Source organism: Raphanus sativus, chromosome 9 (genome assembly GCF_000801105.2).
Source record: "Raphanus sativus cultivar WK10039 chromosome 9, ASM80110v3, whole genome shotgun sequence".
Taxonomy (NCBI): Eukaryota; Viridiplantae; Streptophyta; class Magnoliopsida; order Brassicales; family Brassicaceae; genus Raphanus; species Raphanus sativus.
The window spans coordinates 24917837-24978784 of NC_079519.1; the positions used below are offsets into that span (position 1 = coordinate 24917837).

At 31.8% G+C, this 60948-nt stretch overlaps 7 protein-coding genes and 3 pseudogenes across 9 annotated transcripts; 4 read left to right on the forward strand and 6 right to left on the reverse strand.

Moving 5' to 3' along the window:
• Positions 1-8488: 8488 nt before the first annotated feature.
• LOC108832405 (protein IRX15-LIKE) lies at positions 8489-9712 on the reverse strand. The gene has a single exon (XM_018605892.2). It carries the CDS (start codon positions 9631-9633, stop codon positions 8713-8715), a length of 921 nt encoding a protein of 306 aa, XP_018461394.1. The 5' UTR covers positions 9634-9712; the 3' UTR covers positions 8489-8712.
• Positions 9713-12170: 2458 nt separating this feature from the next.
• Positions 12171-15262, forward strand: LOC108832402 (E3 ubiquitin-protein ligase MBR1). 3 transcript variants are annotated; one of them, XM_018605889.2, is made up of 7 exons: positions 12171-12401; positions 12730-12777; positions 12858-14312; positions 14410-14460; positions 14539-14637; positions 14725-14868; positions 14986-15262. In XM_018605889.2, the coding sequence occupies exons 3-7, from the start codon at positions 12915-12917 to the stop codon at positions 15115-15117; spliced, it is 1824 nt and encodes a 607-aa protein (XP_018461391.1). In that variant the 5' UTR covers positions 12171-12401; positions 12730-12777; positions 12858-12914; the 3' UTR covers positions 15118-15262. The 3 variants fall into 3 exon arrangements, with proteins under 3 accessions (XP_018461391.1, XP_056851206.1, XP_056851205.1); XM_056995226.1 differs by having other exon boundaries at positions 12730-12769; positions 12857-14312; XM_056995225.1 differs by having other exon boundaries at positions 12730-14312.
• Positions 15263-17745: 2483 nt separating this feature from the next.
• Positions 17746-18470, forward strand: LOC108826701 (uncharacterized). Its single transcript, XM_018600081.2, has 2 exons — positions 17746-18154; positions 18330-18470. Exons 1-2 carry the CDS (start codon positions 17794-17796, stop codon positions 18416-18418), a joined length of 450 nt encoding a protein of 149 aa, XP_018455583.2. The 5' UTR covers positions 17746-17793; the 3' UTR covers positions 18419-18470.
• A 2802-nt stretch (positions 18471-21272) lies between these two features.
• Positions 21273-23514, forward strand: LOC108832401 (ferredoxin--nitrite reductase, chloroplastic). The gene is made up of 4 exons (XM_018605888.2): positions 21273-21724; positions 21797-22151; positions 22315-22603; positions 22708-23514. Exons 1-4 carry the CDS (start codon positions 21355-21357, stop codon positions 23446-23448), a joined length of 1755 nt encoding a protein of 584 aa, XP_018461390.1. The 5' UTR covers positions 21273-21354; the 3' UTR covers positions 23449-23514.
• Positions 23515-34231: 10717 nt separating this feature from the next.
• LOC108832400 (calmodulin-like protein 30) lies at positions 34232-34900 on the forward strand. Its single transcript, XM_018605887.2, has one exon. It carries the CDS (start codon positions 34271-34273, stop codon positions 34838-34840), a length of 570 nt encoding a protein of 189 aa, XP_018461389.1. The 5' UTR covers positions 34232-34270; the 3' UTR covers positions 34841-34900.
• A 6471-nt stretch (positions 34901-41371) lies between these two features.
• Positions 41372-42563, reverse strand: LOC108825714 (uncharacterized). The gene has a single exon (XM_018599060.2). The coding sequence runs from the start codon at positions 42444-42446 to the stop codon at positions 41544-41546; it is 903 nt and encodes a 300-aa protein (XP_018454562.1). The 5' UTR covers positions 42447-42563; the 3' UTR covers positions 41372-41543.
• Positions 42564-47478: 4915 nt separating this feature from the next.
• LOC108825097 (peptidyl-prolyl cis-trans isomerase CYP40-like) lies at positions 47479-48875 on the reverse strand (annotated as a pseudogene).
• Positions 48876-51865: 2990 nt separating this feature from the next.
• On the reverse strand, positions 51866-53523 carry LOC108825098 (polyubiquitin-like; annotated as a pseudogene).
• Positions 53524-55494: 1971 nt separating this feature from the next.
• LOC130500174 (plastid division protein PDV2-like) lies at positions 55495-56353 on the reverse strand (annotated as a pseudogene).
• A 2403-nt stretch (positions 56354-58756) lies between these two features.
• LOC108825099 (polyubiquitin-like) lies at positions 58757-60117 on the reverse strand. Its single transcript, XM_018598440.2, has 2 exons — positions 59990-60117; positions 58757-59829 (listed from the first exon to the last, which is right to left on the reverse strand). Exon 2 carries the CDS (start codon positions 59827-59829, stop codon positions 58837-58839), a length of 993 nt encoding a protein of 330 aa, XP_018453942.2. The 5' UTR covers positions 59990-60117; the 3' UTR covers positions 58757-58836.
• Positions 60118-60948: the final 831 nt, after the last annotated feature.

Genomic DNA, 60948 nt, shown 5'->3' on the forward strand with positions numbered 1-60948 from the left:
CCTCCGGTGCAACCAGAGTCTCAAGAATTCCCGCATTACATACTTTGGCTCACTTTGAATAAAATCACTTTTGGCATGTCGGGTGGTACCATCACATGCTCATGTATGTCAGGCTGTGCCATCTCATTTGCATTAAACCAGACATGACATTTACTTTTGGCATATCAGACTGTCTATCCCTCTAAATAATTTATCATTTTAAACCTTTCAGATTATCCATAGGTAAGGATCCCTGTCGAGTTCTGGTGCAACAATGGTATTCTTCCTCCAGAAGAGGTAATCCATATTGGCATAAATATTCGGTAGCAGAAAGATGTTAGGATTAGATGGTGTTGTTGATAGGGACCATACTTGCAGATCTGGAATTTAAATAATTAACTTACTCAGTTATGTTGTGATTTGTTTTTTACATGCCTTATATAGATTTATTTTTACCAGTATAGTTTATATTATAGTATATAAATTTCCAATAAATTTTCTTTTTTTCATTTACATAATTTAAAAAAATATTTTTTCCAAAAAATCCAACTATTGTATAAAATCACTTACAAATCTTTAATCCAACAAACGGACTAAGAAAACTTGCAAATAATGCTCTATATAGTGAACAATTTCATTAATATAACAATTGATTGTAGTGATTATTAATATAAACTTTGTTTTAGTTTAGTTTCCAAAATGGAATCAACCAAATAAAATTCAAACTATTCATACATGAGTTCTTAAAACCCAAATTAAGAAAACCAACATAATCAAACTTAACCAGACCGAATAGTTGATTTTAGGAGATTTTTGTGAGTTTCAACAGAAAATTAAATTAGATTGTTTAAAGAAAAACATTAAGGAGACTAGCAATGGGCATCTCGATATTAAATTAGGCGTTTGCGGAAGTTAAAAGTAGAGAAAGAGAGCATGAAAAAAAAAAGAGAAAGAGAGCATAAGGTTGTAGTAGCTTACCATGAGAGATTAGAAGCAGAAAAAGAGAATTGACAGCTGACATGTGAGGAGAGACTCTACTTGCTCTAGAGTCTTTGCCGTTGGAATAATGGATCAAGTATAAATCAACATAGTGGTAGTTGTCGAGAGTTAACTTTGAATTGGGATTGAGTCGCAAGACTTGAGGAGAGCAGCTGGGTTAGGCCAGTGTTCTTGAGGAGGATTCGATCGGGTTAAGCCGACAGTTCTCAAGGTTCGGATTCAAAGTTGTAATCATCTTCTTGTTCATCAATACATAGTGAGTGTGTGGATTGAGTTTGTGAGTGATTTGTTGAGGAATTGATCATATTGAAAGATGTGTAGTGACTATTAACTTACAGCCTTGATCTTGTTCATTGATTTTTGTATAGTATTGAAATAGAACGTGTACTAGTAAGTGAAAAACGTTTTTGACAAACTATTATTTATTTGATATTTTTCAGTCCAACAGTTTAAGAAAGCTATTAGAACAATTAAGCAGATTCCTTGCTATGAGAGCAGCTTTCAACTTTGTGTTTTGTAATGAAATAAATGATTGTTAAACAAAGAATCAGTGTTTCACAATTAAAAAAACAAATTAACAATTAACAATTAGAAAAACTAAATATATAAGCAATCATTGCATTACTTTGACAGCCTATTCCCACCGATCTTAAGCAAAGATTGCGTCGACGCTATAAGTGATCAAAGATAAACTAGTTATTTTAAATTGAAAAGGTAAAATAACCAAAATACATAGAACATATATTATACTCAATTTAGATGCATGACGTCTAACAAAATGTCGTTGAGAGATGCATACTCCTCAGATAGATAGAAAGAACTATCATATTCCCCATTGAATTTTGTGTTCATACAAAATTAGAATAATGATTGTTCTGTCTCTAGATATTCTAATTCGTCTCACCAGCCTTCTTTTTCTTAAACAGTTTATTCTTCCTAGAATATAAAATAATAAATCACATAAGAAGTCTCAGCTATGTGCATGGAGTGTGCATAGATTCAATGTATCTAGAAGGTTAAGGACTAGTTCCATAATAAAGTATCTTTGGAAAACTAATAAACTCTCATATTTATAAGTGAACTTTTCTAACTACCCAAACAAGTGCATAAAAATGGAATTCGTGATCTATGATAAGCAGTCAATACATAACAAAATGACGACGACAGTAGCTTTGAACTCATCATACCTTCTTGCATAAGAAACTAAATCAATATGTAGAAACCACAACGATAGTTTTGAGCTTGACAATAGCTTCTGATTTTACAAGAATGAAGATCTATTTAGAAGTAGTAGCGCTGTAACAATATATGAGTTTTATGAATTTTTTTTAAATGAACTCTTAATGGTTTTTTGATTGATGAACCAAAATGTGAAGGAGACCACTCACTCAAGCCTTAAACTATTTATAAATCTCATGTTGAAACATATTGAATTTCCAATGGAAGTTTAACATTTGTGTTAATTTGATCAATGTCATTTTCTTGAATTCGTTTTATGAGTTAGAAATTTCAACATAAACTTTTAAGAGTTCATTTCAAAATCACTTTACTTGATTTAGAGAGCTTTGGAGAGAAAAGAGTTAGAACTTCAAAGATTAATTTGGATCTTCGGTGTTTCTTACCTTAATATTTAATGCAATTCATTCAAACTTTGATTATATGTTCTTTGATCATGTTTGATTAATAAACCATTAAATTCAAGGTTTTCTGAGTTGATGAATTGAATGAATTATTATGGTTTTCTATCAAATTTTTCATCTTCATTATTTTTAATGTTACATATGGATTGACAACCTGAAATATAGATGATAGTATAATTGGTAGACGTAAAAGCATTATTGATTGTATGAATTAATCTTGACGCACTAAATAACTATTCAAACAAGAGATTTGGTTTAGAGATTTTAGTGAGTTATCAAACCTGAACTTAATGCTTATCTTTATTGTTTGAATTTACAAAGATATTTCAGATTTTAGGATCTAAACATAGATAATTTCTGTAACGAAAATTGATTGACTTGATTTATGTGATTTGAGTTATAGAAATGTTGTTCATAAACTATTGGCATCTGTTTGACTGCAATTTTGAATTGCATGATTGATTTCCCTAGATTTAATGCTTTCTTCCATATCTTACAAATCATTCCTTATTATTGATCTAGCTTAATCTGAAAACTAAAGTCTATTGTGTGATCTAAGTATATGTGGATTCTATTCCTAAATATTCCACTGCACCTCTGAAATTTCAGAATAGCTCAAAAGGTAAATTTGAGCATATCAATTGCGTCGAGATTTTTCTGGTAGCACTAGATAAATCAATTATTGTGTCTGTCCAGTCAGCATGATGTTGTCACCAAGTAACTTACTCACAATGACTGTGAGCGTGTAAGGGCATGCAAAGAACAAACTGTCCCTACTTTCATCGGTTTCTCCACACACCATGCATCCCTATGAAATGGCCCACCGTTGCATTCTGATTCTTGTGGATAGCCTGTCTCGGAAAGCCAACCAGACCATGAATGATTGGATAACTTATGAAAACCAGACAAGCTTGGACCATTGTATCTGCTTCTCTTTCTGGGGGTGCAAACTTTCCTAGGTATTGATGGCTGAGAACTTTTCTTTTTAGTCATATGTTCCATGTCTCCATAGATCTGTATCAGGTCCAAGCAGAGGATCCGGCTTCATAATAGCTTCAATAAAAACATAGACCTGCATATAAACTCTCATTTCTTTACTACGAATGTTCCAACCCAAATCGTTAGACACATCAGCAAGAGTAGCCTCCGTGCAACTCCCAGACATAAAGTTCCCATCTCCTCTGTCACATCTATCGGTTGACCCAACTCTGATCAGTGATATGCTCAAATTAACTTTTAAGTTACTCTCTCAAATAAGAGCATCACTGCAATATTTTAAGAATCGAGTCCACAGAGATTGAGGATCACACAATGGACTAATGGTTTCAAGTTAAGTTAAGTTAAGTTAATCAAACAAAGAAGTAAAATAGATCAGTTGTTTGACATATAAGTAGGCGCTAGATCTAGGAAAATCAAGCATAATATCTAAAACTGCAATCAATTGGTGCCAAGGGTTTTTAGGTTCGATACTAGAACTCGAATTTCAATAGCAAGTTACCTAAATCTCGCTGCAGAAAACTATTAGATGCCTAGTTTTAATAAAAACCAACTCTCACTGGTGAATTAAATGATTTAGACAAGCATTAGATCAGATTTGAATATGTTCAACTAAATATTTAGACCAACTACCGTTGCGAAGAAGGTTCTAGTCCAGCATGATTAGGTTTGGATATTGATTACTCTCTCGTGTTCTCACAATAATTCTATGATCATAGGTTTTAGTTAGCTACTTTATAAACTAGTATGATAAACAATCACAGTGTAAAATATGATGAATAATCCTAGCAATCCTATGATCAGCAGTTTGACATTAAGCCCTATAAATCCCTAAATCTAACAAGTAGTTTACTGAAACATAATCATGGAAAACATAATCAATAAACAAATAAACTGCATAGAATTTAAAGTAAGTAATACTGGAGTTCCAATCAATCTCTGAAAGAGTCTCTTATCTTCTCTCAAATCTCTTTAAGTGTAAAACAAAGCGTAGCTTAAACAGTGGTTGGAAAAATACTAAATATAGGTTAAAATATCTTCATGGGATTCTTTGCGAATACTAGAAACCTCTGGTCCAAAGAATAATTATTGAGACTTATGTCGCTTGCTCAAACAGCATGAGTGTCGAACGACACCAATGGTGGTGTCGATTGACCACTGATTCCAAATCTTGACTCCGACTTATACTTCTCACCTTTATTTCTTCAAATGCTCAAAATGTACTCGAACCTGTAAAGATCCTAAAATATACTCGAAACATAATATAAAGACTCTAAACTTGGACGTATACCATGGTTAAAATCTCTAAAACCAAGGTATAGAACCAAATAAAACCATTCATGCATCCATCATTCACCTCAACATATCAAAGGCTATGGGTCGCAGCCTTAATTTTCTTTCATCAAAGCCAAGACCCATGAGTACCTTCTTTAACATCCCAGTAAGACCCATTATAAAGCAGATGATGACGAGTCTAAACTACTCAAGATGATCATGATAGTGAGAACAATCTCCAGATGAGATTAAGAGCATAAATTCGGGAGGTGTCTTGAAGGCGCCACACTCCTAATCCTCCCTTAGAGCATCAATATCAACGTCCTTAGTGACGTCCTTAGGAGGAAATGAGACCACAAAGTACACAATCAAGAAGGACAAGGGAAAAAAGTTTCTTAAACAAGGACGTTCTTGCTGCGTCTTTACACTGTACGCGGGCCCCACGACACGTGGTGGCCTGCCACTGATTCCAGTTTTTTTTTTTTTTTGAAAACAGAAAACAAAAAAAAAAGATTTTAAGGACCAGTTTTTGGTCCTACCGATACCGATGGTCTTATTAAGTAGATAACAATTTTTTTCAGCCCATGAAACCTTTTCTTTATGAGATATATTTGGAGAGCCAAGCCATAAGAGAGCGTTGCACATACTTTTTAATTTCTATGGTATCCAAGCACGCTTGAGGAAGTATCAAAGCCGAGCTCCAAATATCGGTAATACTTGAAATGAATGATTTGATTAATTGAAGCCGGCCATCAAAAGAAAGAGACCGGTGAGCCCAAGAGAGAAAAGTACTTCAAATTCTGTCAGTGAGGGGTTCATATTCGACCTTTGTCCAGACTTTTGTGGTTTAATGCATCACCAAATTTCTAAAAGGTGGGGTCCCAACACTCATACCTTTGTTCTCATCTTCTTGATTTGTGGTCATACGATTCGTTCCGGTAGAATAAACCGCTGATTTTGATCCATTGATGTGCAATCCAGAAATTCGAGCAAACTGATCCAGGACTCTGAGTACACCATACAACAAGTTTTTTGTTCCATCCGTAAATACCAGAATTTCATCAATAAATCTAAGATGGGATAGACCAGAAATGCGAGCAAATTGATCCATGGCCGTGAGTACACCATACAAGGATTATTTTGTTCCATCCGTAAATACCAAAATGTCATCGGTAAAACTAATATTTATCTCTCTACATTTGGGATGATATCCATTTAACGTCCTTATAAAGCAGCTTGATTTAACAACTTGGAGAAAACATTGTTCAAAAACACATACAAATACAGAGAGAGGGAGCAACCTTAGAAAACTCCCAGTGCACTTATGTAGAAACAATTTAATTCACCATTTATATCAACTTAAAATGATGCTGTAGAGATGAAATCTGGATCCACTTGGCAACTAGATCATGTAGAGCCATTTCTCAAAAAAAAAACAATGTGATGAAACTCCGTTAACTGTATCAGATGCTTTGGATATGTCAAATTTAATAGTACACTGATCCGAAATGTTGGGAGTATGATATCCATTGACGAGCTCAGTTGCAAGTAGCACATTCTCAAGCAGTCACAATCGCAGCAGGAAGGATTTCTCAAGACGATTTGCAATGATCTTGGAGATGACCTTATATAAGAGGCAACAACATGCGATAAGCCTATAATCTCTCATGGTTTTTGATGTAATCTTCTTAGAGACTAGAGACATGACTGTAGAGTTAATACCTGTGGGGAAAAACCCAAACAGAAAATGTGACTGGACTGCTGTAATGAAATCTTTTCTCACTACTTCAGTGACGAAAAAAATCTTTGATGAAACCATCAGGTCCATACACCTTTTCATTAGGTAAATATAACAAAAGGTTGATGTATTACCGGACCAATGATCGGAGAAACAAGTTATGATGTCTCTTGAATCGAGCACATGTAGGTTAAGATATATTATAGAGCTAGAACTTATATTTATTCACTTCTGTCGGTTCTGTCTAGAGGAAAATTCAAAGTGGTTCATGGCCTCTTGCTTTATTTCAGTTGAGTTTGATAAGATCTCTTATGCCTCATTGTTCATTATATTGATATTGTTTCCAGGCGCATGTTCCTGCACCACATGGTGATAGAATGTGGTGTTCTAATCCCAAAACCGAACCCATTGAATCCTAGACTTTTGAAGAAGAAATTTCTCCTCAATACCAACAATATGATGCCCTCTAGACCAAGAATCCTCTTCAGTCTGAAATGCGTTAGGACTAGAATTAGCAAGAGCTTCAGCGTGGTGGAGACAGAGATCATAAAAAACTTGTTTGGAACGATTACGGAAATCCCCATACATAGTGGTTCATGTGTTAATGCATGAAGTTCATACTTCAGGTCTTTAAGTTTCTGATGGAAGAGTGTAGAATAGACTAAGTGGTATAAGAGTTCCATCTCATCTCATTTCGCTTAACAGTAGACAGGAACTCCTCATCTCATGTCAACATTGTCCAGTAGTCAAAGAACTCTTGAATGGTTTTTGATTTCCAACCTGCCCTTGTTGAAAAACAAAACAACAGCATGTTCAAATACTCCTCATAGTTCAAAGCTGGCATAGGACTATGGGAATACTTGAAGCCAATCTTCAGTAATTAATGTGCAATCGAGCTTCTTGCACACTGGATCAGCTCCCCGCTTATTCCACCAAGTAAAATGGTATCAGTATACGCACCACAGATTCTTCAACCAGAAGCTGAAAATGTGCCATAGATGTTTGATCTCCAAAGTAATCATGAGCCTTTGAGTGATGTGCTGAGGAAAAAGTTGTGTTATAGTCCCCTAATAATATCTTGAGCAGATATAAATATTTGTAGCAGCTTGTGTAGATATTATATCGTTGCATATAATATATTTTCAGCCAAAAACATCACGTACGTATGAACTGATTCCTTTGTCTCAGACACCTGAACAACAAAAGTAATGAATTGGGAGCTTTTATGTAATAATTAATAATCTGACGACAACTCTATCTCCTCAGCAAAACCAAATACGTCCCAGTTTATAATGATCATAATTCGTTTTCTTTTTGTTTACCCCAACATAACAAAGGATAGCAATCTGCTTGATGATTACCAACTTCTAAGGTCATCTCAACAAAAGAACACATTTTGTATAAACTAAAGTTGTAAAGGACGAAAACCTTAATTAGTTGTCAAGGACGAAAATATTAATTAGCTGCATTATTTTTGTATAAACTAAAGTTAAAAGAAGTTTACCAAAAGAAAAAAAAAACTAAAGTTGAAAGAAATCAAAAGTACGAGCTTATATGATATAGCGCTGGAAAGTAGCAGCCACATTGCGAGATAAGTCCCGCTTTCTAAGGTCATTCTGTCACCACCGACACATTTTAGAGCATTTTATAAGAAAAACATCTTTTGATCTGAAGAGTAAATAATACGGCAAAAATGAAGTTTTTCCAAGTCACTATTATATAATAATAATAAATGAAAATATACAGTAGTTTACACGTTAAACTATTAAACATAATAAGTTTTCCTAGGGCAAATAAAAGAAAAGCAAATTCTCTAACTTTTAATGGTAAGTAAAACAATGTTGCTATTTTATCACAGAGATTTTATGCATTAGAGTGACATTTGATTATGGAATTTGGCTACATCATTGTACTCCAAGGTTTCAAAGTGTAACCGTCCCCAAAATAAAAACAAACGAAAAGACTAATAAACGACAATTAAAACCCCTCAAAACTAATTTAATTACAAAAGAGCCACAAACGTCCAAAAGCAACTCGCTTTCACTCTTCGTCGCCACCACTACTTACCGGCGTAAATATCTCCGGCTATTTCGTCAAATTCCGACAAAACCCATTCCCCTGTTTCTCCCCTTTCTCAGCCGCGACAACAAAATGCCCTATCTTTCCGACGACCTCAATCAGATTCTCTTCACACAGAAACTCATTACTGTAAACCCTCTCAAGCTTTCTCCCGAACTCACGTACAAAAACATCAGTCGTCTTGGTCTTCTCCCCGGAATCTTTACTCCTCGCCAGAACCGCCGAAGTAAAAATCGGAGCCATTTTCCCCGGCGAATCTCCGCCGTACCCGCGAGGCCCGTCAATCAAAATCACATCCCAATCAATCTCGTACACGAAATTAGGTAAATCGTTGATCGCCAACTTACAATCCGAGAACAGAAGATTCTGAACGGGTCCACACTCGGGTTGGGTTTTGTAGTAACGCAGAAGCTTACCCGCTTGAGAGAGTTTGGTCGGGAAAACGACGTCGTAAGCTTCGACTCCGGGGTTACTCTGCTCGAATTTGGAAACAGCGTAAGGATTCTCGTCGACGAAGACGGTGCGGCCTTTGAGATTTAGAGATCTCCAGAGGAGAGATTCGTGGGAGAGTCCGAAGACGAGGAGGTTACAGGTGGGAGCTTTGGAGTTGATGGCGGTGGAGATGGCAGAGAGTTCGGAGAAGGACATTGAGGTGTTTGGTGGTGTTGAGGAAGTGTAGTGGAGGAGTGCGGCGAGGATCTGTGGTGAGAGGGAGGATGATGATGATGATGAGGAGAGAAAGTTGGAGGCTTGTGTAGTGGAGTGGAGTGAGGATGAGAGGAGAGAGAAAGAGAAGACGAGAGTGAAAAAAGAGAGGAAGAAGATGGATAAGACTAAGAGACGGTGGTGATTCACGGTGGCGACGGCGGAAGATGTGTTGTGGTGGTGGTGGAAGAGGATCAGATTAGTGTTTTTGTTGCTCTTCATTTGTTATTTTTTCTTATCAAACAAAAACAAAAAAGAGAAAGGAAGAAGCCGAAATGTGTGTTGGTCTCTTTGAGAAACGATTTGTAAGAAACCACAGAGAAAATTAAATTTGTTTGTTTTCTAATCAATTTGGTTTTCTCCGGTCGTGTTTCCTTAACCGGTAGGTTCGAAAGACCTGAAAGGGATGTCGTTGAAACGGACAAAACCAGCCCAGAGTTCTTGATATTTTAATATGTTCAATCGGGCTAGGGTTTTTAGTAGGGGTGGGCAATTTATCCGATACCCGAAGTGGCATCCGAACCCGACCCAAAATTTAAACCGAAGTAGCAAAATATCCGAACGGATATTAAGTTAGGAGAGATTGAATATCCGAATCCGAACGGGTAATACCCGAACCCGAATAGATATCCGAAGATAACCGAACTTATGTATACTTACCCTTATTTTTCTAGTTTACATCTTTCATTTTATTTAAAATATTTATATTGAAGTTACACATACTACTTTAAGATCATATAGTATATATATAATTATGAAGAAAATAATTTGATATTTATTTAAAATGCATGTCAAACTTTTTGTTTTATGTATTAATAAAAGTTACATCCAAAATTTAAAAACAATAGCCAAATTAATATTTTTATTTTTTGAAATTTTATCTCCAAATCTATTAACCATTCAATCTATAAAAAATAGAAAAATCAGTCAAGTGAAATCTATAATTTTAAATACAAGAAACTTAACAAATTGAAAATTTTATTTTTATTTCTTCTAAAATCTAAATATTCGAACCCGATCCGAAATAACCGAACCCGAACTAAAAATACCCGAACCCGACCCGAAGTACAGAAATACCCGAACGGGTTCTATATCCCTATACCGAAATACCCGAAAATCCGAAATACCCGATCCGAACCCGAACGGGTATCCGAACGCCCATCCCTAGTTTTTAGTAATTAAAACCCTCTACGAAAGATAAATCGGAAAAAAAAACCTCAACTAAAAATCTTACAAAATCAACTTTCAGCTTTGATTATAGTTTCCGCGGTGAAATTGGATGTGCTGAGATTGGATGGATTATTTGGGATGCAAATGGTTTGCTTGTGTGTGCTGGAATGGTTTGTATGTATAATGTTTTGACTCCTCTACAAGGTGAAGCCTTTGGATTCATATGCGCGATGCAACAAGTATGGCTTCGGGGATGGCGTAATGTTTAGTTTGAAGGCGATTGTGTGGAACTAGACAGGATAGTTAACCAGGTGGTACTTCATCATGCTCAACTTGGTAATGTTATCCATGATATGCGACATTGGATGTCTCTACCATCAGAATCATTGGGCACAATCAATCACAAAAGAAACACGGCAGCTGTTATCATATTTTCTTTCTATCCCTAAAAACTAATAAACATTTGTAAGAGTATTAAGATATTTATGAAGTCTTATAAATCAATTATAAGATTGATTAAGTAATGTATAATAATTTATAACTTTGTTGTAGGGATTATAAATCAATTTTAAATAATGCATAAATGATAACAAATATTTTAAAACATTTAATGATTTTAGTGATAAAACCTCTCAACTAAAAATGAATTGTAATAAAACCCTTCAACTAAAAACCTTATAAAATAAACTTTCAATTTTAATTTCGTTAATGTTTGTTACTCTCGTCACAGTATTTTAGATGGAGGATAACATACATTAACAGAATTAAAATTAAGGATTTATTTTGTAAGAATTATAGTTGAGGATTTTTTTACGATTAATCTTTAATTGGAGATTTTAATTATTAAAAACTCTTATAAATATAAACATAATCATTTTCTAACCATCAAAAACCGTTTTACGTTTCTTAAAACTTAGTTATAGATTTCATAATAAAAATGTCTAGCTTAATTATTGTAAAATATAAAGCCAAAAAAATTAAAATAACTCGTGTTTTGAAATCATAATTCAAAATAACGCATACTTTATAAAAACAGAAAAAAATATTACATTAAAATATAAAATCAAAATATAATTCGCATTTTGAAAGCACGGATCGAAATCTAATATATCTTACATCTTTGTTTCATTAAATTTTAGCCGAAGAAATGTTATATTTTGTATGTTCTTGAACCGTCGTCCTTTGATTTATTTTTTAAGTTCTTGGTTTTATTTTATTTTTGTTGTTGTAGATTTTAGTTTCCTTTCTGTGGTCTATTTATGTGAATTTTGTTTTTATTAAATATTAAATGACAGGAAAATATCTCGAAAAGAAAGAAGATATCATTGAGACAACAAGACAAGTGACCTTCTTACACTAAATACTGGCATTCATTACTAGTTTGATACATAGCACCAATGTGTAAATTATTAAATCATATCTTTAGATATTATTTTATTTTTATATATCAAAATCTTTCAAACTTAATTGCAATAACTCTAAGAAAATATTATTGATTTTTTTTTTCCTTTTTTTTTCTTAAAACAAAAGTCACATGAATTCTGTACGTCTCTTCTTAATCCTCTCCTTGCCTGAACCATTGCTTATGTGCTGAAATTTACAAGTAACAAAATTTTATTCTTTTTCTCATTATTCTTGTTTGGGATCTCTCTCTCTAGAATTAATTAGCAATTTGCCGGGGAAAACAAAGTCGAAGAAAAGCCTTAAGAATCGTGCATAGGAAAAAGACAACCACCACACCCACAAAAATCAAAAAATAAAACAACCCCTCAAGCAAGATTGCATTCAAGACCCACTTTAGGTCTCTAGGGATTTTCTGGGTACCATTTCTCTCAATCTTCTTCTTAAATATCCCTTCTGTAATTGCTTAGATCGTTCTTGATTTGATGCATTTTGCAATAGCTTGGGGGTAGATCCGGATTGCAATTTTAATTTTTCTTGAGTTTTCTTTGCAATTAACTCGATTTGTTTGATAATTGAATCAGAAATTTTGTTACTTGAATATGATTAGTCTGAAGGTGTGATTTACTGTCTTTGTGGAAATGCTTATGTATGTGTAGATGCTCAAATGTTAATCTCACACAAAGTTAACTGCCAGTATCATGTTTTGAAGTTGTTAATATGAATTATCTGTGAAACAAAACGCAGAAAAGCCTATACTTGGAGCCTCAGCAAAACCTGAAGCTGTGGGTAATGGTAAAATGTGGTGCCCCTTGTTTCACTTGTTGTTACTTTTCATACAAGTTCACATGAGTATTTTATTTGCTTCTGTTTAGGTCTCCTCAAAGTCCTTGTAACTTTTGATTGAGTGCTTGTGTTCTAGTCATAGAGTTATGAATCCAATGCAAGGGCAGCAGAGTACTGGTGGTTCATCCACTGAACTGAATCAGGGAGATAATGAGTCGGTCTACAGCGCAGAGAGCACCATGATGAATCCAGTCACTAGTACGCCTCCAGGACGACCAGCTTACGCAAGTCCTGCTCAAAATCATAACTGGTGGAGGCTTGGGGAACCCAGCACCGTGTCAGGGCCATCTGGTGGTCAGGTCGAGATCAAGACAAATCAAGATGGAAGACAGTTAGGTTCTAATGGTATGGTTCACGCCGCTGGTTACATCAGACACGGACCTTCTTTCTTGCGCGGTTCAAGCTCTAATGCTATGCCGCAGCATGCAAATATGAGCATGGACATGGACAGCGATGGCTATGGTGCAGTAGCACAGAGTTCCGGGCTCGCTTTCCGTCATGGGAGTTCAGTTCAGGTTACTGGAGAGAGCAGCAGTGGCCCGGCGGCCTCTTCCTTGGATGGTTGGGGCTCTTCCTGCAAAAGAAAGGCTCTTGAAGCAGCAGCAGCAGCAGCAGCTCCTCCTCCTCCTCCTCCTCCTGATTGCGTTGCTTCGCGTCCAGATCTTTCTCACTATGCTGCTGCTGCTGCTTCAAGTAGTTTGAGTTTGGCTACAACACCCTCACAAGCTTCTCCAAATCGGACAGAACAAATGTTCGGATCAGTTGGTGGTGGAACCAATGCTTCTCATTCTGTAAGAAACCCTGGCAGAAGATTAAATCCGAGGCAGACTGTAGGATTCAGCGTATCACATAGTGGAGGTTCTATGCAACAGAGTTCACCATTAAACTCTCCTTTCATAGATCCTCAAGACATGATGAGAGCAAGCAGTGGTGAGAATCAGACAAACTTAGTGCATCTCCCTGCGTTGACAAGGAATATACCCCAATTTGGTTGGGATACTTCTTTCACTTCAAGAGCAAGCACTTCTTCCGGACCACAGTGGGAAACACCGAGAAGCAATCCAGAGCAGCAGCAGCAGCAGCCCATGTTTGCACCTGATCAATCTATTTGGAGCTTCTCCCGTGGAAACCCTTCTGATGATTCTCGAGCAGGGCCGAGTTCAGCTCAGCAGCAGCTCAGTCCCGCGTGGATTCCTCCTCCAGCGAGAGCATCAGAACATTCTCCTTGGTCTTTATTTCCTCCTCCTAGTGTTGAATCTCAATCTACTACTAGTCATGGTGCCCCTTTATTGCCCACAGGTCCTTCTGTTTCCTCCAACGAGGCTGCAATGCCATCTAGTTCTAATAATAGTCGCAGCCATCGCTCACGGCAGAGAAGGTCAGGTTTGTTGTTATCCGAGAGGCATAGTGAGCTTCTCCACTTGCGTCACTTAGGGAGGACCTTAGCTGCTGACAGTGATGGAAGGAATCACCTCATCTCTGAGGTTAAAAAATACTCTCCTCTTTACTGATAAACCAACTGCTACATGTGATTAGTTTAATACAGTGAGTTGCACTTGTTCTGTCTTATTGTGTTTGTAGATACGTCAGGTGTTGACCGCCATGAGAAGAGGGGAGAATTTACGGATGGAGGTATTTGTTATGAACCTTTTTTTTTCTAAATCATACAAAATATGTAGCTGATAGTTATGTGATCTTCAAATTCAATAGGATTACATGGTGTTCGATCCGCTTATCTTCCAGAGTATGACTGAAATGCACGATAGGCATCGGGAAATGCGCCTTGATGTTGACAACATGTCGTACGAAGTGAGTATTAAATTAATTAATTAATTACCTTTTTTGACTGTCTTATCGCTAATCAAATCGCCAATATCGTGTGGGAATGTATTGTAGGAGCTGTTGGCACTTGGGGAACGCATAGGAGATGTGAGCACTGGGCTAAGGGAAGATGTCATTTTGAAGACTATGAAGCAACACAAATGTACATCTTCTTCTGCTGAGTTGCCTCAGGACATAGAGCCTTGCTGCATTTGTCAGGTACAGTTGCTTGGCCAGAAGGCCATTTCTTATGCTTATGTTTTCTTTTGAGTCATCTCGGCATCACATTGAATTAGTTTCTGATTCGTCTCTTCTGTGCAACTGCTGTTTTGACAGGAAGAGTATGCAGAAGGTGATGATCTTGGGACCTTGGAATGTGGCCATGAATTCCACAAGGACTGTATTAAACAATGGGTCATGCTTAAGAATCTCTGCCCTATTTGCAAAACTGTGGCATTAACGACGTGATAAAAAACAAGTAGAGATCTTATAGATCTGTTCTATCCATCCCTATGTCATCTTAAAAATTTAATTGTTATGCTTACTCGTTGTGTGACTGTTCTAAGAACGTTATGACAAGATTCATAAAATAGCCATTGGAGAACGAGAATAATTCCCTTTTTTACTAGAATCATTGTTGATATGGCCTTTAATTTCTCTCGAAGACTACATGGCAACAATGTTAAAATCGTCAAAGAGCTTGTATACCTCCTCAAAACAATTCAATCCGTATCCTAAAACCATTGCTTAGCAAAGTGTATTGCAGCTCGAGCTATAACTCTTTCAAGTACATCTCGCTTTGAACCAAGCCTGTATCCGACAATTCATGAAATGGAAGTCCTAAGTTGGTAGTGACACGGAGAGACGATATTCGGTTTGGAGTTTTTTAAGATAAACAAATCTCTTGTTGCCTTTACCATCCACTGCAATCACATCACTCATTTTCTTGAAAATATAAACAACCTCAGGCGAACCATTTTGGTACTCAGAAATAACACGCATGAGAGACATTTATCCACTTGAAAGCTCCAAAAGCTTCACTAGCTCTCCTTTCAATCCTTTTAAATCTCCAGGCGCTACTCACATGGTGGACCCAGTGTGACCAGGAGGCGAAGGATGTAAGCCCAAGAAAAAGAAAAGAAGTTTGACGTTGCTGAAGGAGAGGATGTGCTACACATACGAAATGGAGTGTGAGACACTGTTACTATCTGATTCATCAGCCGATTTACGATTCAGTATATAAGAAATATAAAAATAAACTTAAATATCTTATTTTTAATTGAATTATTTTTTTTTGGAAAAGCAATTATGTCTTTTAAAGAACATATGAGAAATTAGTATTTTACCTTAAATATTAAAATTTAATAGATAATTGAATTGTATTAAGATATTAATATTTTGTTTAGAAACTTTTTTGAAAGCTATTAGATGAAGCTGGTCTCAATCCTAACTTTTATTTTTGTTCTCTCCATTTTTTCTTTGTTTCTTCCACCACTTATAAAATTTGTAACCACTGTTGAAAAAAAATTGTAATCAATAAGACTTGCAACAAACTTCTCAAAGTGAGCATTTTCTTTACATTCTCATAGATTTATACAAACAGTCAAACATGTACTATGTTTTTAACACCTCGACTGGAAAATATACTTATAGGTGCTTTTCTGGTCAATAGCACATTTCTTATCTTATTTTTCATTTAGATTGCAGTTATCTTCTACTATTCAAAAAGGTTTGAAGCAAAAAAAATATATGCTAATTAAATATGTTAATTTGTTAGAGTGTCCCTCTATATATACTACTTAAACTAAGTGTTTTCCTGCACTATGTTCAGAAATAAAACTTTAAATTTAAATTAAATTTCAAACTGAATTTTAATAAACTTACTAATTTAGAAAATTGATTAACCTTATTTTATATTGAATAATATATTTAAATATAATTGTCTATATATACAAAATATTGTTACTACAATCTTCTTTTTTGTGTCTTTAAAAGTAAATGAAAAACAAAAATTTATACAATTTTTATCTTTAATATAATGATTTTAGATTATTAAAATATTTTAAGAACTTGTCAAAATATCTAAAATGAATTATCCATGTTACTATAATCTTAATATCATATAATACTTTTTGGCTGCAATATTTTATTTTTTAAAAGAACAATAATAAATCTTTTAAAATGTAATATATTTTTATCAAGATAATTAACTTTTGGAAATGTAAAGCACACATAATTATGCAGAAAACTTTATTTGAAATATTCAAAAAATTAGAAATGCTAAAATATAGAGCACTTGTTTTATTTACAGTATATAAAATAATTTAATTATAATATATAATTTTAATATTGAAATATTTTCTTATAATTTTACCACATTTGGATAAATTTTCACTATAAACATTAAAAATATATAAAATATTTAAAATAATAATAAATTGAGTTTCTTTTTTATTAACTTGTTCAAACTGTAAGTTTAATATTAATTCCATCTTGAATTAAATTATTTTATTTATATATTTTGATTATGGTAATAATTATATACTAAATATCTTAATTATGTTAATTATTATATACTTATTGTTTTATATTTAAATTTATTTAATCGAGTTTTGTGTAATAAATATACTATGCCTTGTCATGATTATATATGATATATATCATCATTTAAGTGAACAATGTCATCATTTAATTGAATCATGTCATTTTTTTTGACTAAAATGATTGTGCTGATGACATGTAAGCAAATCACTTAATAAATAATGTTTGGGGATAGTTCTAAGTTCTAACAAGTCATGATGTTGGTCATATAGAATCTATTGAAATTTAATATTTTTCCCTCATCCACTGTTACTTACAAATAATATTCTCATAAATAGTAACAAATATCTACAGATACAATTGATACATTTAATAATAGGATGTACCTTAGAATCTTCTTTTTATGAATACAAAACAATCCCAAAAATATTGACTTTAAGTTTTTAACATGTTTATCCAAGGAAAAAGGATAAAATTTGGTAAAACTTTAGTATAAATAATTAGAGGCATTCTATTCATAATAAACGGTCACTTTTTGGGTAGATAAAATATGTCTTGCATAGTAAAAGTGGTCCGTACAGAATAAAAGACCTCACCACTACAATGTCAAGCCACAACGCAGCACAGCCACCGAGGGATCTTACCAAGCAGCATTCATGGTCGCATGATGTGAACCGCAACGAGGCTTGGCTGCGGAAGAAAAAGAAACGATCAGTGGATCTCATTCCTCGAAGCAAGAGCATTACGAACGACGATCTCGAGGAGCTTAGAGGTTGCATAGAGCTTGGGTTTGGGTTTGAGCCAGATTCTCCTGACACGAATCAAAGGCTTACCGATATAATCCCGGCTCTAGATTTGTACTGTGCTGTTCATAGACAATACTCTGACCATTTGTCCCGGACTTCGTCCTTCGCATCGGAACCTGACAGCAGCAGCTTTAGCACCACAACGGTTGTTGACAAAGGTATGTGAATTCAAATTATACTGTCTGTTTTTCTGTGGTAGTCACCTTCTCAATTAGTTCCAGGCGTGAGCATGCTTTTTGGTAGGTTTTTCCCACAAGATAAAACATCCAGGCCAAAGCTTAGAAGTGTTTTTTTTTCTGTTATTTTTAATATCACTATTATAAATTTAAAAAGGTGATGATTGGAAGACAATTAAGCAGAAGCTGAAGCAATGGGCTCAAGTGGTAGGTTTTACGGTGCGGCAAGCCAGGAAACCAAGTTGATGCTCTTCGAATTTCTTCTGATTATGCACAAAACAAATGGATATGATGGTAACATGATTGCCAATATGAATAAAACGAATCTCTAAGTCTAAGCTATCAAAATGCTTAAAATATGTTTTGAAGCCAATTGCGCCTTTTTTTTTTTATTTAATAACCAAACAAATAGTCCAGTTTTGCGAAGCCAATAGTTGCTTATGCTGTTTTTATCTTTCTTTTTCTTCAAACCAATTAAAGGATCCCCACTTCAAATGTGCTTCCTCTTTTGAATGTGATTCAAAACCGTATTCTGAATGTGGTTCGAAACCATATTTTAGCTCATCTTATGTACCGAAAAGTAAAATAAACAACTCAAAAATCATCAATGAAGCTAACCAAAATACTTTCTTTTAGTAAAATTTTCTCTAAACAATACTACGGATTTCAATAGTCTATTATTAGAACAAGAGCAGTGACTAGTTTCCACTTCCTATCGAAAAAGGAAAAAAGACTTTAGGGAACAGACCACTGAACCAGAATATTGGAGAACTGTTTTGTGTTGAGAACGCTTTTCAAGGACATTTCAGATAGGCCGTGATATATGATGATTGTTGGGCAGAACAACTACCTTCGTACTGAAGACGCTGAATGATGAATCTGACATCATGTGTAAGTCCTTCCCAACCAGACATTTGATGTGCAGGGTGATACAACAGTATTCATCGCAGTTATCAAATCGTTCGTTCTTTTGGAATTATTTTTCTCTTGCAAAGTTCTTACCAATTCATCAAGGTATTTGCCTCTTCCCTACAAGAAAGAAGCATATGTTTATCATGCTTATACATACTCTTTTGAGGTATAGTAACGCATCCAAAACATATACCAAACTCACACGCAATGTAATTGAATGTTTTGTAACTGAATGTCTATGAAACATGTTTTGAAGAATTGCAAACACGACACTGTTTGCTCTTGTGGTCTGGATGTTAGGAATAAATGATGCATACGATTTTCATGGATTAATGGCTCAGATATGATGGTAACATGATATGTTCCTGTTGGCTTTGTATTCTATCCCTGTTTCCCAACTCTGCATTTCATATCTGTATCCTTTTAAGTTAATGGAATGGAAGTTTTAGTGTGAAAAAAATGATGGTAACATGATTGCCAATATGAATGAAACGTATCTCTACGTTTAAGCTATCAAAATTTTAAAAATATGTTTTTCAGCCAATTGCACCTTTATTTTTCTTAATAACTAAAGAAATAGTTCAGTTTTGCGAAGCCAATAGTTGCTTATGGTGGTTTTTCCTTAAACCAATTAAAGGATCCCCACTTCGAATGTAATTCCTCTTCTGAATGAGGTTCAAAACCATCTGAATGAATGTGGTTCGAAACCATATTTTAGCTCATCATATGTACCGAAAAGTAAAACAACAAGAATCATCAATGAAGCTAACCAAAATACTTTTTTGAGTAAAATTTCTCTAAACAATACTACGGATTTCAATAGCCTATTATTAGAACAAGAGCAGTGACCAGTTTCCTCTTCCTATCGAAAAAGGAAACTTCTAAAACACTTTAGGGAACAGACCATTGAACCAAAATATTGGAGAACTGTATTTGTATGGACAACGCTTTTCAAGGACATTGCAAATAGGCCGTGATATATGATGATTGTTGTCTTTTGTACTGAAGAAGCTGAATGATGAATCTGACATCATGTATTAGTCCTTCCCAACCAGACATTTGATGTGCAGGGTGACACTACAGTATTCATCACAGTTATAAAACCGTTATTTGGAATTATTTTTCTCTTGCAAAGTTCTTACCAACTCATCAAGGTATTTGCCACAAGAAAGGGAGAGCTTATGCTTATCATTGCTTATACCTCATTTTTGAGGTATTAGTGGCGCATCCAGATCCAGAACATAGAGCAAACTCACACGCAATGTAACTTTTTTTTTTTGCTTAGAGCAAACTCACACGCAATGTAACTTTATGTTTTTATATGAAAACATGTTTTGAAAAATTGCAAATACAACACTATTTGCAATTCTTACAACACTATATATAAAGACATAAATTTTAAATTTCATTTGGAGCATTATAAACCGTTAGACCGGCACTGGCACCAAGTTCAATTCTTATTTACGCATTTTTAATTTTTATTACCAATAGTGCACCCAGTACTTGATTCGCCTCTGACTCCCGGTTAAAAAAAAGTTATTCGGTATATAGCTAATTTTCTTGTAGGAAAGATGAGGTAGCTTGGAAGCCACACATGAAATAGCGGTAGAGAATACTTTGGATGATTCCGGGAAATGTTTTTCTCGTCTTCTTGTTTCTTAGACATTCTGAGAAGTCGTACGTCCCGGGAACATTATAAAAGCTAGAAGAGCCACTAGCTATTTATCATTATTATTCATTACAATAACCACCTTAAAATGTAGGGATTCTTCATCTTATTTCATAAAGGAAGGTTTTGGATAGTGAACCATGCATATTAGTTAGATTAATTGTTTTTAAGGAAAAAATGTATATCTTTCTTATATTTTTGTTGGGACATTACAAAATAGAACTGTATTGGAGGTTTGAGATATTTACTAATGGTATTATTTATTCCTTTATGGAAGAAAATGAATGATATAATTTATTAATTCGAATACGAAACAGATGCCGCTAAATTTAGTTCGAAGTTAGTCAAAGCTGCCTCTATCAAGAAATTGTAGAAACTAAAGAGTTTCATAAAATTCAAATCTAAAATTGATTTCAGTTTCATTTATATTTAAAAAAAAAAACAGAAGACAAAAAAAAAATCGTGGAAGTGTCTGTTTCCTGCTTACAACAGATGATGAGAAGGAACTTGACCCTTTGGCCAGCTCAAGAGCTCATATCTCCTTGTACAAAAATGGCCACACGTATCCTACCTTCTCTTACCACCTCACTCGTCCTCCACCATGACTTCTTCTACTTCCCTCTCTCTTCGTTTCAGCCCTCCTCCACACACTCTCCTCCCTTCTAAACCCAGAAGATCCCTCATAGTCACAGCCGCTCAGACCGCTCCCCCGGCCGTAGAAGCCGACCGGCTCGAGCCGAGAGTCGAGCTGAGAGATGGTTTTTTCATTCTCAAGGAAAAGTTCCGTAAAGGGATTAATCCACAGGAAAAGGTTAAGATCGAGAGTGAGCCAATGAAGCTGTTCATGGAGAATGGTATTGAAGAGCTCGCCAAGAAATCTATGGAAGAGATAGATAGCCAGAAACTGACAAAAGACGATATTGATGTTAGACTCAAGTGGCTTGGTTTGTTCCATCGCAGGAAGCATCAATGTACGTTGGCTTTCTTCTTCTTTATTAGAATCTAAAGGCTTCTTTCTGATTCTTGTTCTTTTTTTTTGACAGATGGTAAGTTTATGATGAGGTTGAAATTACCAAATGGTGTGACCACAAGTGCACAGACTCGGTACTTAGCGAGTGTGATTAGGAAGTATGGAGAAGATGGATGTGCTGACGTGACAACAAGACAGAACTGGCAGATCCGTGGTGTTGTGTTGCCTGATGTGCCTGAGATCTTGAAAGGTCTTGCTTCTGTTGGGTTAACGAGTCTCCAGAGTGGGATGGATAATGTGAGGAACTCTGTTGGGAATCCTCTCGCTGGGATTGACCCTGATGAGATAGTGGATACAAGGCCTTACAATAACCTTCTCTCCCAATTTATCACTGCCAATTCCCGTGGAAATCCCGATTTCAGCAACTTGTAAGATTACATCTGTGGTTCTTTGATATGAAGATTGTGCGATGACCTTATATTTCTAGTTTACATCTCTCATATTATTTAAAATTTTTAACATTTGCACCAAAAAAAAAGACTGTGATGTTTGAGTGAATGAATCTACTAAAGAGGTTTATTGATTGTGCAGGCCTCGGAAGTGGAATGTGTGTGTGGTTGGGAGTCATGATCTCTATGAGCATCCACATATTAATGATCTAGCTTACATGCCTGCCAATAAAGATGGTCGGTTTGGATTTAATTTGCTTGTGGGAGGATTCTTTAGTGCTAAAAGATGCGAAGAAGCTATTCCTCTCAATGCTTGGGTCCCTGCTGATGATGTTGTTCCACTCTGCAAAGCTGTTCTTGAGGCCTTCAGAGATCTTGGAAACAGAGGAAACCGACAGAAGATAAGAATGATGTATCTCATCGACGAACTTGTAAGTACATACACTCCTCACTCTTCTTGCAATATATATTTTTTTATTCTTTGGTTTTGGAAGTTATTGATTTGTTCGCAAAATAAAAAAAATATATATTAAAGGGTATTGAAGGATTTAGAGCTGAAGTAGAGAAGAGAATGCCAAGTGGGAAACTAGAGAGAGAGTCTCCGGGGGATCTTGTGAACAAAAAATGGGTGAGGAGAGACTATTTCGGAGTCCACCCTCAGAAACAAGAAGGTCTTAGCTACATTGGCCTTCACGTTCCTGTCGGTAGGCTACAAGCAGATGACATGGACGAGCTTGCTCGATTAGCCGACACCTACGGTTCAGGCGAGCTCAGACTCACGGTAGAGCAAAACATCATCATCCCAAATGTAGATACTTCGAAAACCCAAGCTCTGCTTCAAGAACCGTTCCTCAAGAACCGGTTCTCACCCGAGCCATCGATCTTGATGAAAGGTCTGGTTGCTTGCACAGGAAGCCAGTTCTGCGGACAAGCGATAATCGAGACTAAGATAAATGCTTTAAAAGTGACGGAAGAAGTTGAGAGACTCGTAGCTGTGCCGAAGCCTGTGAGGATGCACTGGACAGGGTGTCCCAACACTTGCGGACAAGTCCAAGTGGCGGATATCGGATTCATGGGATGCTTGACACGTGGCGAGAACGGTAAGCCTGTGGAGGGTGCTGACGTGTACGTTGGAGGACGAATAGGAAGCGACTCTCATATTGGAGAGATTTATAAGAAAGGTGTTCCTATTACGGATTTGGTTCCGTTGGTGGCTGAGATTCTAGTCAAAGAGTTTGGTGCTGTGCCTAGAGTGAGAGAAGAGAATGAAGATTGATTGTATCAGAGCTTTCGGAATTCATTAAGTTGAAAAGTTATTAAAAAATTCTTGATTTAACTTAAATCATTTACTTTAAGCAAGACTAAGACTAGGTCTTTGATAATTTAATTTAATTTTTTAAATATATATATATATTTTTAATATATATATACCCTAGATATCCATATACTAAATTTAACATACATAAATTCTTTTAGGATTAAAATAGATATATCCTTCAATACCCTTAAAATAATTATATCCTTCTATTATAATTATATCTATTATAAAAGTTAAAAAATTAAGATATAAACAATCTATCTATCTATTATTTTATAAGTGAAATTGATTATTGTTTATGCTTTCCATAATTATAGGCTAATTAATCATATTTTATGCTTAATTATTAATATTAATTAATTAATACCCTTAATGAATTTGTATATAATTTATTATATAATTAAAAACGAATTTTGAGTGAATAATATTATTATTGATAAGCGAATTTGCTTTTTTCATGCTCTCCAAAATTATAAGTTTAGTTATATTTAATGCTTAATTATTAATATTAATTAATTAACTAATACCCTTAATAATTTGTATATAAATTATTATATAATTAAAAACGAATTTTAAGTGAAAATTATTATTATTTATATTTTATCTTTGATTATAAATTAATATTGTCAAAAATATAAAGATAATTCTTATATATATTATGTTGTTATCTAAAAATATTTTTTTTTCATTTAAAGTTAAAAACGAATTTTAAGTTATTAAAATAATTATTTCTATTATAAAAGTTAAAAAATTAAGATATAAACCAATCTATCTATCTATACTATTATTTGAGAAGTGAATTTAGTTATTTTTCATGCTCTCCATAGTTATAGGTTTAATCATATTTTATGTTTAATTATTGAGAAATTGTCAAAAATACTATTTTCATAGTACCACTTTTCATGTTTACACTAACCACTTTTACCATTACTTTTAATGAAGGGTTTAGATTTGAAGGTTTAGGATTTAGGGTTTAGATTTGATGTTTTAGAGTTTAAGGTATATAGTTTAGGGTTTAGAGTTGAGGATTTAGGGTTTAGAGTTGAGGATTTAGGGTCTATAGTTTAGATTTTAGGGTTTAGGTTTAGGATATTGAATTTAGGGTATATAGTTTAGGGCTTAGGGTTTAGAGTTGAAGATTTTGGGTTTAGGGTTTAGAATTAGAAGTTTAGGATTTAGAATTTGGGATTCGAATTTTGAAAAGCATATAAAAACAAAGATATAAGAGTCTTTACCATTATAATAAATAAGGTATTTTTGAAAATATGTCTTTAGTGGTGGTAAAGATGAATAATGGTACCTCGAAAGTGGTATTTTTGAAAATTCCCCTTAATTATTAATATTAATTAATTAATAATTTTAGTGATTTAGCTAATAAGTTATCATTATGTTGTAAGTAAATGAAATATCCTAAAGACAATATCATAGCCAAACTTATACACTATAATTTAGTAATATTAAAGTATTACATATATGTTTATATTATATTTTGGTTTAGTAATATTAAACCATTAATATATATATATATATATATATAACATAAGATATAATATTAATTTATCTTCTATGATAATTTTTAGGACAATCAAAATCACTTATTGTGATAATTTTTGAAAAAAATTGGCAGAAGATTCAAAATTATTTATACTATTATTTGCAAAATTATTTTTTCGCTCTCACGTTTAAATTTAGAGCGTTGAAATTTTTTATTATTCATAATAAATAATTAGGTTATATTTGTTAATATATAATTACCCTTAAATTTAAAAACAAATTTCATTAGTTTGATATTCATCATGATGTAAAAGATTTTATATTATTTTATCTAAAAATATTTTACATCATATATTTTAAAAATAAATATAATTTAGGTATATATGAATATTTTAAGTTTATTTTATGTAAGAAAAGATATTTTTACAAAATAAAAAGAAATTGAATATAAAAATAAATATTTAATTAATTATTAAATACTTCAAAACATGAGAATAATTTTATCCTAAGGTTTTTAAATTTATAGTATATCTGTTTATAATGTTTTTAAACTATTAAGCCCGCAAGTGCGGGCAAAACTCCTAGTATACTATTATTTATAAAGTGATTTTTCGCAACGGAGCTCTCACTTTAAAAATTGAAATGGTTAATATCGATATTACCCTTAATGAATTTGTGTATATAATTAAAAACAAATTTATATTAATCAAATTATTATTTTATAAATAAGATAATCTTATATATTGTGTTGTTATCTTAAAATAATTATTTCTGTTATAATAGTTAAAAATTAAGATATAGAATAATTTAACTAGATCTGTACTATTATTTGTGAATTTATTATATAGTTAAAAACGAATATTAATAATATTAATTATTTTTAAAATAAGATAATTCTTATATATTGTGTTGTTATCATAAAATAATTATTTATATTATAAAAGTTAAAAAATTAAATATAAAATAGTTTAGATATCTATCTATCTATCCATAGTATTATTTGAGAAGTGAATTTGTTTATTTGTCATGCTCTCCATAATTATCGATTTAGTCATATTTTATGTTGAACTATTAATATTAACTAATAAATCTTTTTAGTGACTTAACTGATAATTCATTATTTTGAAAATAATTAAAATTTGCTAAAGACAATATCATAGCCAAACTTATACACTATAATTTAGTAATATTAAAGTATTACCTATATGTTTATATTATATTTTGGTTTAGTAATATTAAACCAACTCTATTTTAATGAAGATATATATATATATATATATATATATATATATATATATATATATATATATATATATATATATATATATATATATATATCACATAAGATATAATAATAATTTATCTTTTACGATACTTTTTTAAAAAACAATCAATATCACTTTTTGTGATAATTTTTAAAAAAGTTGGTAGAATATTTAAAATTATTTATACTATTATTTGCAAAATAATTTTTCGCTCTCACATTTAAATTTAGAGTGTTGAAAATCTTTATTATTTTAATAAATACTTAGGTTATATTTGTTAATATATAATTACACATAAATTAAAAATAAATTTCATTAGTTTGGTATCCATCATTATCTAAAAGATTAAATATTATATTGTTTATAAAAATATTTTACATCATATATTTTAAAAATAAATACAGTTTGTGTATATATAACAAGTGCGGGCAAAACACCTAGTTTTTCTCAATGCAAAAGGGTAAAACATGTTTGAAATGGTGAAAAAATGAAAAATCCTAATAGAATAAATAAAAGTTTAGATTGTCTCATTTTACTAATTCTCTCTTCTTTTTCACACTGATTGACTACTTTATTAATTATATTTACCTTAATAATTCGATATCATTTATTTTAAATAATAACCATAATAATAACAAATGTTTGAATGAATTTTCAAACCAGTTAACAACATAACATTGTATTTGTTAACATAACCAGTTAGGTTTTTGTATTCAGGAATCCGTTCAGATAGGTATCGGTTCTTTCGGGTATCGAATTTTTGGGGTTTTAAAATTAGATTTCTCTCGGATATTATAAATTTTTGGATGGGTTCGAGTGAGGTCCTTCCATTCCAAGTCCAAGTGGATTTGGTTATGATGTGCATAAACCAAAGAAATAAACAAAAAAATCCCATGTGTTTAAAAATGTCAGTAAACATTTCTTTTAAAAAGGTAAAAGCAACATCTGCGCTACTCTAGTTCTTTATTTCGTAACTATTATATAAGATTATATTTATCATATATTGATAGTGATCTTAATGATAAATAGATCTAGATCCGTGTATCCACACAGGTGTTTATTTTAATAGAATAAGCATATTAATTTTTTCACAACACAAAATTTAAGAGATAAACAATCTATATTAGTATTTGTTTGATCTGTAATATATAACATTTATGATATATTGACATTTTAATTGTCTTTTGTTGGTTGCTCACATTGTGGTTGGATATCAAACCAATCAAAATGATATATTTTATATCATATTCTTTAATTAATAATTTTAACTACATTAACCATTTTTGTATGTACCAATTACTATGTTTGTGTATATTGATACTCTTATCTTTCCAAAATAAAATTTATGTCAAATAATATGTGCTTCTGTTTTTAATAAGATAGAAAATTTCTCGCTAATTTTTTATGTTTCAAATAAATTCTACCTCTTTATATTTTTGAGGAATATATTAGATTAAATGTTTTTTATTCTAATGATTCAAATTTATATGTGTGAATTATACTAATCTATTTAACATCTATTTGAAAAGTAAAATTATATTTTTTAATAAATATTTTATATTTTATATTTTATGTGAAATGAAATAATAATATTCATGAATAATAACATTCAAAATTTGTATGTTGTATTTTAAATAGATTTGTTTAGTCTTACTGTAAAAGATTTTGTTAGAGAATAATCGTAAATTTGGTTAGAGAATAAATAGTGTATATATTATACAACAATTGTTAATTTGTTATTGACCTCAATCTACTCCAAACATGATTTTTTAGATTAACATGATACTAGTTAAAAATATATTGAACATATTTTCAAATGAAATCAGCGGTATGAAAAGTAGTTTATATTTATTAGATTCGTTTATGAAGTAGTTTATATTTATTAGATTCGTTCATTAGGCGATTAACTTTATAAGCAACAGGTGATTGACTATTTTATCACTTATTGCAACAACATTGAGTATTATGTGGAGAAATAATAAACAAGCCCCATTAAAGAATCTTCGGCCTTGACAATCCTTCTGGCATTCATACGCTCCATATCTTCCGTGTGCAGTTGGCCCACATTGGATACCAAGACAGTTTTCTGGTTCTACACATATACAATCAAATATAAGTATTACTATTATTTTATTTTATTTTGGTGAAAAATATTATAATATATATATATATATAATATATATATAATATCAATATGAAATAAAAATTATTATAAGTATATTATAGACATGAATGTATATGGTTAATAATTATTATCAATTAGAAATGATATTTGCAGGGTCATTTTTTGTTTACATAACAAAAAAAAAATGGGGAATTTTCAAAAATACCACTTTCAAGGTACCATTATTCATCTTTACCACCACTAAAGACACATTTTCAAAAATACCTTATTTATTAAAATGGTAAAAACTCTTATATCTTTGTTTTTATATGCTTTTCAAAATTCTAATCCCAAATTCTAAATCATAAACCTCCAATTCTAAACTCTAAACCCAAAATCTTCAACTCTAAACCCTAAACCCTAAACTATATACCCTAAATTCAATATCCTAAACCCTAAAGTCTAAACTATAAACCCTAAATCCTCAACTCTAAACCCTAAATCCTCAACTCTAAACCCTAAACTATATACTTTAAACCCTAAAACATCAAATCTTAACCCTAAATCCTAAACCTTCAAATCTAAACCCTTCATTAAAAGTAGTGGTAAAAGTGGTTAGTGTAAACATGAAAAGTGGTACTATGAAAATGGTATTTTTGGCAATTTCTCAAAAAAGATTTATTTTTTAAAAAACAACATACGTGCAAAGGCCATAACGTCGTTCTTTGACAGTGATATTGCCAACATTACTACAAGAAAATGTAACAAAATGCTTCCTCGCACTCATATTTTTTAGTAATAAAGCTATTGAAGATTTTTTTTTCTAACAATATATTATTGTCTCTTTACAAACAATATATATAATTTTCTTAAATAATGTTCTTGTTCTTCGATAGAGCTCTATTTATATGAGGTCTCTTGCCTGGTAAAGTTTGAAAATCTTTTTTTTATTCTATTATTATTTTTACCTTCAATAGATTATCTATATTTGCTAATAATCACTTATTCAAAGATATTTAAATTTTATTGTATACTAGCATGATATAAATCATTATTCCTTATTCAAAGATTTTTTTTTTGAACGACTCCTTATTCAAAGATATACAAAGCAATTATACATATATTCCACCATACCAGTTATAGATAGATCTTTTTGTCTAACCTACAATACTAACCAAATGCAAAACAATACTCAGTCTTTGTTGACGTTGAATAATTAGATTATGAATTTTGGCTAAAACTGATTATATAATAACAAACTATATTTGAATAAAATCAGGGAAAAGTTTATTTGTCACTAATTTATCGTTTTATTAGTAAATTAAATTTTATTTTCTTTCAATTATTGATTTGTAAATGTTGTATTCCTAATATTTTGTTATCAGAAATCTTATTCATATAAAAGTTCTAAGAATTTCTTACAACTAAAAATATTAAGTTCTCCTATACGATAAGACTTATTTATCAATTACATGAAGGAAAAAACTCTTACAATAGATTTATTTATTCCACATATTTAGTTAAAATCCGATCCCCGCCCTAAGTAATTATACCACCTTCACGCTACGACCCCACAATTAGAAGAATCCCAATTGAAGTCGAACCTCCTCTCAAATGAAGGACACACCAGAGGCTGACACAGACGCAAGCAAAACGGAGGAGCAAATTAAAACGAGAGCATATAGGAGAAGAGTAACACCTCAGGTGTCTGCGTCAGCTGGACGCCAGAGCTAACTTTGTCTTAGATCAGAATCAAGAGAGTGAGTAAGGAGAGAGAAAAATGTTTTTATGTTTTTTTCTTGTTTCTTTTTGTATACTTTATTTTAAGTAAAATATGTGAATACATTGATTAAAATATTTTTAGTTTACACCCAGATTTTCATAGAATTTAATATTAATTTAGGTCTATAGAATTTATATTTGAATAAATATATATATGCATATGTAAAGTGCATATCAAAGTTAATATCATTCCAATATTATTTATAATTAAATATTTTTCTTGATGTGATAAAAATTAATATATTATGTTATATATTCGCTATAAAATTTAAAATTAAGAATATCTACTATATTAATTTAGAGTCCTAAAAAAAATCTACCATAGAATGTTGTTTTTAAAATTTGGACTCTTTTGTACCAGACGCATATTAAAACATTCACAAGTTTGTTAGAATAATATTTTACTAGCTACCTACATAATATTTCCGGTATAGTTTAAATAAACCAAAATCTAATTTACTAAAACCATTGAAATTAAATATACTTAACTGGTACCTTATTAACTATTAGAATAATAATACAATGACTCTAATTTGACTTCATTTTACTTACTATGATCGTTTCTCCTTATATTCTGCAAATACAAGAATTTTGCAATTACTCTAATTGGAAATCATGTTAGTAAAGAAGTCCAATAATACAATAACACTAATTGAAGATCATGTTTATAAACGTTATCATTTCTGTGTCACATAAAGAAATAAAATTGTTTTAAATTTTAATTCATCTTCAACTATACGAAACATTACAACAAATTAGTTTACAAAAAAAACATTACAACAAATTGCTTCAAACAAATATATTTTATATCATGTTCATCATTGACATTACATAAAGCCAAAGATTATAAAGAGAAACTTCAGTTCATATTGATTATGTATTTCCAATTATTTATGTTTCTATTAATTATATACATATAATATAACAGAATAGAATATTCTAATCTCAATAAGAATAAATACATCTATTCTTAATTAATGTGGCCTCCAAACCATAAAATCTATTCAATACTATTAAAACATAAGAACTTTTTATCTACTTTTAAATAGTCTAGGTTGGACCATTACATTTATTTAATTTCCTATTATTATTTTTAAACTAACTTAATTATTATTAAATATATACTATATCTAACCAATTATTTTAATATTTTCAAAACAAGATCTTTAAAAATATATTCTCAAGTATCTTTTACTAAGATTACATCTTAATAATATATTTTAATATCTTTTATTTAAAAATGTAAATATACATTTCTTTTTAATATTTACTTTTAAATCATAAAAGTCATAATTAATAACTAATTGTAGTTAAAACGATTTTTAATTCATCTTTTATTTATATACTAAGAAATAAATTTCTATAGTATTTATATATACATAATTTATGTTCCCAATTAAATTGCTACATCAAGTAATAGATATAAAATAACTTAATCCATCTATTAACTATTTTCTAAATTATAAAATAACATAATAAAATAAATTCATGAATTTTACAACATAGTTCAACTTATTAAAACAAATATTAAAGTATGATATATAAACTAATAAATAATTTCATAAGTTAATATATATATATTAAATATTTTTAAAACTCTAATTTATTTGTCAAGTATAAGGCGGGTTGAATGACAATAGTTAATTTGTATAATAATGCTGACCAGAAAATATAATAACAAAATATATTTTACCAATAGATTACAAAATTACGGGTTTGATAGAACTTTAAAATAAAGTTTAACCAGATTACATATATAGTCATCGATGTTATCGGTTTAACTGCGGGTCCAGATCGGATAACATAACACTGAATATAACACTTCATGTGTAACATATAAAATATATATGCAATCAAAAATAAAAATTTATATCATTCGAAAATAATCCCGCCCTTTTAAGGGCGGGTCAAAATCTAGTGTAAATTAATGTACTGTAAATTTTTGTGTGAAGTGCTATTTTAATTTTTTGTAAATATATATAAGGAAACATAGATTTAATATTTTTAGTGTCCAAGTAAATAGATGTAATAAATTTTTGATTCTATATATTATTTAGCAAATAGATAGACTTTTGGATAGAAATATTTAAAATGTTAAATTTTAAAGTGTTCACAAACTTAACATACTGTTATTAAATAAAGTTTATAACCAAACTCAATATATTAAGTTAAAGATAGATTTTTTTTTTATATTAGCATGCATAAAAGATGATATGAACCCACCTTTCAACACGGTAAAGAACAAAGAAAACTGATTTGGAATATTTGGACATGTGCTCGGGAACATCAGATCATGAAGAACGTAGAACTCATGCTCCCCGGCAAGATTACACATCTAATTCTTTGTTTTCTTGTCCATGAATGTCCTTATTATCATCCCACCAACTGTTTGAACAGCTTGCTCCACAAGATTAATCGAAGATCTCATATTCTCTACGTATGGAAAACCAAAAGAAGAGAAACTTTGGATTATAGAGTTTCATAGCGTTGTCTTGTCAGCAGAGGAAAGCTCTGATACTCTTTGGCTTGAGTGGCATATCCATGACTGAATCAGTCCCTGCTTTATCCATCTTCCTACCAATGTGTCCCCGCTTCTGATAAATCTCATTTGTTTTCCCTGAATTCTTGAAGTGGATTACTCGCTAAATCAATTTTGTAGCAGGCCCGTTCCTCCCTTAAGGCAGCAAAAGCACAAGCTTTAGGCCACATATTTTGTAAAAAGTATTTAGGCCACATCTTAAATTTTGTTTACAAGCCTTTTTCATTTTTTTGAGTTGATATTAATATCAAAACTGCGTGACCGCCGGTAATTTGTTCATTCTTTTTTACGAGTTTCCATTGTCTAGTGTTATAGCTATCAAAATGACAATAAAAGGAAATTTAACTTATCTGACAAACAAAAAAAAACTCTTCCCGGTCATGATTTATAAAAAACTTTAACCTTTCTATAGACACACATAATTTTGCTTTGAGGTGATGTTGTGGAGAGGAGACAATGTTTTTCTATGAAGGCCACATTTTTTCAAATGCTTTAAGCCACCTATTGTTTGGGACAGCACTGAGAACCACATCCACAAAATCTTGATTTTTTGCTTGAGTTAGTAGTCCTATTCGTGGACCACGGCAACTCGGTGTCCTGTCGGTTTTTTTTTCTGTTTGAAACAAAACTCTCCTTCCAGTTCAGCGGTTGATTTTGTTGATGCGTCTACTTAGTCGAGTCGATCCACTAGATTTTGCATCATATACATTACGGCAGCTAGGTTTACTTCTGTAATTGGTTGTACGGTCGTTGGCATTGCTGTTTAATTACCTAAAGATGGTGCCAATTGTTGAATCTAAATTCGGTCAGTTATTCGAAAGAAGTTTATTGGAAAATCAACGATTGATTAATTACAAGGAGAATAACATGGAAATCTGCTCCAAGACTATGAATTTGTCAGGAACAAGTTTTAAATTAATAAGTTTACCCTAGTTTTTTTTACCACTTCGTATATTTGTGATTGTTCTCCTCTTTACGAGTTCTTCTTATAGATCGAACTCGTCGATTTCTTTCCTTTCCTTAAGCTGATTTGTTTTTACATGATGTAAAATTGTTTGAGGGACAAAATCCATCTCCAACTAATAGCTAAATTTTTTTCAAGTTTTTAATAATTAGGTAAGGTGAGATATGAGATCAAGTTACTATTTTGCCTCAGTATTAAATTTAAAAAAACGTTAGGATGACTTGGGTGGATAGAGTTGTACAGAAACAAAACCATTTCTGGTATCAGATTCTTTAGTCTTTGTGATAACCCACAAAGTACGTACAGGTTCTTCAAGCAATAGCTCTATATATATCGTAAAGGAATCATCTTTTTTCTCAAACTTTCGGTTCCAGAAAGATTATTTATTCTCCTTGTGGCTTAGCCATACATCTTATTCCTTGTTAATCTTATCCTCTTTATTGACGAATATCTCTTTCAACATGAAGTCTAAGTTGCCATGGAATAAAGCCATATGTTTCTTTAACCCCAAGACTCTCTTTTTGCCCGAGAAATCACTTTTCTCTTTATTCCCCCCTAAAGGCTTTGCGGTATATATATATATAGTGAGATCAAGGCCCGCCCCAAGAAAATATTAGTGATCAAAACAAGACATGTCAAACGTAAACTTTCTTGAGATTCAATACAAGCTCTCTAAGAACAAGATGTTGAGGAAGCCTTCAAGATTGTTCTCGAGAGACAGGCAATCCTCAGGACTGTCTTCACCTGGATCAGTGGGCGTCCCTCAGCCTACAATCAACGAGATGAGACGTGTTTTCAACAGATTTGATTCAGACAAAGACGGAAAAATCTCTCAGACTGAGTACAAGGTGGTGCTGAGAGCTCTAGGACAAGAGAGAGCGATCCAAGACGTGCCCAAGATCTTTAAGGCCGCGGATTTGGACGGTGATGGGTTTATTGACTTCAAGGAGTTTATAGAAGCACACAAGAGAAGTGGAGGGATTAGATCTTTGGATATACGAAACGCTTTCTGGACATTTGATCTGAACGGGGATGGGAAGATAAGCGCAGAAGAAGTGATGTCGGTTCTGAGGAAGCTTGGTGAGAGGTGCAACTTAGAAGACTGCAAGAGGATGGTGAGAGCTGTTGATGCAGATGGAGATGGATTGGTTAATATGGAAGAGTTCATGAGGATGATGACTCAATCTATGAACATTGTCTGAACAGATCTTTCTCTATTATTGTAATAAAGGTTATTATTTATACATATCTTATTTCAAAAACATGAATGTTGCAAATTTAAACCGACATGATCACCAATGTTCAGCCAAATGAACAAAAATAGATAAAAACAATAAATTATACAAAAGTTAGCATGTGGAGGAGCACAAACTTAATACCTTACGTAAAAGGGTCAGCCGATGAAGTTTGTTACAAATACTATTTTCAGTTCCAAACTGCTAGCATAGTTCTAGAGAGCTTAAAGGATTATATATGATGTGAAAACAAACCCACCGCTGCCACTAAAGAACCTGAACTCTACCAGTAATCGCCACAAGAACATGTACCATCACTGAAGTGATGGAAACGTTTGTTGTCTCTCACAAGACACGATCAACATTCTACCAATGATTTTAGACATGGTCTTGAGTTGAAGCAGTCAGTCATTAAACTTCTTTGGCTCGGCTATTTGCTTCTCGGTCAGAATGGATCGTGACATCCAGGTATCTTAATTTCTCGTGTAAGAGCACCTTTATCGGTGTCCTAAGCCACACTTCTTAGCATTTAATTGCTTAAAAATAAATCTAAAATAGCCAATTATACCAAGGACACCTCTTAGCTAAGAAGTTTTTCTTCTCGTCCTTAGCTGCAACGTGTCATCGTGTCATGCTATCTTTGTACTTCCTGTTTTTCTTAACTGTCCTAAGGAGACATGTGCCATGCTCTCGCCGCTTAACGAAAAAGGAGTAGAGCAAAATTGAATCGAGAAGCCTTTTCTTGACGGATCTCTCTTCTCTCTCGATCTCTCCTCTCTCCCGATCTCTCGCTTCTCCGTTCGGCGGTGCTCTCTCGATCTCTCCTCTTCTCTCCCTGGTTGTTTCTCTTGACGGTGCTCTGTAGACGGTTCTGTCTAGGGTTTTCTCGTTGGTGCTCTCTCGAGTCTCGTCGGTTTGCGTTTCTACATCTCGACGGTGCTCTCGATCTCACCGCGGTTGTCCTCTCGATCTCTCGGTGGTTGTCCTCTCGAAGTTTGACGATTCTCTCTCGAGGCAACATCGGTTCTCCTCTAGATCTCTAGAATTATGTTTAAAAAAAATTAAAGCTAAGGACAAATGAAAAGTCCCACCAATAATCACCATTTTAACAAAAAGTCCTTACCAAAGTTCTAATATACAAATAATAATTAAAAACTCTAAGGACATGAAAATTGGGACAATTGATAATGTTGCTCTAACAGTTTTAAGTACAACTAACGCTATATCTGGTATTATTTTTAGCTAACAAGAAAGTATGTGTAACTTTCTGCCAATTTTTTATTAAAAAAAAAAAAAAACTTTCTGCCAATTTGCACAAGCTCGAAACTATTTTGTTCATTTTTTCCCTCTGTTTTTATTCATAACAGAAACGCGAGTGGGCTTGTTGGTAAAACGTCTAAAATTCATCCAGCCCATATCCTAAAAGTCAACCCGTCTACACCCCACTAAACGAAGCGACATCGTGTCTTTTTTTTCTCTGAGAAGCTTCAGGTGAGAATACTGGCCATTGGCCACCACCCACCAGTAGTAGTTCGTTAAACTGGTTTTGTTTTTTTTTTGGAATAAAAAATCTGGTTTAATTACGCAGTCAAATAATAGACGTAAACCAACTTCAAATTTTCTTTCTCGGCGGCCATGGGAGTTATGTCTGCGGAATAAAAAATTAGTGGTGAAGCGTACAGCTATGTCTCATTCTTTTTTTTTTGCGAAAATTTGGAGCTATATCTCATTCTTGACTTTTATTATTATCGTTTGCTTTACAATACACAACTTATGCTCCTTCGGAAAGTTTCTAGATACATAGTATTTAAAGTTTTAAATCCTTTTCCCGTAAACAATTTTGTATATGTAACTCAGTGACTGGGATCGAAGCTCGATAATTTGGAGATGGCCAGATGGGCAACGCCGATGGAAATATTTACAACCACACCACGTAAGTCATCCGAGCCGGAGCCCAGAACCAACTGACCCAACAACAAAGTTTTTCTACGAATGAATCAAACTGCTCCAGTCAATTATCAATCATCATTTTTCCAATTTTAGAAATTATCTATATGGTGAAAAATAAAATTCACCGAATACATTTTTTTTTTTTGATTAATCAAGTACTAAAACATAGCTCATCAAAATATTATGACGTGTGAGCATACGATAAAATGTCTACGAAAGCACATATATCTTCGAATATAATATAAATTATGATCATCTATTCTATTAATTCTCCGGCATGACCAGTTGATATCATGTTGAGTCCACTTTTTAAATTTTACTTTTTACTAACTAACTACCATTAATCACATATCTTCTCCTTCCTATATTCTAGGAAAATATTTTTGTTCAACTTATAAACCCACGTTTTTGAATAACAACCGCCAGTATTTGGCATGTAATTATATAGACTTTGTATTTTATAACCTTTCTTATCTCTTACTTCCTATAATTTTGGAATCCAACTTTGAGTAGAAATAAACCACGTACACATTAATTATATATCTAAACAAAGAAAGAATATTGGGTTGCCTGCCTATTCCCCTCTGTAGATACATATGCCCTATCTATTCCCACCCAAACTATTAAGTTCTTCCAAAACCCACCCAAACATATACTTTCTCTTTATATTTCTCTCCAAACTTTTTTATTCCCCCTCTCTAATTGAATTCTCAAATCGTGATTAATGGAACAAAAATGGCGTTTAGGAAATACAGATCGCCCAATTAGAAAACCTGACCCGACAATTAAAAAACCTGTCCCAGATTTTAAAATCTAATTGGGACTATTTTTAAAGGGTTTCTTCTGTGTTCTTTTTTTTGGTCAAATGGGTTTCTTTGTGTTCTTCTTCACTTACGACACATACAATGAAGAACAGAGGAGAGAGAGAGAGACGAAAAGCAGAGGAGACATAGAGAAACCGAAAACAGAGAGAGAGATACCGAAACTTAGATCATTTAAATATATTCATAACTCCAAATACAAAATGAAACTTTATTGGGTGATTCCTTTGAAATATCTACAAAGTCTCACATGTTTCAATTATTATCATCACAGATTCACAAACATCAAAAGGAGCAAGACACATACGCTGATCTTTGTCTCTCTCTTTCTCCTCTGTTCTTCACCTCTCTCTCTCTCCTCTGTTTTTCGTCTCTATCTCTCTCCTCTGTTATTCGTCTCTATCTCTCTCCCCTGTTCTTCATCACTCTTCTCATCGTTGTCGTCTCTCTCTGTTCCTCGTTCTTGTCTATCTGCTCGTTGTATCTCCTTTGTTCCTCCTCCTGGTCTCTCTCTCTCTCTCTCTCTCTCTCTCTCTCTCTCTCTCTAATCTGTGTCTGTAAGTGAAGAACCTGGGTCGGGTTTTTTTTAAATGTCGGTCATGTTTTTTTAATTGGGCAATCTGTATTTCTTAAACGCCATTTTTGTTCCATTAATCACGATTTGAGAATTCAATTAGAGAGGGGGAATAAAAAAGTTTGGGGAGAAATTAAAGAGAAAGTATATGTTTGGGTGGGTTTAGAAAGAACTTAATAGTTTGGGTGGGAATAGATAGGGTATATGTATCTACACAGGGGAATAGGCAAACAACCCAAGAATATTTGATTCTTTGATTCCCCATGCCTCATACCATTATGTATATATATATTATCAATAACAATTAATAGCATTTATATTACTATGTTTACATATAAATAAATAAATATGCCAACTTTTGTTTTAAATTTATGGATAAAATATTTGGGTAATTTGATTAATAAATAGTATTTAAGTATATATAGTTATTTAGAAACTAAATATAATTAATATTTGTGGGTATATAATTTTATTTTAAAAATTTGGATGTATTTGGTTTGCGGTTTAGTTCCGGTTCAAAAGGCGGGTATATTTGAAAAAAATCGATTTGCGGAAGCGGATTATGTATATTTTATTTGGGAAGGGTGCGGGTTGGTAGATTTTGGATTGTAGGTACCCACAACCCGAAAAGTATTTTAAAAATAAAAAGAAAAGTAATTTTTTAAAAAAATATGGTAATTTAAAAAAGAAATTTAAATTCTAAAAATATATAATTTTTATTATAAATATATTTTTATAATAATTAAATTAAATAATTATTTTTTAAAAATTATAACCCGCTGATAACTGCCAAATTAAATGGGCAGGTGCCAGTACAAATTATTTGTTTGAAGGTTGTGCGGATCATATTTTTGACCAAAACAAAATTGAAATCTCCGGTTTGGCGGGTTCGACCGGCAACCCATCCCTAAAAGAGCGTATACCGGATCTGCCAAATTAAATGGGAGGGTGCCAGTACAAATTATTTGTTTGCAGATTGTGCGGGTCCTATTTTTTGACCAAAACAAAATTGAAATCTGCGGGTTAGCGGGTTCGACCGGCAACCCAGCCCTAACAGAGCATATACCAGATCATTTTTTAAATTTCTATTATTTAAATTAATATTTATACACAAATATGATTATAAATAGAAAAAAAAAATTTAATCATAAAAAACACAAATATAAAAATTAAATTAAAACAAAAAATATACCTGCCTTTTAAAGGGCGGGTCAGAATCTAGTACATTCATTAAATTTGGATACACGTTAAGTCGCACAAAAAAAAAAGGATACACGTTAAAGCAAGAGTGGCTGGTTTTCAAATATGTAAATATGATTCCGTGGATCAATTCATAACTATGAATACAACAAGGGAGTACATTTTATCCGTTAAACTTGATTCGGATTACTATTCATTTCAATTGATTCAAAAATTTCAAATATCCGTAAACTTTCGAATCAAAACAAATATTAAAAATCAATATATGTTAAAATCGAAACAATCATAAATTTTAATTTTTTGAAAAGAAAATATCCGATCCAAACCGGCAATATATAAATACATGTATATCTTAATTATATTTAAAGTTCTAAATGTATAAAATTATATAGCTATTGTTCTAAAATATGATTTTTGACAAATTCTATTCATATTGTTACTTATATAAAAATATTACATAAAAAGAATAGAAAATATTTATAACATTTATATTTTTTCCTTAAGTTTTGTATTATTATAATTGTTAACTAAGGTTAAAAAATTTACGAGATATGTAGTTTCACTACTTCTTTTAATTTTTATCTTAAATATAATGCAAAGAAAATATTTTACAAAACAAATTTGTATCGAATTTTTAAGATTATTTGTATTAATCAAAACATATGAGATCCCCGTAAATATTTGTAAATATCCGCTAATATCTATTTATTTTTCGGATATCCATTTTTCCAAATATCCGTATTTTTCCGAAGCAAAACAAATCGAAAAATTAAATATCTGTAACATACGAAACAAATTACAAATAACTTCAAAAATCTGAATATCCGTGTCCAAGCCTAAATACAACTTATGTTTGTTTATTAGATTGCAAATTACTACACGTTTGATGTCGAGATCCTATATGATTATTGAGACAATATATACATGAATATGATTTTCCTTGTGCACATTTTCATTGATGTTCATATTCTCTTAACAATAGTTTTTAATGTGGCCTTAAGTGTATTGAAAGTGTTTGGTACATTAATACTTAATCAAGTAAACATCAATTACAATTAAGAATAGTCATAGAAGCTGTCTAATCACAGTTGTATCAAACACTTAATAAATGGTCACCCAGACACCCACCACTCTGGTCCTATCTTAATTTTATCTGTCTCAGTTCAATTGATTTTTGATTCAGATCATAAATCATAAATATTTAAACCTGTGAATTAACTATATACAAATATGAAATATTATTTATTTGCCATGAGAACTATTATTATAACATAAAGGAGTCATTATAGGTTCGGCCCTTTCTCAAATTTTTTTTTATTTTCTCTATCTTCAATATCTCGAAAGTACCGTTAATATAAAAGTTAAAATCACATTTTCTTGATTAACAAACATTAAGAAAAAGTTGACAAAAATACATTAAGAAAATGTAAACGCCTGGCGTTGCCCCAGGAATTCATCATTGCAGCCTAGATGCAATAGTAAAGTTATTAACTCATATTAGGTTGTCATCAGTTACTTAATCAAATGTTAACTATATAGCATCTATTATCATTTTATATGTGGTCCACGGACTTTATTCTCTTAAGAGCATCACTACCATTATTATTGCACAAACCTCATATGATTAAGGAGCATTGCATTTCTTCTTTACTATTCCTCTTTCGGCTCAGCTGGCCCCCGTTGTTGCCTCATTCTTCAATTCACTACAAATTATGAGTCTATGACTAAGTTATTCTCTTATCGGTAAACTAAATAACCATATACTCTATCTGATTCTAAAACTGGAGAATTATATAAATAAGGAGGTTGTGAAAAAATGAGCACTCTCTCGACTAGTATGGTCGGGCAATTCGTTAAATATGTCCTTTCTTGTTACTGTTCAGTATCCAAATAGTCAAATAATATCCAATTGACAAGTCACAACCTTCAACGTATGAATGGAATTAGCCAAAATACTTCGTAAACCAATTTTACATTTCATTTTTTTATATTCATGATTTGTATAAAGCATTATAAGAATTAACAATACCATAATTTCCATCAAGTGAATAGATTTTTTTACCACCACATCTGAAAATTAAATCCATCAAAAAATTTAATATATAAATAGAAAGTACAAGGACGATCATGAGGAAGCACGTGACAAGGACCCAACTCTTGCAATTTCATGGGCCGCAGGGTTAAACCCTAAGCAGCCTAACCAGCCTTGCTTGTACGGCAAGAATGTCTTCCTCTTCAGCTCTTCCGAAACTGCTCTGTTCTCAGTGTAATGCAACTCATGAGCCGAAACTACTGCGCCATACCTCCTCGACCTAGACACCGGTGATGACTCACAACTATCCCTTGACCGGACACTCGAGTTCTTCCTTTCTTCCGCCTCTTTCTTTGTCAGAATATCATATCTTTTCAAGGACTCTTTGGTTGGAACCGGTCTTCCGTCGGATGCACTCCTGAATAGTAACAGATCTTTGAGTTTCCACTTTTTATACGCTCGACCAGGGAACAGAATCGCTGACAAGAAAACAGAGGATTTTTGGTTGCTTGTGTTAGAAGCAACCATTTTTCCTGACTCATGTACTTCTTCTTCATCAACCATGATGTCTGAAACCCTTAACGGAGACATAGAGCGGCTTCCTTTACGCTCGTAAGTAGATCCGGGAGACCGGTCTCTTCCTCTATTAGAAACTTCTCTCTCAAGGAAACTAGATCTGGGAGAAGAAACAGTAGTAGGAGGGAGTGAGGGACCTAGAGGTCGAATCTTTCCTCCATCAAAGAGCTCATCGGCGGCTGAAAAATAAGATTTATCCAACTGACCACTGAAATTGAACTCGAAATTGTCGTCAAAATCGCTGACTGATCTCTTCTTGGAGGAGGTTGAAGGTGAAGGGCTTGTAGGTGCACTGAAGAAGAAAGCATTGTTGTTTCCAAATCGAGTCGGGCTTGAAGGAGCTGTTATGTACGGAGATGAAGTTGTGCTGTCGAAGTTGAGTTCTGTTGATGTTTCTGCTACTGCTGCCTCTGTCTCCATTAGTGGAGTTTTCTTCTTCTTTGGATGCTCTCTTCTTCTTCTGCCTTTCTGGTTCTTGGAAGGTATTCCCTTTCACACGAAAGTCTTGACTTTAGAGAGAGATGGAGAAATGAATGGATTGAGTTAGGAGCTGCCTTTATAAGTCTCACCTACTTCGTGGGTTGTGAGTTATTATTATTCTTTTTGGACAACAATTTGTTGTGATTTATTAACTCCTAAGTTTTCTATGTTTTTTTTACCAAACATTTTTATTTTGTATATCAGGAGGTTTTCTATGATTATTAGTCCTACCATGGAAGCTTCATCGGACATCCGATTTCAGAATTAGAATTGAAAACAAAAATTTATGAAAACTTTCAAAATCTCGATTTCAAAACATTTCTAAAATAATCTTGTTAAATACTTTGGAAGCGTAAGCTACTATTTTGAAATCACAATATCATTTTAGTATCTAATATCATAAATAAATTATTTTTATTTTATATAAATTCTAAAACTAATATTATTAAAATAGAGTCGCTAAAATATACAATATTAAGATGAATACTATACATTGTCTTTGTGCATAATAGTTTCTTTTTATAAGATATCTTGCATATATATTCAAATATATTGTATCAATTATTTGTGAGTTAATAAAAATAATTAGTTTTGTTAATTGGATAAAAGATTATAAACTTAATTTGCTATTATTTTCACTATTATATGAAGTCAGCTGAAGGATATAAAATTATTTTAAATGAATAAATTATTACTTTTTAATTTGAATGATAAAAATTTTGGTCGTAAGTTTTATAAAATTATTCTTATATATATATTTAGGTATACGCTTCCAAAACGTACTTAACTTTCTAAAATTTTGTTTCTTACGATTTTATAAGATTTTATTTATGTGTACTCGAGTCCGATTCCATTTATGATAGTTCCTTCCTTACATCTTTCCAAACACAAATTTGAATAGGTTAACGACACTTTATAATTTCATTCGATTTTTATGGTAAACTATAACCCTTTTTCTAACTTCAGTCTCTTAAATGAATTTTGTTTTCCGGTGGCCGTTATTCATTTTGTCTCAACTCTTCAAAGCATACATTTATTATCTATTTCCGGTTAAACAAAACCTTTTCACTGAAAAGAACTTCTAATCAAAATTTTACAAAGAATATTAGTTAATTTTGAATAATCTAAATGGTTTAATTAACCCAATTTGGTCATGTGGTGCGAAGAGCCGAAAAGGTTATGAATAAAGGTCGAGGACTTTTTGGATTATATAATCAGGATGGCTTAATTACTGGACAAAAATTCATAATTTTGTTATATGAAGTTTTTCACCACGAGAAAAAAATGAACTAGAAACAACTGGTCAAACTCATGTGTGGAAAAGGTTCGGTTTATCAAGCAGCAAAATTTAATTGTGGTCGTTTTATTTTATGAATATTTACTTATTTTGACAAATCAAATTTAATTGACTTTCCATGTTCAACAGAGATGGCTTCTCTCGAATTGTTTTTTTTTCTACGTGATTAAGGCATGTAATTGTCAAACTAGTGGCCGCTAAATTCCTCCAAATACCTGATTGGGCAATGAGCAATCACGAACAATAACGAAATATTTGTAATCCATAATGTTTGCATGTTGTTTGCGTGTCTGCTATTTGATAATAATCGAAGTTTTCATTTATTAAGCGTACGTACGCGCATAAGTCGCGGTCGATGGTTACGGATATTATTTTTTCAAAACGTCAACGTCTAGACGGTTGTCAAGGCTCACAATTTTTGACTTTGGTATTACACTTCACCTATACACATGTATAATGCTGATTAATTAAAGGTGTTAGTAACAAAACAAATACTCGAGATGTTTTAGCCAGGCCTTTAAAACATGTTTTTTCCGTTATTTGAACGGCAAGAGGCACTGGTACTGTGGTACATATATTTTTGAAGGGCTAGCTAACTTGACAGATATCAACAATGGGAAATATAATAACCTTTTTAACGATATGCAAACGTGTAACCATTTCCGTAGTCATCAATGAATAGTCTAACTACCATTTGCAATGATTACTGGGCAATTCTTTCATAGTCTTTTTTAAAAAAAGTTGTCACAAAAATAGCCATAAATATAAAATAACCAAATAACTCTTTTTATTTTGAAAATTTTAATATTTTTTTTTTAAAATTTGAAACTTTATCCCAAAACTTCATCCCTTAATTTTAAATTTTAAATCTAGATTAGTTAATCATAAGATATAAATGCATATTTACCAATTGATACAACTTTTTTTGATCATTTTCCTCTTTGAATGCTATTTTGTAAAAATAAACTAGAAAGACTTATCGCAGGGAATTTCTCTTGATTATTTGGCCATGGTCTACCATCATGTTAGCTATGTCCCATGGAGTTGTTAATTTTACAAATTTGTATTGTTATAAGCAATGTTGGAATTTTTTTTTTCTGAAACACTCGGATTTAGAATTAGGTGAATTTAGTCATGAACAAATTATTATTAATTTATTATATGTATTTTATATTTATATTTGATATTTTAGCTTTTATGTTTAACTCTTAAATTATTGTGATGAATTTATTTGAAATATATATAGACAAATTTATGTACTTGAACTAACATTATTGCTTGATTAAAAGATTTAAACCAACTTATATTTATTTAAATTAGATTTAAATGATTTAACCGATTAAGTAGCATAAATCGGATTTTAAAGAAATCTTTAAATCTATAACTGGTTTGCAGCCTGGAGTACCTAGAGACAGGGGCGAAGCTAGGTTAGAGACAATGGGTGCACGTGCACCCACTATATTTTAGATGTTTAGTGTTTTAAATAGAACATATAAGTTGAAAGTGGCTAAGTTGGGCGTGATGCACCCATAGTTTCCTACCAACCTGAGTTCGATTACCCTCCTTCTCTATTTTTTCACTGTTTTTATCAAACATTTTATATATGCTATTTGGTTTGCACCCGGTCAAAATAAAGTCTGGCTTCGCCCCTGCCTAGAGACGTTTTTTTTTTGGAGCAAATACCTGGAAACGCTTAAAATATGGGTTATAAGTTATAACTTATAAGAGCAAACAAACCTCTTGGAACTAGAACGTTGGGAAAAAAAAATCGTTGGGAATTTGCAAGTGCGTCCCACTTACGTCCCAACAAACGCTTTCCGGGAATAATTCATCAAATTTAACCATTTCAGATTTTGAAGTGGCTGTATAGACAAATAAAGACATGATTCATGAGCTTGTGTGCTTCTCAGTTGAGTAGATACAAAAGATTACACAAAACAAAAATAATATGCTATTAGTATAGAATCAAATAAATGGAGTCTGCTTATTCTTGTTAATATTACACTTACTTTAATCCCGTCCCTTAACTTCTCAAGCTTGTTGTATTCCATTTTTAGGTCGACAAAGGATTCAAGCTTATCAATATCTGAATTCTTAGAAATGCTCAAGTCTTGGGAGCTTCCTTCCTCTATCGGAAAAGCAGCTAATCTCCAAGATTTGAATTTGTGGAGCTCCCTTCCTCTATTGGGAATGCAACAAATCTCCAACATTTTGATCTTAGTGGATGCTCAAGTTTGGTGAAACTCCCTCCTTCTATTAGAAAATGCAGCTAATCTCCAATATTTGTATCTTTTATGCTTTTGACATCATCACAGAGCTTCACTTAAGGGATAAAGAGATACTAGAGATAGTTTAACGGGTTAAGGAATGTTCTAGTCTACGTCGACTTGTACTTAACAAAATGCAGAAGCAGGTATCAATCTAAGACCTTCCAAATTCCATACTGTTCATAGATGCAGAGAATTGCGAGTACCTGGACAGATTTGATTGGTCCTTTAGCAATCCATACATTTATATATCTTCTTTCAAAACTGCTTAAAATTAAATCAAGAAGCGAGAAATCTCAACATTCAGAGACTTCAACTCGTAACGCTGTGGTCTTACCTGGTGGGGAAGTTCCTACATACTTCACTTTCCGATCTAATGGGAGTTACTTAACTGTGAAGTTGAATGAAAAGCCTCCTCGATCTTGATTTTGTGTTCGAGCTCGATCCTTATGGTCCCATCAACCGATCAACGTATGGATAAAAGAATGCGGGTCCGGATACCCCCAATTCATGTTGACGAAAATCTTTAGAACTTCAGAGATGGCGATGAATATTCTGAATCTTCAGATGAATATCTGTAAGTATGTTATAATAACACTACTTTTACTCTGTTTTGCTTCGTGTGGCGCCTTCTTCTGCATGGCTTCTTCTTCCTTTCATCGAGCCTGTAAAAGGAAAGAGAGTAAGAGACTAAAACCAGGAAGATAAAAGAACGTTGCCATCATGTTGTCAGAACATTATTAGAGATTCATGGGTGGCGATGAAGATGAAGAGCTTCATGGGTGGCATTAGAGGGATGAATAGGGGCATACTGAAATCACTCTCAAAGAGATCGTTCATATAAGTGACGAATGATTTTGGTCTACAATTTACCTAAAATATTTGGCCTCTTAAGTTCTTTAGCCTACTTAATAAGTAAAGACTGCGTCTTCTGCTTTGATACTTTTGTAAAGAAGTGACATTCATCACTGAGATATGTCTTAGTTCTCTGTATAATGCAACAACAAATTATAACGTTAAGTTCCAATTTGCCGATTATTTCTGCATTTCCGAACACTTAAGTCGAGCAAAGAAAGAGAAAATGGGGAAGGAAGCAAGAACACAAAACTGCATTAATCATCTGTCTTTTGGGTTTAAACTATGCATCAGTCTCTGCAGGAAATGCAGAAGTAAACATTGTTTACAAAAATGAGGGTAACATAAACATTTCCCAAATTCTATTGAATATTTCTCTCTTTTATATGCTCTTTTCACTTCTTCTTTTTTTAGTCTCTTCCCCACTATCCAACCAACCCTACAAAACTGCAAAGTAAAAGCTTAAACATCAAATAATTTACCATCAAGAAAACAATTTCTGGTGGCTTGCAATAACAGTCAAATTGATTACCCCTAAAGGTAAGAGAACATTCTATCCCAACATTTTGCAGTATTGCTTTTTCTCTTCATTGTCTCTAATGGCAATCTGTGTCTGTGCACACATATATAGAGCTTAAGTCATTGACAACAGTTAAGGGACATTGATGCCAGACGTAAAGTCACTGCAGAGCAAACAAATATCAACTCACCTCTTTCATTACAGCAGCATATTCTTTCTTAAGACCAGCTGAAAATCCACATCAGGTGACCATGCACGTACAAAACATGCTAGTTAGATTTCTCTACCCCGCCCAAAATAAGCGTAGGTGTGTAGCATAAAAAACAAACCAAACAAGCAAAACTAATGACTCACCATTGGTGGGTTCGAATTGAAGAGCTTTCTCAAGGCTTTCAGCGCAGCAGCATCGATGTTATTGAGAGCCATGTGTGCCTAACATTTACATATGATCATATTCATATCAAGAGAAATCCATAATATCTGTGCTATAGGCCTGGTTTATAGTAGACCGTCAAACAATGAACTTTTTAGTAGCCTTGTCGAAACAATGCTTTGACATTGTTGTCTTCATCACGCCTAGCAAATTCAGTGTCAAGCAACGCTCCTTTTGCATCTCCAAATTTCAGTTTGCATGCCACAGGAGCCAGTTACAATACAAATAGAAGGCACCAGTACAATAAAATCTTCTATCGAGGGAAGCGAAAGCAATCCTAGCTCTGGAAACAGTTCTAAAAATGTAATCAAATTTAAATTAACAAATTATATGTTTATATACTTTAGATTTTGTATCTGAACTCAAAAACAAAGATCAGATTCAAAATCTAAAGTATATGAACATATAATCCAGTTAAAGTGCTCGTTACCACTAGCCTTCCTTGACAGAGTCAACAGTCTCCATCCACCAAGACAACTCTACAGGGCTTTCGTCCAGATCAATAGGCCAGTCAGGGTAGACATCACCATCCTTAAAAAAGTTACATATCCCATCATCTTCACCCTCAGGAACATCCAGAGAAAGACAAGCGTGTTCCTCAGTGGTGACATGCTCAATGGAACGGAACCACCCCAATTCCTTTGGTAACCCTTCCAAAGTCCAAACACAACATGTTTCCCATCAAGATGACATGGGCGAGTGGTGGTGATGAAAAACTCAGAGCCGTTAGTGTTGGCGCCAGAGTTAGCCATAGAGATCATTCCTTTCCTCTCATGTTTCAGTTCAAAGTTCTCATCATCGAATTTCAATCAGTGAATAGATTCACCACCAGTCCCATTATATCGCCACCTTGAATCATAAACCCCTTGATTACACGATGAAATCGATTCCCCTGCAACAAGTTACATATAACAAAAATCAGGAAGTAACTCTTCTATGCAAGATTTTTAAACAAATATGTGCATGTGCCAAGAATTGTTCTATCACCAACCTCCATGTTCGTTAATTAGGATGTGTTTATCTTTGTGATGGGTTTAGGCCCATTGTTATACTCGTATGAGATATGTATTAAATAAAAAATTACTAAATCGAATAATATAATATAATTATATTATATTATATTATATTATATTATATTATATTCAGAGCCGGCTTATGCTTGTAAAAAAAGGCAACACCCTGAGATCCCTTACTTTTAAATCAAAATATAGGACCCATTTATTAGGATTTATATATTCAACTTACTAGTTCATTGTGGTTATTAGTGTTTTCATACATATTTATGTATGAAATTTGACAGTTCATACACATTTTAGTGCTATTTTTTAAACTTTGACTACAAATATATTACCAATATCTATCATTCAGTTATTAGTAAACATACGCAAAATAAATCATGAACCCCCATTTTAAATAGTAAGCCCTTTTCAAACAAAAAAACATTTGGAAAATTTTGCCTTAGATCCCTTTAAACCTTCGCACGACACTGATTATATATTATTAAATTATATTATATTATATTATATTATATTATAGATGTTTATTAAGTACTTAAAAAAACACATGCTAACGGAAACTTATATAGAGCTAGACTTCTTTCATTTGTGTGTATAAATTTGGTAATTTCCTTTCTTTATCTACGTCAAAAGAGTAAATTGAATGAAATCTCTTTTTTTTCTTCCGGGTACAAATTTTTATTATCAATCCAAAATACAAAGTCAATACAAAATTGAATAAATCTGATTGGTAAATAAATGTTTTTTTTAATAATTGAAACCAAGTCAATAATTTTCCTTTTAATAAAGTCAATGATTTAATTTTTTTCTTTATCTTTAAACCACAGCACGTCATCGTTTTCTTTGGTTATTATACTCAAGAAAATTCAAGATTAGTGAAACAATATTTTTGTTTGGTCAACGAGAGCTAATCAATCATTTTGTTTTTAAGTTATACAAATATAGTTCACATGGCATGTATGATGTATGTGTTCAGGACCTTGATATATAAATACGCAGGCACACAAGACAGAGTAAGAATTTGAAGGTAGAGAAACGAAAAAGAGATAGAGAGAAAGAAAGAAAAAGGAGGTCAATGGTGATAAAGAGAATAGAGCTTTGTATAGAGTTTTTGAAGATAACAATGGATTTAGCGGCGGTAGTGGCTGAAGCCGCGAGAGTCTTATTGAGCCACGCTCCTCAGGTTCCTCCCTCCCACCCACGCCATTACGCTGCCTCTTCCAATCAGCGTTCAGCTTACATGATTCCCTATTTTCCCTGAGATTATAATTCGTTGTATAATATTCTGTCAATAACAAATTAATGTAAATTACGCCTTCTTTTTCAACATGTAGAATATGGATTTAAACCTGGCCGGCGATGTAGCCGCAGCTAGAACACAAACCGCAAAGTTACTTTTTTTTTTTGAAACATCCGCAAAGTTACATATCCAAGTTTTCTTGTGAGCTACCCAGTTTTCTAATTAATCACGTTTCTTATTTAACTCCATTGGTTTATTTTCTTTTGTGGGTTTTGCTTTGTTTTTATTTTATCATGTTTCTAATATTCGAATTAGATGTGGAATTATAATGACGAACGTAAGAACTAAAATATTAATATGGCTTAATTTTCATATCTATGATTATGAATGGCAAACGTAGGAATAAAGGGATGAAAGAAAATGAATAAAATATGTAAAAAGAGAATCTCAATTTTCTCAAAAATATAGTGGTATTTGAACCATCTCAAGAGACAAAGTCCATCTTTAACATAATTATACTTCTTTTAGTTATCAATAAAAAATGTGTATGAATTTGGCATTATCAATATGCTATAGAAACAGTATGATGCATATAATGTATATTCTTATTAAGGTTCTTTTTATAATAAATATTGTTTAACGTTTTTACAAATACATTATTTTGTTTGTTTTTTGTTAATTAGTGAACTAAAAATAAGAGTAAAACTGAAAAAATAATTTATATATGCCTTAAATATCTAAAGCAATACTTATAATGAAACAAATTTTAAAAAATTAAAACAATACTTAATAAGAAACAAACAAAGTATATAATAAATTGACTAGTAGAGTAGTAAATTAGTAATATAGAAAATTATAGTATATGATATATAACTTATTTATTTGAAAATAATATATAAGCTATATTCATTTTATATTCTTATTAACGAAATTAATGAATCATATTTAACAAGATATAGAAAATAATATTTTAAATGTTAAATAATATTATTTTTAAAATTTAAAAAAAAAATCAATTGTAAATTTTATTTTTGAACATAAATATTAATTTTAGATATTACTAAGTAAATTAATTTAATTGTGTTAAATTAACATAAAACCGAGACGATATTCAAATTAAATAGACCTAATATCTTTGTATCTTAAAAAATAATGAAATTAATAATTTCATTATACGCCAGACGCAGATTATTACCTAGTTTGTGCATTAATTGGTATCAAGTTACATAACGTACACTCTATATCAGAACTTGCTATTTGTCACAAAAGTTGCAAACTTTAATATCGTTGCAAATAATATATCTCCGAAGTCTAAACACTGATTTAGAAAATATGGGTCGTCTAAAAATGTAATTTTTCTAAAAGTATATTAATTGTGTAGAAAATATGGACTGAAGAGCCAAATTCCTAGATTAAGAACGTGATTATTACCCAATTAATCATTAAATTTTGGTTTTAGATATATACTCCCTCCGTTCCACTTTAAGTGGAGTTTTAGGGAAAATTTTTTGTTCCATTTTAAGTGATGTTTTCAAGTTTCTAGGTAAAAAATAAATGCATTTTAATATTTTTAATTATTTATATTCTGTAGTATAATTGTTTATTGGTTGAAATTACTTTAATCATTATTATTTTTAGGTAAACTAGAAAAATAGAATAAAAGTTTGTAATTTCTTAATGAATGTTCAAAAACCTCAAAATTCATTTATTTTGGAACAGAGGGAGTAAAAAACATGTGTGCAAAAAGTACAATCTCCAAGTAGCGTGTGTGAGGGAGATGTTAGTGGAGAATCGGCTATAGCCGTAAAAAGAACCATACGGGTAAAAGCATAGAAGGCAAGAGCCTGGCTTTGAAGAACACGCTTGAACATTACCACCGTACTAACAGCAAACGCTAAGTCCAGGAATGGCCGTGTGTTGTTGGTTGTTCGTCACCTCCGCCATGCTTGGCAATTCAAGTGCCTTTATCGCCGGAGTTTTAGGCTCCCTCATATCACGAGGATGATTCTCTACAAAGCGGTATCTCGGTTTTTCTATTTTGTGTGTTTAATCACTCTTAACTAGACGATCATCAGATCAGTGAAAAACAAATAAGAGTTCGTGTCCTTAAGAAAAAAAATCCAATATAAAAACAAAGAAAAAACGAATAGATAAAAAGTCTATTTTTTGAAAAAGTCACGATGAACAAGGTGAAGTGTTATCTCCTTTCGGATGTTATAATCTGCAAGCCTGTAACTATCCTTCAGTACCCTACCAGCAAATATGATTCTCTGGTCGTATGGTGCCATTCCTTCCTGGTCTTGAATCTTTGTCTTTACAGTGTAAATGGTGTCTGAGCTCTCAACTTCTAAGGTAATGACTTTACCGGATAGTGTTTTCGCAAATATTTTCATTCCACCACGATGGACGTTAAGAACTGACTCCTTCCAGGTGTCGTAATCCACCAAAGGTTCATCCTCTTGCTTTCTACCGGAAAAGAATATCATGTGAAGAGTATTGTCTTTTTGGACATTGTAATCAGCCAAGGTACAGTCATCCTTCGTATAACGTCCGGCAAAGAGCAAACTTTGCCTTTTGATAGGAAGGCCTTCCTTATCTTGTATCATTGCCTTGACGTTGCCAATGGTGTCTGAGCTTAAGACCTCAAGGGTTATGTTCTTGTCAAAAATTCTTACGAATATTCTCATACATTTGAGAATCAAGTGGAGAGTTGACTCTTTCTGGATATTGTAACTAGCCAACGTACGGTCATGCTCAAGGCTTTTCCCAACAAAAATAAGCCTCTGCTGGTAGTTAGGGATACCTTTCTTATCTTGTATCTTTGCCTTGAAGTTGTCAATGGTGTCCGAGGTTTTCACCTCAAGCATTATGGAATTGCCTTCAAGAATATTAACGAAAATTCTCATACCTGTAAACCTGAGAATCATGTGGAGAGTTGAATGCTTTTGGATATTGTAAATAGCCAAGGTTTTGCAATCCTCAAGCTTTTTTCCTCAAAGACAAGCATCTGCTGGTATGTAGGGATTCCTTCCTTATCTTGTATCTTTTCTTTGAGTTTGCAAGTGGTGTCTGAGCTTTCCACCTCAAGGGTTAAAGTCTTGCCTGTAAAAATCTTAATAAAGATTTGCATCAACATCTGGAAACAATAAAAAGTAAAATTCTGGTTAGCACACACAAATCAAAAGTAGGTACAGAAAATTTAGATTCTAACGAATATTATTCAACAAGAAAGTCACAAAAGCAGAAAACAAAGAAAAATTAACGGATGATTCAGAAGATCTACGAAAAAATATATACTTTAAGAGAAGAATTCAGAAAAGTTTTTCTGAGCTGTTAGGGGTTGTAAGATAGAAGACTTCAATACACCAGGGGATGAGATTCCTTATATATAGGATTACTTCTTTGATTCAAAACCCAAATATAAGAACTTTTAGAGATAAATATGAATCTTAAAATATAAAAAAATTATTTAAAATACAATCGTACAGTTTTTTTGACATAATCGTACAGATCGTTTTTATTATTTAACAAACATGTAATCTAGCTAAAATTGAAAGAAATAAAACGAAACAAAGTCAGCTCTAATTTGCAATATTTAGTGATCATGCAGCGCATCTTATAATCATCTTTACATGAAAGTAAAATTAATAATTAAATCTGCAGCGTATCTTATTGTTACGGGATTTTACGACAATTAGGTAAACCGCAATACTCCCTCCGTTTCAAATTATATGTCGTTCTAGAGCAAAATTTTTGTTTCAAAATAAGTGTCGTTTTCGGTTTTCAATGCAAAATTTATTGAAAATATTCTCTATTCTATTTTTATATTGGTTGATGTGTATTGGTAATAGTATTTTTATTTTGGAAATATGTAAAACTAAATGTTTTCTTAATCTGTGTGCAAAGACTTAGAACGACAAATAATATGAAACGAAGGGAATACATGTTTATAAAGCTTAAACGAGATTTAACTCTCTTTTTTTGTGCACTAACGAGATTTAACTATTAACTTTTACTTTCTTGTAATGATTATAAATTTGTTTTATGAATACTTATTAGTTTATATTTTATTAGTTCAAACATAAAAATGTTATTATTTATCTTATCAAAAGGTTTCAATCAAATATCAAGTTATTTATATATGACAAAAAAATTAAAGTTATTACAAAATTAGTATTAGTGAATCATAATTATACATAATTTTCATCACTAAATTGTTTTCTTAATATATGTCTAAATATTAGCTTTTAATTTTGTTTTTTTATTTTTACGAACTCCACATAAAGAATAAAAATGAAATATCTTTATAAAAATATATAATATATAGTGAATTTGATTTTAATTTTTCTTCATATTTTAAAATCAGCATGAATAAATAAGTAAATATCTATAAGAAATTAAAGTATATCTAATTTTATGCATACAACATAGTTTCAAAATATATTTGTCTTTGAAAAAAATTATTTTCATATATAAAACTTAAAACTAAAATAAATGGAAAATTTAATTGGTTTTAACCTAATTAAAATAAAAATAGATGTTGTTCATTTTAGACGAATTTATACAACTTAATATTTCTAAACAATGAGCAAGTGGATCAATCATGATTATTATACTCAAGTCTTATTTAAGCCAGCTGACATATTATTTCTTAGAACAAATTTCTATTTATTTATATGCACATTAATTACAAATAACTCAAAATAATAAACACATGTATACAATATATTAACAAATTATTATGATTCAGTTTGGTGATAAATATTTGGGGTATATACATTCACAATTTAGAAGATAACCGGTTATATTTACTTTTTCAACTCCGAACTAATACTACTTTTCTATTTTTTTCCCAAAATATCATATATCAAAGTATACATAATTTTACGAAAAATATATTATGAATGCAAAAGAATAAACCAAGTTAAATGAGACAGTCAAGTGGATTTAGCCTGTTTAGAATCATGAAACATTTATAGTTCACTTGAGATGAAGAAGTACAATCTCATATATCTGAAAATAATTCAATTGATTAATTTATTTATAAGCAAAATCAGATGTATGTTTTTAAAAAAATCAAATTTTTTTATTCATATAAACTAAAAATAATTTAAACTTATAAAATGAAATAAAATATTAGTTAGTATATTTTATAAATATTTATACCATAACCACAAAAGAATCCCCTAATTTTATATATTACTAGGTAACTTCACTGGTTTATGAGATTAATGTAGTCTCATCTTGAAGGTATCGATCACATTACACATGGATTCTTATCCACTCCGGTTTTTAATCCCACATGCAGTCTTCCATTTCTCATTTTCTTTCTCATTTTCTTCTTTCTTTCTCGTGCTCTGCAAAGTATACGGGAATAATGGGTTGATAAGAATTTTTCTACCCCTTATTTCAGCTTTCTATGATCTTTTCATTTTATTAACTGTAAAGAGATCAAAGGTTGAAACTTTACACACTGAAAAGGGGTATTTTCAACTCAACCGTATCCATAAGTTACATCTCGTTTCGCAACCACCGAGTGAAAGGGTATCTCGACTCTTTCCTTCACAAGACACCTTGCTTCACAGTCTTCAATCACAAGAACTTTCCCTGGTGGGCACTGGTCCTGTCCCATGCACGACTACTCGCTGCGGGAGAAACCTCAGAAGCTTCAGTGACATGCCTCTTTTCTTGATATCAGGATTCAGGACCATATCCAGAAGCAGACAAGATAGAAATCACACCGATGATTGGAAGCATGATCTTTACAACAGAGCCTAACAAGCGAATAACTCCTGGGCTCCGTGGGGACTTTTCACTTCTGTTTCTTTTCTCACATGTCCTGTACCAACCCCGTTTGCATCAGATTTATTCTGCTTGGACGGTAAATGAGGTACGTATCCATTGAAAGAGGGTAGGGAGGAAGAAAAAGAAGATCCTTCTCATAATCAACTCTTTCACCAGCAAAAGTCGAAGCCTCGCGTAGTACTTCAAATTCTTTCCCTTTGTACTCGTTGAGCTTCTCAAGCAACATCTTCCTGCTGTAATCAATCTCAGAGAGAGCGACTTGCTAGTTGCTTCTCATATTGTTGTCTTTGACGTAGATTCTGGTTTTAATTCATCAGAACTTCTTAGACTGATTTGAAATTTATGTTTTATATTATTCATGTAGTTTATTCAGATCATAATTTATGTTATTACTTTTTCGTCTGAGTAATTCATCTCTTAGCTTTAGAAATTTGTAAGGCTTGGTGAATTGTTAGAGTTATCTATAGAATTTTTCATTTTGATTGGATTTAATAACAAATTTTGATTGACAACGTAGAATTTAGATCATAGAATAATTTTTTTTTTTAAATTGGTAGACACTACAATATTATTAATTACCAGAAATAATTTAAATGAATTAAATACTTATTCATAATGATAATTTGAGTTTATTACTTGTCTTAAATAGAATTCTAGAATCTAGACATGATAATTGAGATATTAGACCACGTACAATGGTTTCTAACACCCTTTTTATTTTCAGCATCCTACTTTTCTCTTTTTAACATATTCTATATCATCTTCTCTCTCGTTCACATAATTTATTCGACACTCTTTTCATTTTTAACTTCTACAGTAGTTTTGATTATAAAAATTCAATATCGTACCCCACCATCTTTAATTCGTACATTTATCTTTATAATATAATAACTATATGTTTAATAATATTTTTGATTATAATGAACTTAAAAAGCTAAAATAATGTAACTTTTGATAAAAAGAATTTTGAATTTTAAAAAGGTTATTATTAGGATACTTTAAAAAAAAAGTTTAAAACACTTAAATACTTGATTATAGGAAAAATGATGTTTTTTCTTCTATATCCAAATGAAATGAGAGTAGTCTCTATTTATAGATCTTAAAAATTATGAATTTTATATAATTTTTATTATTTAAAAATAAAAATATTATTTAATAAATGAATTTGAGTTATTGGGTGAAAATAAAAATAAAATAAATATGCAAAACATTTCTACCCAATCAATTTATGTCATGTGGTAAAGCTGACTCACAAAGTATACTTTCATAGTAATAAAAAGATTTTTTAACATTAAAACCCCTCAGTTAAGTTTGTTTTGGGTAAAAACTCTCAAACTAAGTATTTAACAAGAAAACCCACAAATTAACTTTATTTAGTGAATTAAATCTTCTCTCTATAGTGCAGGTCATAATTAACTCCACAACCGGTAAATCTTTAATTTATGATTTTTTCATTAATTAAACATAGTTGAGGAGTTTTACCATTAAACAAATTAAAAGTCTATAATATAATAACATTATCTAAAATTTGGTAACTTTAATTTTCAAAATTAGCATTTTTAAAAATTTCAGTAAATATATGAAACTGATTTTTTTTTTAAATCAACATTATATATGTATAAATTAAAAATGTACAAAACCAGAAAATATAAGATAAGATATACATTTTATTATCTAAAGATTTATTATTACATTTTTATAAGAAAAAGATATACATTTTATTATCTAAAGATTTATTATTACATTTTTATTAGATAAGATATAAATTTTATATATTTTCTGGTTTTTTACATTTTTAATTTATAAATATATAATGTCGATTTTATAAAAAAATCAGTTTCGGATATTTACAGAAATTTTTTAAAATATTAATTTTAAAAATTAAAGTCACTAATTTTTTGATAATGTTATTATATTTTTAGACTTTTGATTATAATTTTTTAATGGTAAAACTTCTTAACTATGTTTAATTATTGAAAAAACCCTTTAAATAAAGATTTGCCAGTTGTAAAGGTGATAAACAAATCGATTTTTGACCCAAAAAAGAACCAAACCTATTAGATATAACATATCCAAATCAAATGTCTAGTTAAAATAATATGATATTATTAATATAAGTTATACATATAAATTATAAATTGATTTAAAACCAAAAGTAAATATCAATTAATTATAATACATTAACTCTATAAAGATTAATGGCCGTGCATGACCACGGGAGTTCATTTAAAACTTGTTATTTGTCACAAAAGTTACAAACTTTAATATCGTTGCAAATAATATATTTCCGAAGTCTAAACACTGATTTAGAAAATATGGTTCGTATAAAATTGTAAATTTTCTAAGAGTATATAACTGTGTAGAGAATATGGACTGAAAAGCAAAATTCCTTGATTAAGGACGTGATTATTACCCAGTTAATCACTAAAATTTGGCTTTTGATATATAAATACAGGTAGTCAGTCTTGCAAAAAAGTACAATTTCCAAAAGTAGCGTGTGTGGGAGATGTTAGTGGAGAATTGGCTATAGCCGTACAACGGTACAAAGAACAATACGGGTAAAAGCATAGAAGGCAAGAAGAGCCTGGCTTTGAAGAACACGCTTGAACATCACCACTGTACTAACAGCAAACGAAAAGTCCAGGAATGGCCGTGTGTTGTTCGTCACCTAGGCCATGCTTGGCAATCCAAGCGCCCTTATCGCCGGAGTTTTAGGCTCCCTCATATCACGAGGATGATTCCCTACCAAGGGGTATATCGGGTTTTCTATTTTGGGTTTTAATCACTCTTTATTAGTTGATCATCAGATCAGTGAAAAACAAATAAGACTTCGTGTCCGTAAGAAAAAAATCCAATATAAAAACAAAGAAAAAAAAACGAATAGGTAAAAGTCTATTTTATGTGAAAAATACACTACGCACAAGGTTAAGTGTTGACTCCTTTTGGATGTTATAATGTGCAAGCCTGAAAACATCCTTAAGTTGTCTACCAGCAAATAAGATTATCTGGTGGTCTGGTGCGATTCCTTCCTTGTCTTGAATCTTTTTCTTTACACTGTAAACGCTGTCTGAGCTCGCAACTTCTAAGACTGTAATGACTTTCTCTGTGAGTGTTTTCACAAATATTTTCATTCCACCATTTAAACGATGGACGTGAAGAACTGGCTCCTTCCAGATGTCGTAATCCACCAAACGGCCATCCTCGAGCTGTTTACCGGAAAGGACTATCATGACAAGAGTATTGTCTTTTTGGACATTGTAATCAGCCAAGGTACAGTCATCCTTCGTACAACGTCCGACAAAGACCAATTTCTGCCTTTTGATAGGAATGCCTTCCTTAAATTGTATCATTGCCTTGACGATGCCAATGGTGTCTGAGCTTTTGACCTCAAGGGTTATGATCTTGTCAAGAATTTTTACGAATATTCTCATATCTCTAAATTTGAGAATCATGTGGAGAGTTGACTCTCTCTGGATATTGTAACTAGCCAACGTACGGTCATCCTCAAGGCTTTTCCCAGCAAAAATAAGCCTCTGCTGGTAGTTAGGGATACCTTCCTTATCTTGTATCTTTTCCTTGACGTTGTCAATGGTGTCCGAGGTTTTCACCTCAAGCATTATGGCAATATCGCATTGAAGAACATTTACGAAAATTCTCATACCTCTAAACCTGAGAATCATGTGGAGAGTTGAATGCTTTTGGATATTGTAAATAGCTAAGGTTTTGCAATCCTCAAGCTTTTTTTCCTCAAAGACAAGCATCTGCTGGTATGTAGGGATTCCTTCCTTATCTTGTATCTTTTCTTTGAGTTTGCAAGTGGTGTCTGAGCTTTCCACCTCAAGGGTTAAAATCTTGCCTGTAAAAATCTTAATAAAGATTTGCATCAACATCTGGAAACAATAAAAAATAAAATTCTGGTTAGCACACACAAAACAAAAGTAGGTGCAGAAAATTTGGATTCTAACGAATATTATTCAACAAGAAAGTCACAAAAGCAGAAAACAAAGAAAAATTAACGGATGATTCAGAAGATCTACGAAAAAGATATACTTTAAGAGAAGAATTCAGAAGAGTCTTTCTGAGCTGTTAGGGTTTGTAAGATAGAAGACTTCAATACACCAGGGGATGAGGTTCCTTATATATAGGATTACTTCTTTGATCCAAAACCCAAATATAAGAACTTTTTGAGATAAATATGAATCTTAAAATATAAACAATTTATTTAAAATACAATCGTAGAGATTTTTTTTAACATAATTGTACAGATCCTTTTTATTATATAAAAAGACATGTAATCTTACTAAAGTTTTTTTTTTTTGAAAAGAGTCTTACTAAAGTTAAAAGAAATAAAACTAAACAAAGTCAGCTCTAATTTGTTATACTGTAGAGTTTAGAGTCCTAATACCAATAGCTAGTAAAATTATTGTTTCTTGCAATATTTAGTGATCATGCAGCGCATCTTACAATCATCTTTACAAAAAAGTAAAATTTAATAATTAAGCGCATCATATTGTTACGGGATTTTAAGACAATTAGGTAGACCGCTTTACATGTTTATCAAGCGTAAACGAGATTTAATTATTAACTTTTACTTTCTTGTAAAGATGATTATAAATCTTCTCTTACAAATACTTATTAGTTTATACTTAATTAATTCAAAATAAAAATGTTATTATTTATCTTCTCAAAAAGTTTCAATCAAATATCAAGTTATTTATATATGACAAAGCTTTAAAGTAATTTACAAAATTAGTGTTAGTGAATCATAAGTTATATGCAATTTTCATCACTAAATTGTTTTCTTAATATATGTCAAAGTATTGGCTTTTAATTTAATTTTTTATTTTACAAACTCCACCTAAAGAATAAAAATGAAATAGTTTTATAAAATATATAATATATAATGAATTTTCTTTTAATCTTTCTTCGTATTTTTAAAAAAATAGCATGAATAAATAAGTAAACATCTATAAGAAATTTAAGTATATCCAATTTTATGCATAAAACAT

Coding starts and splice junctions, on each gene's coding strand:
- LOC108825099 (XM_018598440.2), bottom strand. CDS start 59,829: ATGTTGATGCAAATCTTTATTAAGATTTTTACAGGCAAGATTTTAACC.
- LOC108826701 (XM_018600081.2), top strand. CDS start 17,794: ATGTCAAGCCACAACGCAGCACAGCCACCGAGGGATCTTACCAAGCAG. Junction 18,155..18,329: donor CACAACGGTTGTTGACAAAG/GTATGTGAATTC, acceptor AAATTTAAAAAG/GTGATGATTGGAAGACAATT.
- LOC108832401 (XM_018605888.2), top strand. CDS start 21,355: ATGACTTCTTCTACTTCCCTCTCTCTTCGTTTCAGCCCTCCTCCACAC. Junction 21,725..21,796: donor CCATCGCAGGAAGCATCAAT/GTACGTTGGCTT, acceptor TTTTTTTGACAG/ATGGTAAGTTTATGATGAGG. Junction 22,604..22,707: donor TGTATCTCATCGACGAACTT/GTAAGTACATAC, acceptor TATATATTAAAG/GGTATTGAAGGATTTAGAGC.
- LOC108832405 (XM_018605892.2), bottom strand. CDS start 9,633: ATGAAGAGCAACAAAAACACTAATCTGATCCTCTTCCACCACCACCAC.
- LOC108832400 (XM_018605887.2), top strand. CDS start 34,271: ATGTCAAACGTAAACTTTCTTGAGATTCAATACAAGCTCTCTAAGAAC.
- LOC108832402 (XM_056995225.1), top strand. CDS start 12,915: ATGAATCCAATGCAAGGGCAGCAGAGTACTGGTGGTTCATCCACTGAA. Junction 14,313..14,409: donor GGAATCACCTCATCTCTGAG/GTTAAAAAATAC, acceptor TTGTGTTTGTAG/ATACGTCAGGTGTTGACCGC. Junction 14,461..14,538: donor GGGAGAATTTACGGATGGAG/GTATTTGTTATG, acceptor CAAATTCAATAG/GATTACATGGTGTTCGATCC.
- LOC108825714 (XM_018599060.2), bottom strand. CDS start 42,446: ATGGAGACAGAGGCAGCAGTAGCAGAAACATCAACAGAACTCAACTTC.